Raw genomic sequence first — 72,089 nt, forward strand, 5'->3', positions numbered from 1 at the left:
GCTTCAGTTTTGTGCATCGAAGGCTCAAGGCTCGAAACATCGGTAACAGTATTTTTTTTGTTTGGACTCAATTGAATTTTTCAACGTTTTCTTTCAAAAACAAATATACTCGAAAGATGGACAATGTTGCTGCATACATTTAGGGGCAAAAATTATAAACATTTCTCAATATTGTTTGGCTTCAAAAACAAATACAATTTTACTTTCATGCAATTCCCAAAGTCCTCGTACTGTTTCCATGTTCTTTTTTCTTCAAACTTAACCATTTTATAGGGTTTTAATCATTTTTTCTTTACGGGCTTTTTCATGGAAAATGACCGTTTTTTTAATATCCAAAAATTTTCATCAAATGACCATAAAAATAACACTTAAACTTAACCTAAATCAAGAAAAAGATAAACTTTCTAATTTAACAACCCATTTGCTCCTAAATTCTTGAATTTGATCAGGAGATATGTTTGTTGGTGAGCCTTCAAAAAACAGATATTTTAAGATTTTAAAATTATATTTTAAGTAATATAAAAAATCTGCTAATGAAAACCAAATTAAGCTTATTTGTAACTCAATTTACAGGCTTTCAAACTTAGTAATCAGTTAACAGATATTTTAACTTTAAACTTAGTTAATGATGATTATTTGCAAAAAAATCATGTCGATCAAAGTTACCCCGCTGATCAAAGTTCCCCCAGTTTACGGTACTTTATTCGGCGTACTTGTTAATTAATTGTCTAATACATTTATTCTTATCGATTCATAAAAAAGTTTATTCACAGTGTGCTTTTATTCAAACCCAAAGATTTGAGCGAATAACGATTTGAGGTTGTTTTGAAATTTGAATGCGGATACAACAAAGTTGTTTGTAATTTTCAGATGAATTTAGCTGTGTTAATTCATATCATTTTGATAGCACGTTGTTCTCAATTTTGAGTGATAATCCTTTCAAAACAGGTTATGCTATATCAAAAAGAGGTAAACGAGTTTAAGCATGTATATGTTCTTCTCCATTGTCAAATCAGCTGTCACTTAGTTTTATCATGCCCATATCCAATGTTCCAATAAAACAGTTTTTCAACTTGACTTGAACGCTAGTTTTAAAAGCGCATTGAGCGCATTATTAAAACTGGTACCAAAGCTCTATTAAAAACAGGAAAGTATGTGTTTTATTGAATCTTAAGCAATACATTTGCAACTTTTTTACAACACTCTTAAGATAGTGTTTTATTCAAGTTTTAGCAAAACTTTCAGGGCTCTTTTAACACATACGATAAATGAAGCATTTATTATGTTGCAATAAAACCATTTTAATAGTTCAATGCCATCGAAAAGTCTTCATAAAACAATATTAAAACTCAAAAAAGCCAATTGTCTTGATCTGTGTTACTTGGGATTGTTAAATCAATGTATAATTCTATGAACTGGGGCTTGGGATATAGCTCAGTTGGCAAGTCTGTTGGTTACTGAGCCGATGTCCGCGAGTTCGAGCCCAAGCGTAAACATCGAACACAGTTGTACCGGATAAGTTTTTCAATATTTGTCCGCAACTGGAAAGTTGATAAAGTCGCGAATGCCACAAAGATGGTAAAACGACTATAATTGAAAAAAAAAATTCTATTAAGCCAACTGGCTTCAGTTTTAAGTTCTATAGTATTGGTTGAATTTATTATAACTTTTTTCGAAAATTTTCGCATCAATCACGGAAAACACAATTCTATTAAGAAAGTGTATGTATAAGTCGCTTAGAAGTTATATGAATGAGCTGAAACTTTGCCAGTATAGTATTATCATTAATTGGATGAAGATTTAGAATTGGTTCCAAGAAAATTGGCAAATAAAAGCCACCCTAATCAACAGCCTTCGGAAGATCGGGAAGCGAGCCATCAGGATTTGGCTGCTACCTAGCTACTTCTTCATTTTCCTTTTCTATACCTTCCGGAGAAAAAGCATACACTCGGATTACATATTTATGCTCTATGGGCGTCTTTCAGCGAACACGACGACAAAAGCCATTCCTCATTCGGGATTCGGGAAAGCGTAACGTTATGCTGTCGATTTGGCCGGGAGCTGGAAGAAGGGGAAAAAAGGGAAGGAGGTCGGTTTTGGTATGCAAAAAAGCATGATTTGCCATTCGAATTACCAACTAGGTACCTGGACCAACAACCGGGGGGAAATTCGGCACAAGAAGCGATCACATTGCGAGAAATGTCAGGTGAATGACACAGAATGTCGGGTATTGGTGGAAATGTGGCGAAAGGCCCACGTTCAGTGGGAAAATTTGTTCCAAGCACCGCGCCACGTTGGTCTTGTAAAAGCCAGCTATCGGATTCATGTGAATTTTCGATATCATAAAACACGAACGAACGTGGGTACAGCACATTATGGAGGATTTTTGGTAACTTCATATGGTGAATCAATATCAGCCAGCCGAACGCATGTGAACATGTGCGTTGAAATCGATTTGAAGGGGATAAAATTTATTACTCATACCCGGTAAGTGGTAGATCAAAAAAAGCTTTTTACGGGTGAGTCAAACAAAAAAAAGAACGAGGGTAAAGAACAAGCTTGTATGCGACAAGTGATGCGTTTAGCCTTTCATGATGGGTCTCTGAATAAAGAGATGAAAAATTCTTTTTTTTTTCCTTCAAAAGCAAACATCACCAAATCGATTCCGAAGATAAACGATATGGCTGTGGTTTAAATCAGAGTATATATGAAATATCAACCTTTAAAGTTTGTTTTCGAAGGGTTAAAGTAACATTTGGGTTTGTTTTTTTTCTTTAATTCAGTCAAGTTATTCAAATCTGTGAGAACTCATTCGCCAACGTAATACTCGGAAGGAACTACTTGGAAGGATCTGTAAAAAGAATGCTCGGTTAAATCGGAGTTGTCAATTGTTTATAGTTTTAGGGCTGAAAACAGACGCCGAAATTTTTTATAGCCCTGCCTAAATCGAATCTGATACTTAATTTATTTGAATATTTAAAAGCATTAATTGTATACCAACGACACTAAAAGTGATCGTCCTTTCAAAGTTGAACTTCGTAGTCTCATCGGCGATCAGACACCGGATGGGATCACAACCAAGTTAAATTCTTTGTTAGATTTTCTCCGATTCAAGTAATTCAAATGAGGAAAAAACAAACATGAGTAAAACCAGCAGTGTTGGTTTTGCTCCTGAGCTTTATTTGATCTATTTTAAAAAGGATCAGGCTAATAATTTGCATATTCTTGGAAAGGCTCGTCTTATGTTTTATTATCGAGTCAAATTTGAACCTTTTAGAAAACCTTCTACCAATTTTCATCAAAATATCAAGCTTTCTCCTATTGGCGCACTAATGCCTGTCTATCCACCTCTCTTTCAAATTCTATAAAATAAATTCTCTCTAGTTTTCATTCCGCCACACATGCCATTAAAATTATAATCATCAAAATATTACACAATGTCGTCGTTGTTTAGGCTTTTTGTCACGGCACTAAAAATTGTAGAATGAATGCCAGATGCATGTTGCGGCTCATTTGATCTTGAAAAATCGAAATGCCATTTTGGCGATGATAAACCACAGTCTGAATTCTTTAAGTGCGTGAATTGCGCAGGTAATCATTCCTCCCCAGCAAACATTAAATCGTATTAAAAATGATACCATGAAGTCATTAAAAACGTTACTGCAAATCGTTATTCCGACTAACGCAAGAAAAAGATCTTAAAAATCGTTACTCGAAGTCGGATTAAATTATTTCAAACGTAAATGATAAAAAGTCCGCCATGTTTGCAAATTTTGAAGACGATTTCGTTCCCTTTTTTCTCCCGCGGGGGTCAAGTGAGAGAACAGTTTTGTTGTTCTCTCTGCGACCAGCAGTGCAACCAAATTGATAAAAATCAGATGGTTTTTTTTTCAAAAATTGACCAATGACAGAGGCAGCAAATATTGTCGCTGGCAACAGTTTGCATGCGTTGAGAGAAAAAAACTTGTGCTCTCTTGGATTTTTTCAGTATGTATGAATATGGTGTCGAATATCGTCCAAATCGTATACTCTTATCGTATTAGCCAGGAGTTGAAAATATGTATGTATATTGCCTCCACTTTGGTAGGTAAATGCTATTTTATCGTGTTTCATACGATCATTCTATAATGTATATGAAACGTATAACAAAGTGTTTGCGAAATATACCTACAAAAATGTTTGCTGGGTCCATTTCCATCGACTGTCCCGTTACAGCAAAAAAATATTGCTTCAAGGGAAATGCTTCAAGGGAAAAAAGTTGATAAAAAAAATTCATCTCTTCCTTCCTCTTTCTCGCTGACAAACAATCTGCCTGTTCTTGATCAGCCTCGGTCTACTTTGGAATCACGTCTTGGTAATGTTTGAAGTGATTCGAATGTTGCCTGGGCTGATTCCGCGTCACAGACTCGTTGTTTGACGTTCTTCGGGGTGGTTGAAAATGGGTTGCCTACTTCGAGTATAACTAATGGGAAAAAAACCAAGTCTCAACGCACATGCGAAGGCTTGGGAAAGTCGCAGAAACTCAAACAACATTTCTTCTTCATATTCTGACCCTAACAATTTTGTTGGTTAGGGTGAAACTACTAAGGAAAAATTTAATTTCTTTCATCTAAATTTAAGGAAAATGATGCTACTTCTGTTGAAAGCTAATTCTATGGTTTAAGCTTTCCAAACTTTTTTTCATTATGCTAACAAAATAATAATGACTTTGCGATTCCCTCTTGGATCCAAATAGATTTTTAAATATTATGAATTGGAACGGTAGATCTTCGCTGGCTAACCAAGATGAATTCTTTTTATTTTTGGAAAATCAAAACATACATATTGCTGCCATGAAACTTTTTTAAAGCCAGAGAATAACTTGAAAAGCAATACTTTCTTTAAAATTTTACAAAATGATCGACTTGATCGACAAGGTCATTGCGCCCCCGCTCGTCTTGTTCCTACCGGATTCGTAGCGAACACCTGTTTTGCAGGACAGTCGTCCGGCATACTCGCAACATGTCCCACCCAGAGTATCCGGCCAGCCTTATCCACCTTCTGGATACTGGGTTCGCCGTAGAGTCGCGCGAGCTCGTGGTTCATCCTTCGCCTCCACACTCCGTTCTCCTGTTCGCCGCCAAAGATGGTTCTTAACACTCGTCGCTCGAATACTCCGAGTGTACGCAGGTCCTCCTCGAGCAATATCCATGTCTCGTGCCCGTAGAGAATAACCGGTCTAATGAGCGTCATATACAGGTTACACTTCGTGCGAGGGCTAAGTCTTCTCGACCGCAGTTGCTTGTGGAGTTCATAGTAAGCACGACTTCCGCTGATAATTCGCCTCCGGATCTCACCTCGCCTCGGTTATTACTGGACAAGCGGGTTCGGTCGGTTTCGGATCCGCAGGCCAGCATGTACTTCGTCTGGGACGTATTAATCATCAACCCAATCCTTCCTGCGTCGCGTTTCAATTTGCGGTAGATCTCCTCCACCGCCGCAGTTGATCTGCCGACTATATCAATGTCATCGGCAAAGCAGATAAGGTGACTGGATCTGTTGAAAATCGTGCCCCGCATTTCGCCCATCGCTCGTCGAATAACACCTTCTAGCGCCACGTTGAACATCATGCAGGATAGACCATCACCTTGTCGAAGCCCCCTGCGCGATTCGAATGAACTTGACAATTCACCCAAAATCCGCACACAGCACTGCGTTTCATCCATCGTCGCCTTGATCAGTCTGATCAGCTTCCCGGAAAAGCCGTTCTCGTCCATGATTTTCCATAGCTCGTTACGGTCGATCGTGTCGTATGTGGCTTTGAAGTCGATCAATAGATGGTGCGTAGGGACCTGGTGTTCACGGCATTTTTGGAGGATTTGCCGAAATGTGAATATCTGGTCCATCGATGACCGTACCTCCATGAAGCCGGCCTGATGACTTCCCACGAATCTGTTTGCTTGTGGCGTTAGGCGGCGGAGTAGGATTCGGGACAACACTTTGTAGGCGGCATTGAGCACAGTGATCGCTCGGTAGTTCTCACAGTCCAATTTGTCGCCCTTCTTGTAGATGGGGCATATTACCCCCTCCTTCCACTCCTCCGGTAGCTGTACTATGTCCCAGATCCGGATTATCAACCGGTGTAGGCAATCGGCCATCCTGTCCGGGCCCATTTTGATAAGTTCAGCTGCAATGCCATCCTTCCAAGCCGACTTGTTTCTATTCAGCTGGCGAATGGCTTCCTTAACTTCTCTCATCGTTGGGTGTGGCTCCTCTTCGTCGTTGGCTACGCCGGCGATGTACCTTCCCCCACCGTCTTGATCTCCTGCATGTGCGCCGTTCAGGTGTTCATCGAAGTGCTGCTTCCACCTTTTGATCACCTCACGATTGTCCGTCAGGATACCCCCGTCCTTATCCCGGCACATTTCGGCTTGCGGCACGAAGCCTTTGCGGGATGCGTTGAGTTTCTGATAGAACTTTCGTGTTTCTTGGGAACGATGCAGCTGCTCCAGCTCCTCGAGCTCCTCCTCCTCCAGGCGGCGCTTTTTCTCCTGGAAAAGTCGGACTCGCTGCCTCTTCCGCTGTCGGTGATATTCCACATTTCGACAGGTGCTTTTTTGCACTACTGCCGCCCGCGTGGCATTCTCTTCGTCCATCACCCTCCTACACTCCTCGTCGAACCAGTCGTTCCGTCGAGATCGCTCCACATAACCAATGACGTTCTCCGCAGCACTGTTGATGGCTGTTTTGATGGTATCCCAACAGTCCTCGAGAGGGGTTTCGTCAAGCTGCCGGCAGCGCTGCTTCAACCGATTGCGCGTTCGTACCGTGGAGCCCTTCCAGCATACCTCCTGCAGCGCTACGATGTCGAATTTGCGGCTCTTCAATTCATTGGAGAGCACGTGGGTACTGCCCACAAAATTTAGAGATCGGCAGTTCCATGTTCTAAGTTTCCAATCGCTAGTCCCTTTTCGTCGCGTGGGTCATTGCCGATTTCCATCCGAAATTTGTTGTTCGTTGTTCGTTGCTTATGTTTTTTGTAGTCACAGGCTCGCAAGGCCCGCAGCTAACCCCACTATCTCGCAGGTGGACCGTCGTGATGTTGCTGTTTTGGGTCCCGAACACCACCAGGACGTTGTTGCACTCCGCACGCCGCCCCTGACATGGAGAACAGACGCGCCCCCTGACAGGAGTAGCTATTGTCATCAATAGTCGTCTCAAATTTAGACTTCTTCCTTCTTTCAATACAAAAGTCTTAGAAACAATTGGAATTGAATTAGAAACTTCTATGGGGAAAATTATTATTGTTGCCGCATATTTGCCTTTTCAATGTAGCGGTGAACAGAAAAGATTTTTGAAGGGAGATTTACAAAAACTCACCAGCAATAAATCTAAATTTTTTATTATTGGTGACTTTAATGCAAAACACCGATCTTGGGATAGTATTTCATCAAATTCTAATGGGAATATTTTCTTTAATGACTGCTCTGCAGGTTATTATAATGTTGAGTATCAAAATGGGCATACTTGTTCCATTTCAATAAAAAAAATCCCTAGGCAATTGATTTGGTTCGAACCTGTTAAGGCGAGCATTGTAGTTATTTAGTTAGTCATGCAGACTTCAATAGTAAACGATGAAGCCGCTTCTATATCCAAAGTTAAAGATAAATTTAATCAACCTTTGATCGATGATGATCTTAAGTTTTTGAGACGGAAAATCATTCGTCGACACCAATATGAACAGATTAGACATCCTTATTTGAAATTTATTTATTGCGATCTCCAAAAAGAGATCAAACGTCGTTTAAATTTTATTCGTAATGAAAATTTTGCAAAAACAGTAGAGGACATAAAACCCTCCTCAAAGCCATTTTGGAAATTAACTAATATTCTGAAAAAGCCCCAGAAGCCAATTCCTACTTTGAAAGATGAAGATGAACTTCTTTTAACTAACGCAGAAAAAGTTCAAAAATTAGCCAAACAGTTTGAGTCTGCTCATGATTTGAATTTAAACGTTGTAAATCCAATTGATTTTCTTTCTTAACAAATTGAATTTGAAAGTTCTTGTGAGACAAATATTAATCAACTTAAATTGATTTTCAAAAAAATTAAAAATATGAAAGCTCCAGGGGAAGATAGGAATTTCTATATTCTTATTAAAAAGTTGCCTGAAAGCACTTTAAATTTTTTGTTAAAATCTTCAATAAATGTTTTCACTTGGCTTATTTTCCAAATAAATGGAAAAATGCCAAAGTAACTCCAATTTTGAAACCTGGAAAAAGTGCTTCAGAGCCTTCAAGTAATCGACCAATTAGTTTGCTCCCTTCATTAAGTAAACTATTTGAGAAAGTTATTTTGAATAAAGTGATGTTTAAAATTAATCAGAATTCTATTTTCCCTGATGAACAATTTGGTTTTCGTCATGGACATTCTACCACTCATCAACTTTTGAATGTAACTAATATGCTAGCAAATCTGAAGGTTATTCAACTGGTGTTGCTCTTCTTGATATTGAAAGAGCTTTTGACAGTGTTTGGCACAAAGGTTTAGTAACTAAATTAGCTCGATTTGATTTTCCTGTATATCTTACCAAAATTATTCAAAATTATTTGACTAGCCGAACCTTACAAGTAAGCTTTCAAAATTCATGCTCTGAAAGGACACCCACTAGAGCTGGGGTCCCTCAGGGCAGTATACTTGGGCCAATCTTATACAATATTTTTACTTCTGATCTTCCTGATGTACCAGAAGGAAAAGGTAGAAGATTATTTGCTGATGATACTTTGCTTTCAGCCAAAGGTCGAAATTTACGGGTGGTACGCAGTAGATTGCAACAAAATTTAAATTCCTTTTTGAATTACTTGAAAATGTGGAAAATTTCTCCTAACGCTTCCAAAACTCAACTTACGTTATTTCCCCATAAGCCAAGAGCTCAATTTTTAAAACCTTATGAAAATCATTCCATAACTTTTAATGGGGTTTCATTAGAATGGTCTGATCATGTGAAGTACTTGCGACTTACACTTGATCGGAATCTTACTTTTAAAAACACATTGAAGATATTCAATCTAAATGTAATAAATACTCTAAATCTCTTTATTCTCTCATCAACAGGAAATCCCGACTCTGCCTGAGAAATAAGGGTGATACGGTCAAAATTTGGTCAAGGGAAAACGCGTGTAAATCGGCGAAATCGTTTATTTAAAAAATTAAGTTTAATTTCTTTTTCAAGTTTAATTAGTATAAAATTCAGGAAAAATATTCAGTTAGGCTTCCGCTTTTCCAAATCCGAATTGCCGGGACTAACGCTTAACCCCTGCCATCAGATTTTGTACAGCCACCTTGTTCACCTTCTTCGCCGCAGAAAGCCAGTTTGCCTTGAATGATTTGGGTTTTTTTTGGGTTCCGCTTGACAATAGCCCAGTATTTCTCAATTGGGCGGAGCTCTGGCGTATTGAGAGGGTTCTTGTCCTTGGGACAAGACCTGCACGTTGTTGACGGCGTACAACTCCGTGGCCTTTTTACCGTAATGTTTAAGATGCCAAATCCGGCCAAAACAGTACGGAACAACCGTGTTTCTTCAGGAAAGGCAGCAGACGTTTATTCAAACACTCTTTCCCGTAAATTTCTTAGTTGACAGTCCCGGAAGCTATGAAAATGCTGCTTTTCAAGCTAAGGTACAGATGGCTTGCCAAACCAGATATTTCTTCGCGAACTTTGACAGTTGCATGTGCTTGAAAATATCTGCTACCTTTCCCTTTCCTTTTGCCGTATAAAACTCCTGTCCCGGAAGCTGCTTGTAGTCGGCTTTGACGTAGGTTTCGTCGTCCTTTACCACGCAGTCAAACTTCGTCAGCACCGTCGTGTACAGCCTCCGGGAACACGTTTTGGCCGTCGTATTTTATTTATCATCGCGATTTGGAGTCACTACCTTCTTGTGAGTCGATAGTCCGGCTCGTTTTTTTAGCTCGATGCACGGTTGTAGACGATACAGCCAGCTTATTTGCGGCATCTCGGAGAGAGAGGTTAAGGTTTCGCTTGAAAGTACTGGCAACTCTCTCTGTGGTCTCAGCAGCTTCCGGTTTTTGATTTCCCCCCTATCCAGACTTCCTGGCTGCCGACAAACGTTCCTCAAACACTTTAATTACATTTGTAACGGTTGATTTGGCAACTTTTAGCGATTTTGCCAGCTTAGCGTGCGAGTAGCTCGGATTTTCGCGATGCGCGAGCAAAATTTTGATACGCTACTCTTCTTCCTTGGACGGCATTTTGACAACAAGAGAGTGAATTCCAAAATCAAAATAGGAGCAACATTCTACACACACACACTTTCAAAATTAGGGGTGATCAGGTTTTTAAATGCAAAATTGAAGGAAATACGTCAAGTTGATATTGACCAAATTTTGACCGAATCACCCTTTAAGGTGCTGATCTACAAACAGGTGTTCCGACCAGCGATAATGTTTGCAGTTCCGATTTGGTCTAACTGCTGCGCGACGAGGAATAAAGCCATCCAAAGGATTCAGAACAAGGTTCTGAAAATGATTTTGCGGCTTCCACCTTGGCACAGCACCGAAGATCTTCATCGGATTGCGGGTATTGGCCAACAATATCATCTCCAACTTCAGAGGCAAATCGATGCAGTCTTCCATCGCAGAGATTCGTTCTCTCTATGATTAGTTTAGTTTTAGGATAGTTTTAGTTATGAGTTGTAAGTTTAAAATATTTTTTTGACATTACAGGATGTTCTCCTACATAAAAATACTTGATTGCGCTCAGCAAATTTAAGTCGAATAAATAAATTTTAGTGATTAGTTAACTATAGGGCTCTGGACAGTTCATTATTGAACTGAACACCTAATTTAATGTAATAAGGTAATATAAATGAAATGATGAACTGGTTCGAATAAAGACGTATTAAATTGGACTAAATGGTTGTATCAAAACCAACTAAACTCAATATGCAACAGATTCACAGATTTTTGCTTAGATATGGATTTATTAAACTTAGCTAACATTGTACAAAAAAACTTTTCTTTAATTCGTAAACTTTCGAGGAGTTCGTTTCAAATTACAGTGAATAGCGGCATCGACCACGCTCGTCCCTTGAAGAAAATCCACGGCAACAATGTTGGCCGTTGAACAAAATTCGCCAAAGTATCTGTCATGCAATCGAGGATTAACCTGGTCCGCCGTGGTTCGAAGATCCAGATCCGTTCCAGTGATGATTCCCACTATTGTTGGCGTAAGCTCTGCCATGTCCGCTACCGGTTGAAATGAAGTTTTATTTTCTGCCAGTTGTCGGTGGACTTCCGTTAGGTAGCTGAGTAACAAATTCACATCTCTTACATTCGCCCATTTTTGTTCTATGGGCGGCCACAGTAGCTTTGGATATTTGTTAACCACTTCGATGTTATTGTAGCTTAGAATTACATTTCTTCCGGAGGACCAGATATCCTGCAGCGTTCCGTTCCATCCAATCGAGGGGCTAACCAGAACGTCACTCAGAGTGTTGTAGAATATTTCTACCAACTGATCATGGATAGAACTGTTGTTCAATCCATATTCGAACTGATGCATATCTAAGATGATGATTTCCTGAGTTTCCTTTGCGAAGTTTCTTACTTGTTCCAGATCGTTGATCAGTGGACGCCATCTTACTACTCCATGTGCGGTCCAGAACTGTGGATTCAACAACTTTTCATAACCAATTCTAAGATCCAGATAGCGAACGCCTCTCAAAAGCTGTTGACGAATCGTGTCGTCTTGGGCCAGGGCATAGCGATTTAGGAAAACGTTTGGATTTATAGACCCATCATTATAGGCAGCGGAATCATGGGATCCCGGAATAAAAAGTTCCCGAATTCGAAATCTGCCCAAATGAAACCTAAGATCGTACATCCAGCTGGGATACAATTTGGTGCAGAAGCTAGATAGAACCTGGCCAGTTTGATCAACCTTGTAGGCATAGTATCCGTAACAACCAGTCGTTACGTTAGCGCTGTTCATGGTATTTGGATCGTAAGAAACTGAAAAATAAAAACGACTAAAATTTGAGTCACTAATTAATCAAAAATAATTACATACCAGTTCGAGTAGTTCCGGAAGAATTCATCGGTTTAATTACAAACAAAGCTTGTTGATCGCCATTTCCTACATCGTAGATCCATCGGGTTCCGAAAATCCAGGAATCTGTTTTCCTGAATGTTCGTACTAAGGGATCGTTTGCCAAAATAATGTGGACAGCAGGGCTCCGGAAGTTAATCCAATTAATCGTCAACCATTTCGGATCGTTGGCAGGTACCGTGAATTGAATATCGGATCGTGAGGTCTCATATACATCTCCTGGTCAAGGATTTGAATAACATTGCTTTAATATGCTCGTTTTGAAGAAAATTATGCTCACCATATATTTGTGCATCTATAGTAGTTATAAAAATGATCAAACTGAAAAGTTTTATCGGAACATTCTTATTGAAAAACATTCCTGGCCCTACTTTACACTCTATAGTTTTTCTACTGAAATACAATTTCAAAAATTTCACAAGCATTGTTCCATTTCATCTCATGGTTTGCCAATAAAAAGTCACCTGAAGCAACAAGGTTATGATCACATGAGCAAACAAGCGTGTTCAAATCTTGCAATAGAAATTTTCAAAATGCCATTCCAATATTTTAACACCTTTCGGTTCAGAAGAGATTGGTTTACTGAATAAATACAAACCTAGCTGTGCGGCGGAACTGTTTTTTTTTATTGATGTGTGCAATGCGTTGGCCCAGATTGTCTCGTTTTGAGCACGTTCATTTGTGATTCACAACTGAGTGTTGAGGCAATTGAGATTTGATTAACTGCATGAAGAAAACAAGACTTGGAATTAAACATGAGATAAACTAAGGTTGCCATAATTGTCTCAGCACAATTCCAGGACGGACTAATCCAGGCTATTTTATCTAAAAACCTGGTTAAGTCCAGGCACTTGATTTCAAAAATGTCGAACAAAGATCCGGACAAATTTGGTCAAAACTAAAAAATTAATCAACAAAAATAAAAAATAAACTTGAAAATTATGTTTTTCCATCAAAATGTATCAGCGAATTTTAAATCGTGTTTTAGACTTCCACAAATCCTAGAAAAAAAAACAAACAAAACCTTTATGAATATTTTTTCAAAACTTGTTAAAAAAATTTAGTTTTTTTTGTTCGATTTAGCAAAAAAGGTGAATAAATCCAGGGAAAACTCGGGCATTTTTATTGAAATCTGGGAAACCGGACCAGACCGGACTTTTCCCAAATCTTGTGTTGAATATCTGGGCAAACCCGAATTGAACAAGGCAATCTAGCAAGCTGAAAATAAACACAACTCTCTTAAACTTGAATGAACAGATTTGAAGAACAATAATAACACAAGGGAACAACATTTTTGGAGCCTTTGTTTTGATTGCAGATTTTGGAGATCTGAATTTAAATCATTCTTAAGATTTTGTCTATCACCTCTTGTTTTGGTGATATGCCGTGACTTGTGAAATTTTAAGAAATGATCAGTTTTGAGATAGAATTTTGATCTATGATTTCTGTGGGATTGTTTGTTTTTTTTTTGTCCTCTATAGACTCAGCCGTCTTAAGACATAGTGAACGGAAATATGACATACATACATATACTCATTAAGACCAGGAATAATGAAAAATGTTTTCAGATTGTCGGGAAATCCTTTTGAAGGGGAAGGTCCATACAAGCAGAGTTGCCTACATTTTTTTTCTTAAACTCAAGGAGCTAGAAATTAAAAATCAGGAGAAAACAGGCAAACATGAAATGATCAAGCTGAGTGCCTTTTTTGGTCACCGTTGTAAAATGTTTTGGAACTGACATGCAAGCTAGCTAGCTGCTCATTGACACTTCAACTTTCAACGCGTTATTTTTTGTTTTCATGCCTTTTATTCATATTTCATATCACATATTCAACAGCTTTCACACGTTTAACTGACGAAATAAAGCGTTTTTTTTTCAAATATGTGATTCAGCAGTTGTTTTGAAATTTACCTTTTTAGACTTGTTTTATTCAAACTTTAATATTTGAGATACTAACCAAAGCCTTTTGTAAAAAGTCTTCATAGTAGTTCTCGCGAAATTTAGGATAAATGTGGCAAATTTCAAAAGTTTCTGTAGCTAAACAGTTCTATAAATTCCTACAAAAATTCCGATATTTTTGTTTGCATACGACTTTCACATTTTTCCATAATTTTCTAGTCATATAATTTTACTAAAAAGTACATTTCTCTAAGTTGCTGACTTTGAAACACAAATCAATCATTCATTTCGTTTCTATACTTATTATTTTAAACATTGGGTAACCAAGGCCGTGCGAACGGGGGGGGTTTTAGGGTTTAACCCCCCCCCCATGAAGATTTTTTCCAAGCCAAATTTTCACCGTAGTAACGGAAAATTACTTGATCTTAAAGGATTTGAAAATAAGTGTTAACAAGCCTGTCAGGAATTTTTCTCGCCTCCGGCGGAATTTAGTTTTAAATCACCCTTGGCTTGAGACATTTCGATCTACGACACTGTTCGACGTTTACGAATTGAAACTAACTTTGATTATGAATTGCAATTCAATTGATCTTTTGTGCAGGAACTCAAAACTGGACATACAAAAACCCTACCTCTTCAGAATGGGTTTTTACGAGGAATTTTTACTAAATAAGAACAGAATTTGAGAAAAACCCTTTTTTGTAATTAAAAAAATCGTTTTTTTTCATTACAAATGCTATGCTGATATGTAATATTCTTCAAAAAACCAATTTCAGACTAAATTTTATTTCGAGTTTTTTGTTTCTCTAAATGCTCAACACAACACATATTTCTATCAGCTTTTGTTATTGGAATAACTTTTTAAAATAAGTAAAAAGTATTTGAGATATTTCTGCACTTTACTTTACAAAAACTTAAATCAAAAGCAAATCATTTAAAAATAAAAGTTTAAACTGTATTATCAACTTTACTCAGGAAGTTTTATGTTTTCGTTACTTCTTCTCATTTATCAAATTTTTAAGAAGTTTTGAACCAAACTTAATTTTGTATATTTTTAAAGCATTCATGAAATCTTTTTACAGGTTTGAACAAATATGATAAATTAAATCAAGTTTTTTTTTCACTTTCTGCAGTAATGTCAAAAATAGTTCCATTTTTTCAAATTGTTGAATTTTTCTATTTTAGATCATACATCATTTTCATCATTATATTATTCCTTAGTTTAATGAATTATACACAGATTCAGAATCAAATTTTTCATATACGTAGATTTTATATCAATGTTTGATTTTACTTAAACTGATACATTTTAAAACTCTTTATCATCAAAACAAAAAGTGTTTGATCAAATTTACCAAAAGATTCGAGTTCAAAACGCTAAACTATACCAAATCAATCATAAAAAAAGCACCAAAATGCTGCTTGAGTCCATCAAATTATGTAAAAGCTTATGAAAGATGTTTGTTAAAGAAAAACCTTTTGAAATGTTTTAATACACTTATATTTTTCATTTTGTGTACTTGACACATAAGCCCTTAAATCTAAATTTTTAATAAGAAAAACATAGTTTCAACCTGCTGTTCTTTCCAGGACCCGATATTTCAATCAAAAGTGACAAAATAATTTTAGCTTGCCATTTTAAACTTTTAAACCTGCAATTGAAAATTTAAAAACTTTTCATACATTTTTTATATAACATTGAATCGATCATGATTTTCAAATTTATCTTAAAAAGTTTAAAAAGATTCGAAGTAGCAATTTTAAACTTAATTTTAATGCGAAATGTTAACTGACTTTGTATTTGCTTTGTTCTTTCAATATTTACAACAAAACTTGGAACTCCTTATTATTCATTTTTTATCAGTTGAACATGAAGTCATTATTTTGAACTTCAAAAATGAACTTTATAAGCCGTTTATTTTGACAACTGGAAATTTTTTTTATAAAAAGTTTTTTCTCTGACTTCTATCACTGGCACTTTTCAAATAATAATAAATATATTCTTCTTTTTATCAAATTAAATTAAAACATCAACCATTGAATACTTTCTCTAAAGTTAAAAATTCATTTTTTTCAGTTATCTAAAATTCACATTTTCAATCGCGATTAAATAATTTTTTTTTTTTAATTCAAAGTACTACAGCGGAGTTGTTCAATCAACCCTTCAGTTGAAAATGAAGAAAACAAATTTAAATTAATGATTAAACATCAACAATTACTATCATTTTTCTATTTCGATTATTTTAAATTAGCTTAGAAATTCTTTTGAAACCAATTTCTAGATCAGAATAAAGAACAAAATTTAAAAATAAATTATCAATGACTTACCGAAAGTTTTTAACTCCCATTGTGATATGATTTGAAAATGTTGTTTTTTTATCAGTCCAGTTTGTGTGGAAATCATGAGTGAGACACGGTGTAAGAAATTCCTTTCCTTTCTATTATTAATTTGAATATCGAAAACCCCCCCCATGGACGGGCCCTTCGCACGGGCCTGGGTAACAGGCTAATTGTTGTCTGAAATCATGATATGATTTTCTGTAAAACTTCCAGCTTTTAATAAGGAGTTTCGCAATATCCAAGATAAATATTGTAATTCAAATTAATTTTAATTTTCTTACTAGCACTGTTACATAAAAAGTCACACATACTTTAGAAATGTCAAATTGACTCAGATAAAGATGCGATAATAAAAGGCAACAAAATTCATATTTTCGCAAGGTGAAAAAAATTTAAAAATAGGTTTTGACTGATTGGGAGCGCAATAATAAATATGTAATTATGTAGTTTTTTAAATTGGATTCCAAAAATTTAAATTTTATACGCTATGATAAACTTTCTCGAAAACCGCAAGTTATTTTGAGTTTGAAGTAATGAAAATTTTATTTTATTTTTTATTTTTCCCGCTCCGTAAAAATGGAACTCCAGAGAAATTTCAAACCAAAATGAATTATAGATATTTTTCAAAATATAAATCAAAACGCTTTGCAGTCTTCAACAAAGAAGTAAAAAATAATAAAAAGATATCAATGATTCTTTCATCATTTAACTATTTTGCTTTAAACGCCATACCAGTAAAACTGGATGCGATAGACAAAATTTGACAAAATCTTCGAGTTCAGGGCGCCAAAATCTTTTCAAACAAGCTATAAAACATTGATAGAAGATTTGAATCCAATAGAGTGTAAAGTTATTGATTTCAAGGTTGGATTGACGACGAGCAATCACTAAATTTGTGTTGAATTTTGAACGGATCGGTACGAATTTTCTGAAGAAACTTAAAAATCCGCCAAAATCAGGTTTATTTCCAAAAATCAGGTAAAAAACGTGGCTTTTCTAGTTATCAGGCAAGAACTTCAAAAATCAGGCAAATCCTGAAAAATTCGGCACATCTCTGCATACAATACAAATAATGTTTTAGCGATATTGGCATTATTATACATCAAAAATTTGCATTTCAGTATTTTGAGGGACGAGCAATTGATTCCAGGTATCAAATTCGAGGGTAGGCCATAGGGGTCGTCCAATTTATCACTGCTTTTGCGATATTATCGTTAAAATAAATTGGATTGAGATGGAAACTTATACCTGGGAGTTTTACAGTATAGATAATTGATTTCAGGTTTCAAATTTTGACAAGGGAAAGGCAAAAGGAGTCGTTCATAGAGATTTTCCTATGTTTTTGCAATGTTACTGTTATTTTAACTGTTAAATGTTTTTGAAATAATTGCTTTATTATGCATGGGATCTGGTCGACAATACATTCAAGTGTTTTATACAAAACCAAAAAAAATTCCTGGATTCAAATTTTGAATTGACCGACTGAAAAAAGGGGTCGTTCATGTTAATTTTTTAATGTTTTTGAAATAATCATGTTACTTTGGATAGGAACGAGACGACAATCCATACACGGGAGTTTTGCAGGACGAAGGATCCATTCTTGTTTTAAAATTTTGTATCAGATGACATAAACTTATTTTGAATTTTATTTTGATAGACAAACAAATAGGTTGCTTATAAATACTGTTCTATATTTTGAGCAACTTTGTCGTAATTCATCCCAATTACCATTCAAGTACATTTTTCTCAACTTTAAAGCTAAATGCAAAACGAAGTTCGTACGGGATCAGCTAGGAACTGATAAGGCAATAAATTTACATGAAAACTTAGAAAGAATATTTTGAATCTTTCAACTGCTTTCAACTTTCTCAAGTCTAAAAATCAACGGATCTTGCTTAGATATTTCAATTTCATAAAATCGGCCCATGAAAAAAACTCAATTATTTAAATTTTAGAAATTTTGGTAGATAATATCGCAAATATTTCTTACATAATTGAGTGTTTAAAGGGGGGGGGGAGGGGGTAGGGTCTAACGGGTAAAAAAACACCATTTTCACGATTTTTTTCTAGAGCTATCGTTCAAACAAATGTATTCAAAATTTTTGCATTATACAAAGAATTGTTAAAAGAACATTTAGTAATTTTTTCGTAGAAAAATATTGAAAAAATGAGCCGGTGACGGAGCACTTTCGAGGATGCCTTTTAGAAAACAGAATTTGCGGTGGACACTTTATCTAAGCACAGAATCATCTGTCAAAAAGTCAAAAAATCAGAGCAAAATATTTTTAATAGATTTTTTTCTGGACCCCAACGTTTTTATTTAACTTAAACAAAATTTTATGAAATTTTTGTGGCTGTTTGAAGTAAAAACTACGATTTTTCACGAAAAAATCCGCCTTTTTTATCTGTAAAATCTCCCCAAAGTAAAAAAAAAACAACAAAAGAAAAACGTTGGGGTCTGATATTTTATATGTAGAGAATATGTTCCAAATTTGAAAAGAATCGAATAAGTAGTTTTCAAATGACGGTGTCCACGGACTTTAAAAATGTGTTTTCGAGAAAAACGCGTTTGAAGTTTCTGCTCTTGCTTTCTTGCAGTATTAGATAGGAGGAGATAAAGGCCTATAATTTCTACAGTTTTGCTTCAATTGACTTGAAAATTTGACACAACATTCTTGAAATGTTTTACAATAAGAGCATAAAAAAAATAAAAAAATCGATTTTTTTAAAGTGTTAGACCCTACCCCCCCCCCCTTAACAGTGAAGATTTAACTCATTGATCAATTTTTTGAAGACTGCAAAAAATTGGATTTATGCTATAAGACATATAAAAATTACTTTCTTTAATATTTCGTAAAACATCCTGTATTTTGTACAATTGAGAAAAAATTACGGAAAAAAAATTCTTTAGCTTTTTTCCTCAGAGTTCAAAATGACGCGTGGTCCTAACTATCCTTTAAATTTTGAAAACCTTTTGAATATTCCATAGTTTTGCCTAAAAAAAGTACAAGTTTATTCGATAAGTGTTTATACACAGACATAGGCTGGACCTTGCTACCGATGGGGGAACCATACATACAAGTTTATTCGATAAGTGTTTATCCTTTTTTCAAAATAAATCCGAAGAATGATAGCGGGCACAAAAAAACTTTTAAGTTTTTTTTGAATCACCCCCAAATTATTTAAATTTAGCTCTGAAATACTTTGTACCTCGGAAAAATGTGAAAAATGTTTTCTTGTGTAATCAGAACACTTGTTAATATTAATGAAAACAAATATTTATAGGTTTTATTTGTTTCATTATGTTAAGTTAAACTTCTGTTCATAAATTGAAATTAAAAGTCAATTTGATTTAAGTATTTTCATATAGTCGATATAAAAATTCTAAAATTTACAAAATTTCAACATTTTTAGCTGGATAACAAAATGTAGAGGAAATTGATTTTGAAAGAGTATCTAGATTTTTTTCCCTTAAGAACTGAATTTTTAAGTCCTGAATTTGAAAATTTGTTCTGTTTCATTGGGTTTGAAAAATTTAAAAATATCAGTTTTGAATAAATTACATGATTGAGAACTGTGAACATACTGCAATTTTGTCAAAATTCGCATAGTTTGTAGAACGTGTTAAAAAAATAAAAACAAAAGGGAATTTTCTGTTGTTTCTCTCCCATAAATGCAGAATATACACGGTCTTGGAAGAAATCAATCATTGATTTGTTTGAGCTTTATATGTAACGCGTTGACATAACTGTATCGCCATAACAAACTTTAGGAGGAGACGTTTTGATGAAAAAAAAATCCGAATTGCACTTGAAACTCACCAGAAAATATTAGTACCGTAAAACGGGGAAACTTTGATCACCGGGGTAAATTTGACCAACAATAAACTTTTCCACATTATCATCAATAAATTAGTCTATAGTTTGAATTTTTGAAAACTGTTTTCTACGTTTGAAAGCCTCTAAATTGAGAATCAAATAAACAAAATTTATATTTTAGATATTTTATGCATGTTTTAGGATATGTTGCCCAAAATCTAATAATAAGATGTTTGTATGTAAATCTAAGAACAATCGAGAGGTCTAACAACTGCTAAAAGAATCCAATCATACAAAATTATGAGATAATTTTCTTCACATATTAAACATTATTTTGTATTTATCAACAAAGTCACGCTTAGAATGTTTTGAATTGCCATGTACTTATTGACCATGGATTCTTGATTCTTATAAAGAAAAGTATAATAACATTGATAAATTCAATTTTTTAATCCTAAAACAAATATCTTAATTTTATTGTTTGTTTTTCTTTGACATTAAGTTTAAGGAAATTGGAGTAATTAATAAAATAACAGAATAATAGTTTTTTTAAAGTCCAAAGCACATTTTTAATTCGAACAAGAAGAACAAGAGATTTATAGAAATTGCAGTAATAAAACTTATATTGGAAGCTTTACCAAACACAAGCATTTTAGTTTGAAGTTCAAATCAACCCTCATGGAAAATTCTCAATACTCCTTACACTAAATTAAGTCAAGAAACAATAGCCGTTTTAAATGAAACTCTGATCATTTTATGTCTCAAGGTTAAGCTCGAATTTTATTTGTGAATATTTTTTAATATACAGGGTGGAAAAATTGATACATTTGATTTATTGTGTAAAACTCAAACAATTTGTTATTTCTCTTCGTAATCGATTTCAATACAACCTATAAATAGCAAAATTACAAACACAGTTCTAGTCTGGCATTCCGTCTCAAATCTTCATCAAACGATTAAGATGTATCCAACCTCGAATGCTTAACGTCGTCCAACTTCCCTAGCATGTAGATGGTTCATGACAAATTAAAAAAAACCGACCAAATGCGTTTGAAGATTGAGACATAAAGCTGACCTGTGCAAAATTACTGCTCAATCGAACTTGATATTGGGGTGCTTCAAAGCGCTCAAGGCTTGCCTCGTAAAATCACCTAGGATAGAACCAAAGGAAAAAGAAAAATAAAAATTTCAGTTTTGATTTTTTGGTGTTTTCTCTGACATTTTTAATCTCAAAAATTGACTTAAAATTTTCTAAAATCACCAAAAAGCGGGAACAAAGAAAATTCGAAAAATTGAAAGTTAAGTTTTGAAGCCAAATGTCATAGAAATCATGAAACGTCGAGATCTTGTAAAATCCGAAAAAAAATGTTTGACCAACAATCGACTTTCTGGAACTGGGACTGCAACCTTTTTACGGAAAATCCTAGAAAGTCGATTTCAGGTCAAAAACTCAAATACAAAGTCTTATGCGCTGGTGCTGAGTTCTGTTGAAAGAAAAAAAAAACATTTGACAAGAAGCATTATGGCGCAAGGTTGCAAATGGGCTTTGAAAATATTTTAAAATAAGTTTTCCTCATTTATTTTTATGCCCCGATCCATGAATAACCATAGTCATTTCCCTTTCGTCGATATTTTAAAACTCCCAGATCTGAGTTCGTAGCCCAAATCATGAATTGGAATCTTAAATCCTAAATCTATTGTCTGGTTATCTAAATTTTTATTTAAAATTTTGAACCCAAATAATAAATCAACATTCGGAATCTGAATTGTGAGACTGGTTTATAGTTTATAAATTGTTATTATCAATGTTGATTTTCAGATTCAGTTTGTTATTTAGATTCATGAATTTGATTTTTATTCCCTGATTTTGTCATTTTTTTGTTCAATTTTGATTCCTGAATTCTTAATTAATGTGAATTTTGATACTGGTTTCTGATTGTGAAATTATTTCAAGAATACTAAATGATCTATCCTCGACTATATTTTTTCGACATTTTATTCTAGAACTGATTCTTTATTTGAAATAATTCAAAAAGTTTTTTTTATATTTTTTATTTCATTTGCATTCATTTGCATTATTTTAATTTGAATGATCTTTCAATTTTATAAGCAGGAAAAAAATTGAAATAGTTTAAGTTTTTTATTCTTTTCGATTCATTTTTTGATTTTTATAATTTTGTTTCATTGATACTTTTTACCCTTCTTTTCAAAATGAGATTTAACATTTATTTTCGAATCGAATAAGAATTAACCTTAAATAAGAAACAAGAGTTTGCCAAGTATAAATTTATTTTTTAAATACGGTTGTAGAAGATAACTATTCAGACTCAACAGGTGAAGAATAGAAGTTATAACCTGAAAGTGCATTGTCTTATCGAAGTTTTAATAATTGTAAAAAACTTATATGGAATTGAATTTGTTGTATACTTTCGCAACAAGAATTTTATTTATAGTGTTTTTTATTTAATGTCTGAATGCGAAGCTGATTCCAGTTAGATATTTTACAAAAAAGGAACTTAAAATGGGCCTTGAACCTGTTTAAGCTCTAAATACCTGTTTAAGACTTTAATCAGATAAGTCAAATAAGTGGGCAGTGCAATTTGTTTCCTGAATGATAATGTCAAATGAAAAAAATATTGATAAACGTGGTGTTTTAGTTACTTCATGGGGGAAAGGCTAAACTTCTCGAGCAATTCTGCGAATTTCATTGGTGCAGCAATTTTAAGACCAGTTCATTTTAAAAATATTGTCAATATTTGAAATGAACAACTCGAATAAATGATAAAACTCTCATATGAGATTTAAATCACAAACTTGTTTCAAGTAATATAATACGGTACTTCAATTCAATTTCAGCACATCACTTCTTCGTCAGAATGTTAAATCAATTAGCTGCCTCGAAATCTCGAGAATGCATTACAGACGATTATCGATGGGTTTTGGCTAATTACGAGGGTGTCATTAGCAGACACCTGAAGAGCTTTTTGTACCGTTAAAGTTCCATTCGAAGCAACGGGAGCCCCAAAAAAAAAGAGTGATCCAAATTAAACTTTTCCATCACCAGATTTGGTAGCAAAAACTTTTCCTCTGCACAACATTAGAAGGGAAGCTAGAAAAAAGCACCCGAGTTAGCACATTTCGCCTCGTTCCAAGATATTTGCTGAACCATCATCGTAATTTTTTATCGTCGTCGATATTTTATTTTTTTCGATGTGCGGGGTTTTGGTTTGAGCAACTGCACTTTAACTGTGAGGTCTAACTTTTGCTCCGTTCACGATCATTTGGTGTGGTTTTGCCAACAATCGAATTGTGCTGCTCCGGGGGGCCAAATAGAAATAGAAGCGGGAAAAAACTTTTGAGGACTACTTATACTCGTAGTCGTCTCCCAATTCTGCCAATGAAGCCGTGTTCAATCGAAAAAACACCCCGCAAACTTCCTCAGCTGAACATCGGGAAGGTCGCTGTCTTTTTTTGTCTCCCCCTACTAGCCCAAGAAACTCCACTTGCGGTTGCATCTTTGCCGAATCCCGAATGGTTGGTTCAGGGAATGTAGAACACGGCATCAGAGCACCCGCAACGAACCATTCTCAAACCCCAACGACTAGAAGAGAGAAGGAAAAAAGTAAATAGTTCACACCATGGACCAATGATAGTTATAAAAAGTTCAGTTCGGAAATGGAAAGGGATCGTCAATAGAAAACTGAATAATTAAACGGAAACAATAAATCATTCTTTTGTACCGAAAAAAAATTGCTTGATGCATTTCTATATTCGTAATTGAGAGCAATCACCTAAGTGATGTATGAATTATTGGAGCAAAGTTCACTTGAAATGTTACTCTCTGGAGCCACGACAATCGAAAAAAAATAAATTTAAGAGATTTCTGGTCTACAACGTAAATTTTTCTTAAAAAAATGCTACCAGCAACCTTTTAGTAACGTTTAAGAATCAACCAGGAAAACTCTTATGCGATTTTTTCATGGTATAGTAAACTGGGGGAACTTTGATCAACATGAAATTTTACGATTAGAAGCCTATAAATTGAGTTACAAATAAGCTAAATTTGTTTTTTGTAACGTTTACATGAGTCAATTTGAACATTTAGGTTCGTATGGGAAAATTGAATATTTTGTACTGAAAAATCAACATCATTTTTGTTTCTTCTGTGGAACTGAGCTCGCTAATGGTTTTTGTGCCAATTTATAAATTTCTTACAGGAAATTTTCCACTGAACAACTTTGTCGAATATCATAACTTCGTATCTTTTTAGACATAAAATTTATTAGCTCTTTAACAGGCGTATGTCTTTCGGCACTGATAAACAAGAAATTCAATTGACACCACTGCTGGGTGCCTAGAGAAGTGTTGCAAGACCACTTTTCATGCCATACTTCGTGGGACACAAGCAGTGGTGTCAATTGAATTCATGGTTTATCAATCCAAAAAGACATACACCTGTTGAACAGCTAATAACTTTTTTGTCTAAAAAGATACGAAGTTATGATATTCGACAAAGTTGTTCAGCGGAAAATTTCCTGTAAGAAATTCATAAATTGGCACAAAAACCATTAGCGAGCTCAGTTCCACAGAAGAAACAAAAATTATGTTGATTTTTCGGTACAAAATATTCAATTTTCCCATACAAACTTAAAAGTTCAAATTTACTTATGTAAACGTTTCTTAAAAATTATGCAAAAAATCATGTATGAGTTTTGGATCAAAACGAAGCTTTTAAGACCCCAGGGTTTGAGAAATTCAAAAATGACCCCAAATCGACTCAGTCTAATGTTTTACGTGAAAGTTCAACTTTTTCCTTTGTTTAGGATGAGTTTAAGTGTTATCCAAATCCAAAAAAATTTAAAATTTGAAGAAAAAAAGAACATGGGAACAGTGCGAGGACCTAGGAAATTGCTTGAAGGCAAAATTTAATTTATTTTTAAGGCTTAAAAACATTGAGAAACGTTTTTAATTTTTGCCCCTAGATGTATGCAGCAACATTGCCCATGTTTTGATCATAAATGTTTTGATAATAAACCCTTAAAAAAATCAGTTTAGTCCTAACCAAAACTACTGTTATTATTGTCTATGCTTTAATGCTAAATAGCACCCTAACAATAATTTTGAAGATGTTGAGGTAGGGGAGAGGAAGGCTATATGCGCATATTAAGGAAAGCACTCATTTTCTCCTATACTCCAAAAGATAGGAGTCTGAAAACTATATGCACATGAGCGGACATCTGTTTTATGTACGTTAGAGAAATTTTTCTGTTAAAATCTCTTACAGTTTTTGTGAAAATAATTTTATAATAAAAGAAGTCAAAATAGCCGATTTCCGAAACTGGCGGGCTAAATGCGCATATTTATGTTTTTAGCTATATTTCATTACCACTTGCAATATTTTGATATTATTTAATTGAAAATGGAAGAAACGGATGTTAAGCATACGTCAAGGCCGAAATTTTGGTGAAATTTTTTACATCACTAGTTCTTTTGCATGAAACATAGTTAAGTATGCCATATGGCCATATTTCAGGGTAATATTTTGTTCATACTGTATTTTTATCGGATCAGTAGGAAGTTCTTCTTTTTTCGTTGTAAGATCGTGATTTGAGCTTAGATTTCATGTTTAAATGATAGAAAGTAAAAAATTTATAAGACTAATCTATTTTTCTTGATATAGGCATTTAACCTGCCTTGATATGGGCATTCAGAACCTGTCTCTTATTCCAATATCTTATCATTTACAACTTTGCAAAAAGCTTCGATTTGTTGAATTTCCGATTTCCAGATGAATAAGAAAGAAAAACCACTAAAATTTTTTTTCACAGAATCTGTATGCACAATAATTAAAGTTCAATATATTATATCAAAACTGACAAAAATCTTGTTTGAATTTTTAAATTTTTTCGACTTTATATAATAATTTAATTTTTTTATGCCATGTCTTAAAAGCGTATTACCCTCAACCTGCACTAGTTAGATATGATGAATCTCCAGCCATATCGTCAATCGGCTGTATGCGCATATTACCCAATATGCGCATATAGGGACACTTCCCCCTACGTAAAAATAAAAGTGATCAAAGTTACCCCGAAACTCGAAATCTGGTTTTGTAACAAACATTTAATTATAACCACCAATGTCGTTTGAATTTACTGCAATCAATAATCATGTTTTAAACTCCTCATTTCACTTTTAGTTATTACGAAAAAGCAACCCCTGCCAAAATATTGAAAAATGAATGAAAAAAGTAATCAAAGTTCCCCAGTTTACGGTACTTACGGTACATACGTAAACTTGTAATAACCTAGTGTTTTGAATTAAGATATTTTTAAATTGAAGGGATTTTTGTTCCACACTTATTTGAAGAATATCAAGCACTTGTAGCTTATTTCAAGGAGTATTTCAAATGTTGGAAATCAAATTTGTGATAAGAGGAAACTTTTTAATGGCTTGCAAACAAGCCAAGGTCGTAGCCAATGAACACGCAACAAAACAACAATTATTTTTCAATTTTATCAATGTTAATGTTCGATAACACTAAAGAGTGGACTGTAAACACTCAATAAAAACTTTTAAAAACAACACTTCGAGCGATTAATCAACGCTCCACTGCACTATCACCCCTTTCCGACGATGGGGGAGCAGTTTTGTTTCACTCCAGTACTGGGTTTTCGGATCGAGTTAGAAAACGTACGCGCTCGTTGGTGGTTGCAATCAAACTTAACTTCTTTATTGCCGTTTGTTTACTTATCCAGTTTCGGCTCTCTGGATATCGCTCTAATTGCTCTGACGGTGTAGCAGTGAGACGTGAGAATTCGAGAGACTTGCGACCGTTAGCACGTATCACTGCGGGGCATCCACAACATACGGAATGACTTGTTCATTATCGAACATTCCGGCCCCCTTGAAACCACCGGATTTCAAAACTTATTTCAAAATTCAATTCAATTTACAATTTGATATTTCTTACGTGCTAACTTTAAAAATATACAATATTGTTTGCGACATATTTCGCCAAAAAACTCAACATCTTTTAAGGGTGATGAACCCATTTCTATTATTTTATACACAACTTTTCAATTCAATTACTAATTTTACTATATACAAAACAAATCTTCAAGATTTTTTAACTTAAGTTCGACATCATGTAAGGGTGATGAGCCCCTTTTTTTCGCCCATCCCCCTACGCCCATGGAGAACCTTTTCTCTCTCACTATCATTTTCGGGTTTGTTTTGGTCTGCAATTCCGTACCATTTATGCATAGTTTCGCTGCTGGTTGAAAAAACTGAAGCACATTCCGAACTTTGCCTTCAATTTCGGAATTGTCCCAGTAACCCGGTTCCAGATTCCCCTAAATTATCTTCATTCGGTAGGCTGCCACCCATAGAAGCCGGGGTGGTTGAAGGATTCTTCAGATTAGCTGCGATAATCACAAGGTAAGTTGATTTCATTCATAACCTGCCGTTAACCATGATGTTAACGTTTCGCACTTCCAGCTGTTGGTGTCATGTCGATTTTTTCGATGTGTTTCAATGCGATGTGGCCCAACGAAGGCTGGAAAAAGTCTGCCAGAAGACGTTCGATGTGTGAACGTATCACATTGGGGTCAGCTTCCGGTACTACGGCCGAGACGGTGCAATGCATGCAACCGGGGAAAATTTCGTTGACACGATGCAATAAATCAATCCAACCTAGTCGTCATGGTCCAAGCGAAAAATGCATTTCAAGCACAAGTGGATCGGCTGAGGTGTTTTGCAGGTAAGTTGTTTTCTTTGCTTGTTAAAGGGATCGGTTTTGATTTCTTTCATCCATTCCAGATGTCCTAGCTAGCAACATCGAGTACCGTCGCATGGTGCTACGTTGGCCCTTTTGAACTTGGATGATCAGGCCAAGTTGATTGTTCTGCCAAGGCCCTTCGGATTGTAGCTGTCGATGCATGGTACTCACGATGAAAGAAAATAAAAATAAAGGTAAGAAACGTTAGCGTGTTTTTACATTATTTTTAAACATATCACATCCACGATTGGGTTCTCCCATCGATTTTTATTCAAGCAAAGGCTAACCCTTTCAAGTTAGGTGTTGATGAATCCATATACATATCTGACAAAGACAACCAGACGCAATCAATCATTTCAATGAAGAATTTCAATCAAAATGTAGTTAATTTTTCTGACTCATAATATCTGACACAAAACCCATTAAGGCCCTCATTGGCCTTTTCCAAATAATTTCCAACTCTTATTCAGAAATCTCAACAATTTCATCTGACCCTTCTGCCTCATTCTCACGAATAGGCAACAAACAAACCTTTGAAATGCCACGATTGAACATTCCATCTTTCGTGCGGACATTGACTACTCGCACATTTCCATCTCTACCAAAGAACACTTCATCGATTCTCCCCAAAGGCCATTTCAACGGAGGAATGTTGTCCTCTTTCAGAAGCACCATCATTCCTGGAGCAACATTTTTTCGTTTGACTATCCAACGAGTTCGGTTCTGGAGGTTCGAAAGGTACTGGTTCCTCCAAGTATTCCAAAACTGCTGAGACACTTGCTGTGCTTTCTGCCACATGGTGAGCCTGCCTATGGGGATTGTACTGACGTCACGTTCGGGTAATGCTGTAAGCGGGCGTTGCACCAAGAAATGCCCTGGGGTTAGAACTTCGAAATCATTCGGATCGCTACTTTGGGGGGTAAGTGGCCTTGAGTTTAAAACTGCTTCGATTTGTACTAGTGCGGTAACCATTTCATCGACACTTAGAGTACGCAAACCAATCGTTTTTCGGAAGTGAGCCTTGAAGGATTTCACCTGGGCTTCCCACAAACCTCCGAAATTAGGTGATCTGGGTGGAATGAAGCGGAATTCGACACCCTCATCTGCTGCTGCTTTAGTTACTGTATTCTGAAAGTCTTTCGAACTCATCAATCGGCCAATCTCTTTTAATGAGTTGTTCGCCCCAACAAACGTCGTCGCATTGTCGCACATAATTAATTCTGGTTTCGAGCGGCGCCCGACAAACCTGCGAAATGCAGAGATGAAAGCTTCAGTCGTTAGATCCATAACGAGCTCCAAATGAACCGCTTTCACTGCCAAGCAAACGAAGATAGCGACATAGCACTTCACAGGTGATGCTCGACGATTAGGGTAGCTGACGTTAAATGGGCCACAGTAATCAACTCCCACTTTAGAAAATGCTGACGATGGCGTAACTCTAACTGACGGCAAATCTGACATTATCTGTTCTGAAATCTTAGGTCTGCTTCTAAAACACGGAACACACTCGTGAATCACTTTTCTCGCTAAGGAATTAATGTTTGTCGGCCAAAAACTTCGTCTTACGGAGGCGATGAGCAACTGCTGCCCAGCGTGAAATTGACGCAAGTGGTAATCACGCACAATAAGTAAAGCCAATGGATGACGATGGTCGAGAACCCACGGATGTTTTCGAGAATCCGGTAGTGGAGCATTCGACAACCGGCCCCCAACGCGGATTGTACCATCTTCGACAAATGGGTTCAGTTTAGCAATTTTCGACCTTTTTTCTACTTGACCATTCTTTTCCAAGTCTTTAAACTCTGACTCAAACGACTCATTCTGTGAAAGGCGAACCAAAACTACGATAGCAGACTCCATTTCTTGGGGTGTCAACGGACCAACTCGTCGACACAAACGATTGACCTTTTGAGCATTGTATCTGAAGCGGAGCATAACTGCGACAATACGGATCAAACTCGTAAACGACGACTTCAGACCAAAAATTTCGTGACAGGGTTCGCATTTTGACATCAGTGTTGTAGTAGTTGGACGTTCTTCGATAATGGATGGGTCAAATTCTTCTTGACCTTCAGCAGTTTGACGAGGCCAATATTGCTGAGCCTGGGATAGCCACTGAGGTCCCTCAAACCATAACCTTTCGTAGCAAAGTCGAGCAGGAGAAACTCCTCGTGAAATCAAGTCTGCCGGGTTAACTATTCCAGCCACATGATTCCAGAAACCATTCCTTGTAATGTGCTGGATCTCGGACACTCTATTCGCTACAAACATTTGCCAGCGAGATGGATGCGAAGCTAACCAATGCTTCACGATCATTGAGTCCGTCCAGAAATACGCTTCTGTCACTTCTGGGAAAACTCTGGCAAATTTCTCGTACAGGTGTGAGAGTTGGAGAGCTGACGACAATTCTAAACGTGGAATTGAGGTTTTCCTCTTCGATCTTTTCAAATTCTCCAAAGGTGCTACTCTTGACTTGGCTGTTACTAATCTGACCGATATCTGACCATCTACAGTTACGCAGCGCAGGTACAAACAAGCTCCATAAGCTACCTCTGACGCATCGCAAAATCCATGTAACTGTACTGACACACAATCTTTACTGAAACCAAGCCAACGTGGAACTGATAATGATTCTAAAGGCATCAAACTCTGTTTGTACTCCTTCCATCGATTTTGATACTGCTCATCCAATGGGTCATCCCAACCAACTTTGAGACGCCACAGTTGCTGGATTATCATTTTCGCTTGCACGACAACTGGACCCACGAGCCCAAGAGGATCAAACAAACAGGCTGCATCAGAATGCACGCTTCTTTTCGTGATTTGCGAACTTGATGACCTCCAATGGGGAATACTGAAACAAAAATTATCTGACTCTGTGTCCCACTTCAAACCAAGGGTTTTCACAGTTGAATCTGACGAATCGAACTCTAAAACTGACTTTTTCTCTTTCAAATCTTCAGGAATGCTTGCCAATATCTCCGGTGAGTTTGAGTTGAACTTCCGCAAATTGAACCCAGCTGAATTGGTGAGATCGGTAGTTTCTTCAACTAAATGCTTGCCTTCTTCGACACTGTCCGCTCCAACTAGACAATCGTCGACGTAGAAACTGTCTCTGACTACTCTCGAACCAATCGGATGACTTGCTGATCCATCTTCAGCAAGCTGTTTCAAGCACCTTGTCGCCAAATACGGAGCACTAGCAGTTCCGTATGTAACGGTCGTTAACTCAAACGTCTTCACGGGTTCATCAGGTGTATCTCGCCACAAAATTCGCTGAAGGTGTTGATCCGGTTGCTGAACTTGTACCATCCTGTACATCTTCTCGATGTCTGCACTGATGGCGTATCGGTGCAAACGGAAGCGCAAGATGATCGACAACAAATCGTTCTGCACAGTAGGCCCCACCATCAACGCGTCGTTCAACGAAACGCCCGTTGAGGTGCGACACGAAGCATCAAACACTACGCGTAGCTTTGTAGTTGTACTCTCCGGCTTCAATACTTCATGGTGTGGGAGATAATACACAGGATCTAATTCTGACACATTCTGAACGTTTTTCTGACGCATTCTGACTATATTCGGACTCATTCCGACTGCATTCTGACACATATCAACTGACACATCATCTGAAACTTCTTTCATATGTCCCATAGACACAAACTCATGGATAAAATCCGCATACAAAGCCTTCAATTCTGCCTTTGCAGATAGCCTTCTTTCCAAACTGAGGAACCGACTCATCGCTCTTCCTCTAGACTCACCCAAGTTACTCAAAACACCACGTTTTTTCGGCAAGGTGACGACAAATTTACCTTCCGAATTCCTAATTGTGGTTTCTTTGAACATCTGTTCACAAGCTGACTCTTCAACTGACAAAATACTGTTACTATTACATGATTCTAACTTCCAAAACTTAGCAATCATGTCTTCCAAACTCGCTGTAGAACTGACAAAACAATCTGAATTCACTGGAGATTCCAATGTTGCGACGGAACTATCAGAAACTCTGCCGGAGACAACCCAACCAAATTCGGTTTCTTGCAGAGTTGGACCATTGTCCGAAACTTTCAATTTCCCAGATCGCAATAAATCGCAAAAGTATTCTGCCCCGATAATCATGTCTATCGGACCTGGACTCCAAAATTCTGGATCAGCTAAGACCAAATTCTGAGGAATTTCGCACCGATTGAGCGAAACTTTTCTAATGGGCAGATTACTTGTTATTTTGGGCAAAACATGGAATCTCATATCTTCCGAAAATGAAGATATTTCTGACAAACGAGGCCGAACTCTCGCCTCAACTGACTCACTCGATTCAACTGACTCATTTCCAATACCTTGGATTCTCATAACGTTGTGACTTCTCCGAAGATTCAACCTTCTTGCAAAACTTTTAGTCACATAACAAAACTCAGAACACGAATCCAACAATGTTCTCGCAAATGTATGATTACCGAAACGATCTTCAACCCGCACTACAGCGGTTGACATTAAAACTTGTAGCGAACGAAACTTAGCGCATTCTGGCATTGGTGCCGCATTAAAGGTAAAGGAATTGTCTGTGGTGTGTTGTGGTTGAGTGTGGCGAATGTGTGTTTGTATTATGGGGTAGGAATTAGAGGAACTCTGTTGTGCTTGAGGACTTTGTTGATTCTGTCTAATCGAACTTTGTTCACGACCTTGTCCAGAAGGTCCAGGGCGATTACCGTTCCGAAACGATTGACTGTTGACTGTCGACTGGTTTTGTGAAACGGAGCTCTGACTCGAAAAACTGTTATGCAACATCGGATGGTGCTTTCTGTTGCACTCACGACATGGTCCTCTGCTACAACGATCGATAAAATGACCATAACCCAAACAATTGATGCAAAGCCGCTTCATTTTCACTACTCTGAAGCGCTGAGGCACTGACATCACTCTGAATTTGCTGCACGCAGATGCTGAATGGTATGATTTACCGCAGAATACACAATTGCTCTGAAATCTCGACGTGGTGTGTACTGTTGTACGATGGCGACGACTCTCGATGTCTTCGTTTCTGTTCGGCGTAATCGATTGCAGAACCAACGCTTGATCTCTCAGGAAGTCCATTACTTTCTGGTATGTCGGCACGTCCTTGGAATTGTGATGACTCTCCCACTGACGGAGTGTGACCGAATCCAAACGAGTGCACACCATGTATGCCAGAACTGTCGACCATTTTTCTGTGTCCTCGCCAATTTTGCCCAACATCTGAATATTCCGGTCGAAATCACTGACCAGGTGATTCAAAGCTTCGCCGCTTTCCTTTTTCAGAGGTTCGATTCCAAAAAGCGCGTCCAAATACGCTTTCACGATCAACTTTTTGTTCTCGTACCTCTTCTCCAACATATCGCAGGCTATCTGGTAGTTGTCAGCAGACAATTCGATCGAGCTGATCTCCTGAAGTGCTTCACCACTTATTGCTGACCGGAGATAAGTGAATTTGTCGATATCTGAGAGCTGTTCGTTTTTGTGAATCAAGCTGTCGAACATATCCCGAAACGGAATCCAGTCCCGGAGTTTTCCGTTGAAAACTGGTAGCTTGATATCCGGCAGCTTAACGCGCGACATTGTTTCAGCTTTCTCTCCAGATCCAGACGCACTAAAGGACTCCATTTTCTTCGGACGCAATGCGAGAAGCGATGCCTTCACGATGCAATACTGCTCTTCGACTTCCAGCGTTTCCTCGTCAAATTTGGTTTCACGCTCAGCAGCCTGTCTCTGCAGTCTCCGCTTCTTCGCAGCCTCCGACTCCTTGGCATCTTCTTCAGCTCCTTCACTATCAGCTGCATCCAAAAGCACTTCCATTTTTTGCCTCACCAGATAGTATTTTTTAATAGCAGACTCAAGCAAACTCAATCTAACATCGATCTGACTCTCGTGCAGCTCAGGCTTAAAATCACGAACGAAATTAGACACTCCCTTAATGGAGGTCCTCAACTGACGCTCTTGCTTCTTGAGAATATTGTATTCTTCCATTTTTCAAGCAAATTTACACTTTCACTAATGAAAAAGTACGTAAATTCACAGAGCGCGATTCGTCTGTGAAATAACTCACTCAAGCTGTACCACAATGTATCAATTCTGACCAAAACTAACGGTTATATGATTCACTAGAATCCAAACACAATCTTCTGATCGAATTCAGAATACCGATACTGACTCAAATCGCTCAACGTTTCACAAAAACCCAACCTTGACAGGGATTCGCGACTTGACAGCCAAAGTGGAATCAACAACTTTAAGTCCAAAATTGAAACCTCAAGGAAATGCACAGAATAAAGATTATATCAACTACCCAAAATACTGGTAAAATTTCAACTTTATTGAAAGGCCACAAAATCTCAAAAAATCCAATAAACCACACACAAACACCACAGACATGCGCTACTTATCCTTATTATTCGAATATGTTTGCGAAAACCGTCCAAAACTTTTCAAAAATCCGAGCAAAAGTCCTCCGAAAATCGCCAACTTTTCTTGGGCACCACTGGATTCCACCTTGCTAGGTCCAATCACTAGCGGCTTGATGACGCTTGCCAGAATCCGCGATGGCGATCTTCCAAAGAATAGCGCTTTGTTCCTCCTGTGCGCGTTCAAAATGTCGCCAACCAATTACAATTGGTGCGATCACAGCTACACAAAATGTCCGATGTACAAATCACCACTGGACTGTCCAAAATTTCAATTTCACACTAGCCTATCTGGCTCGAATGGACCAAAAATGTTCGATAACACTAAAGAGTGGACTGTAAACACTCAATAAAAACTTTTAAAAACAACACTTCGAGCGATTAATCAACGCTCCACTGCACTATCACCCCTTTCCGACGATGGGGGAGCAGTTTTGTTTCACTCCAGTACTGGGTTTTCGGATCGAGTTAGAAAACGTACGCGCTCGTTGGTGGTTGCAATCAAACTTAACTTCTTTATTGCCGTTTGTTTACTTATCCAGTTTCGGCTCTCTGGATATCGCTCTAATTGCTCTGACGGTGTAGCAGTGAGACGTGAGAATTCGAGAGACTTGCGACCGTTAGCACGTATCACTGCGGGGCATCCACAACATACGGAATGACTTGTTCATTATCGAACAGTTAAATTTTTTTACTAGACTGAGTTCTTAGTGAAGTATTACATGACTACTTTTCATACAATTCTTCGCAAGGCACCAGCAGTGAAGTCAATTGAATTTATTTTTTTTTTCAATACCTTAAGACATACCCTTATTAAACAACTAATAAATTTTTTGCCTAATCAAATACGAAGTTACGGTCTTCGACAAAATTGTTTTTTTTTTTCAATACAAAATATTCAATTTTCCCACACAAACCTAAAAGTTCAAATTTACGCATGTAAACACTACTTGATAACTCTCGAAAAAATCATGTATGAGTTTTGAACCAGAACGAAGCTTTTCAGACCCTAGGGATTGGTAAATTCAAAAATAACCCCAAATCGACTCAGTTTATTTTTTACATCTTTCCAAATCCACCCTCATCTTTAACACGGTTGTTGTAACGATTTTATAACGCTTTTTTTTTAAATAAATGTTAGAAATCATTCTTTTTCCATTATCATTCTGCCAAAATCATCGAAAAACAAAGAAAAAATTGTTCTTACATAATATGTTTAAAAAATTATGAGCGCTGATGTGGTCTAGCAGAAAGGCTGGTTTGAGTCTGGTTACTATAGCGTATTGGGTTCAATTCCCGGTATCGGCAAGAAAACTTTTGGGTTCGAACTCCATAAGTTTCTGACAGGTATAATTTGTATCATTGTATAAATAACTATATGTAATAAATATTTTAAAGGGAATGCATCTTCGGTGATCCTGAAGAGACTATTTTTGTGGTAGAAAATTCGACTGGAAATGGACTGGAAATAAACACTACTTTAGTCCCTGAAGAAGATCCAATAAGGATCGAAATGTTGAAAACGTAAATCAATACGTCGTTTTAGCTAAAAACAAGACTGCAAGCCGAAAACAACTCACCGAAAAAAAAAATTGCAAGCTGAGTAGATTGTCAACCATTGTAGGTTTCTGAAGGTTGAAGAGGGATACAGCTATTTTAGTAAAGTAGGGAAAATTTATATAGCCTCACAAAAAATTTGTTATTTGTAACTTTTTACAAATTTTACGATTTAATCTTCAAATTTAGTGAGATTACTTTAAACAGAGCATTCAAGTATCTGGCCAAGTTTTATCAAAATCGATTTACTCGTTCAAAATTTGGTGTGTTTTGATTATGAGGATAGTTTTGGGGTAACAGGCGATTTCAACGAAGACGTCACGAAAGATCCAGTATTGAGTCGTTGGAAGCATTGGTCTTCATAACCACCATTTGCTTAAGGAGAGGCTGCAGAATATTTGTACAGCAATACAATATCTTCTATATATATAAAAATGAATGTTTGTCTGTCTGTCTGTTCCCTATAGACTCGGAAACTACTGAACCGATCATTGTCAAAATTGGCATCTGAGGGTTTTTGAGGCCGGGGATGGTTTCTGTAATAGTCAAAACTCCATCCGACTTAAGGGAGGGAGGGCATCCATACAAAATTTGTAGTTTTTCGAAACAAATTAAAGTCATGACATCCATTTCTCGAGATTTTTTCTTCCTTGGGGCGGTTTGTTTTTCGTCTCCATGGTCGAGGCGTCGCGAGCCAACGTCGGAAAAGGATGGTAACCATTGCATAGCATACTGATCAGTGGGAATATTTTGGCGCGTATTTTTCAACCAAGAATATTTTCAATGCAAAGGGTGGCGATATGAAGCCTTGCTGTGATTTTTTTTTCTTCTTGATTCCTAGCTCATTTGTACAGCACATGGTTATGAATGACGCCTAGATGAGACCCAGATTTACATTTTGCCGATCGAATAAAACATATACATTTTTTTTTGCCAAAATCTTAAATTGAAAAGTCATGGCATCCATTTTTAGAGATGTTAGATGTTAGGTAGCTCCAACCTGTATAAATTTCTATAAAGGTGGCGCAGATCCTACGTCACTACTGACCATGTTTAAATATCCTAGGCAACAGCCAGTTGGCGTCTTGTTGTGAAAATTTCGACTGGTCAAAATGCTACGTACCTACAGATTTTTAATTCGACGGGAATTCACAGGTGCACGCTTCGCTAGATTTAATTGAGAGAAAAAGTGCAGGCAAATTTGAGGCTGTTAATTTCGACTGGAAACCAGATTTACGGGTACGGTACTGAGAACTCTGTACCTAATCCCAGTTGATCAAGATACTTCCTGCTTTTGTACTCAGCGTTCCGTGTTTTTTTTTTAACTCTGAGTTATTTTTTTTACGGCAAGACTGCTCATGTCGATATGTTTCGGTCAAACGGACAGGTAATAGGTAGGAACTTCCCTAGTTTTCCATATTTATCGTATTCAAAATTAAAATTTGTATTATTTTTTGTAGTTTTATTCCATTCACTGTGCCGGAAGAATTACCTAACCAATTAGGTCCCCGTGGATCTACGATAGATGACTAGTCCTGACCCGGTCCTGACAAGCTCAGAAGAATCGAATTTCCAAAAGGTATGGACACTGCTCCAGCTCTAGATGTTCTTGATAGTCGTGGAAAACGGATTTCCTGTTTGTCGAGATGAAAGATTCACTACGAACCGAAGCCAAGATCCCGTGGTGAGTTCAGCCACGATGGAACTAATCTGTGTTTTATTTTTCGAAATTTGAAGGAATTGTATATTTTGAATTACATATAAAAATTAAAAAAAAGTCAACCGTTGTTTGATCTCATTTCAAATGATTACTGCAGAAATCGTTAATTTTATAATCAATAAAACTAGATATCTACAGTAAATGTTTCATTCGTGAAAGATCTGGAAATATTTTTTTATCATTAAGAACAACCATTGTGCGCAGTTTACTGATAGTGATACCAAAAATTACTCAAGTAAATAAACAGTTTAAATAAAGGGATTTATTGATTCTTAAAACGAAATTCCATTTGTGGAACTTAAACAGAGCAGCTACTTTTAATCTAGGATTTCTAGGATTATGAAAATTCCCTAAAATTTCTTTTTCGCGTACCGAAAATATAAGCTTTGTTTCCAGTTGATTTTACTTATAAAATTCAGGATTTTGTTTACAGCATCGAACAAATTCTAAAGTGTATTTGTCTCGCGTTTTTTCACTCCTGGTGGGCTCACTCAATCCAGTACGGTCAATATGTTTTCTGTTTATCAGAATTTGGGGATCGGAACCGTTGAAAAAAATTTATTCCGAGGCACAAAGCTCACCAGCTTGAGCTGATCCACATTTTTAACTTTGCCAGATTTTTAAATTCGCCAGATTTGAGGTAAGCTGAAAATTTTATCAGCACCAAAAAATCTTAAAAAACGAAGAACTTTATCCATTCAGATATCTGTAAACTAGCAACATCAACGTCGACTTTTTTCGATGACAACTCCGTCCAATTAATTGAAATTAGAGTTTTTCTAATGCTTGATCCTAGCCATCTGCTCCGCCAATTGGTGCGCTAGCAGGCTTGAGATCCTTGTCATCTGAATGATACTCATCTTCGTGATCTACAGAACTATCGTGATTGCTTCATGCTACTTTTTGACGTCGACTTGGCTCACGGGGATCGATACCATTCGTCGTAATTTCCGTCGGAATCTTTTCGTTTTTCCTAGGCTGTGATGTCTCGATCGGCGCAGATAAATTCAGCCAGTAGAGATGAAGTACCCACTCTAAGGATCACGACAAAAAAAAACATAATAATAAATGAAAGTATTTCGAATTTGTACCTTGATGAAGAAGAAAGATGTTGATTGAATTCTTCATCCCAAACAACATTTCCCAGCCGATCATGCTCATCGAAATTGTCAAACTGGAAACCTGCCAAATTGAACTCTTTGTCTCCATCGTTATTGCTTCGATAACCAACTGGCGGCCTAGGTTTTGATAACAAAAAACATGATTTTTATTTTTACCGATGCTAATTATTCGCAAACTTAGAGTTTGGATGTCGATATTGGAAGCGCAGTTAAAAGCTTCAATAAGACCCACCTGTTGTGAGACTTTCCAGAAAACAAGTGAAGCAGATTTCACGAATTCGGCCTATCTTTTGTACAACGCAGCTTTGCCGCGGGCCACATCGTATTGCTGAGAGTTCCGATGGCTTGAGACACATCTGGTAGGAACGGTTTTCAGGAATTCCATCCCAGTTCCCTGCTCGTCAAGGGCTCCAAAGCTGTTTTAAAAACAAAAATATACAAGGGATGAGAAAAGAAAATTTTAAGGATGAATCCTCGAAGAAGATGAAAATCTCTTATGAAATAACGCCAAAAAACGAAAAGAAATTGAGATGAACACTGAATACTTACAGAATACTGCGTTTCTGATTTGTCGAATGTTTGTTTTCTTACCACCAGCAGCCGACTTCGTCGTTTGCTTGAGTCAGTAGTGACGTCACCCATTGACATGGTTACGAAAAAAAAACTTTACCACTACGTTTGCATAGCCCCTCTCTCACCACCTCTCTATGTACCTCATTGAGGTAGCTCAGCTCTTAGAAGCCGTCAGACGTTCGATTATCAAGCAAGTCCGATTACAAATATCTTATTAACGAGCGAGTACTGTATTTGCTCATGACGATAGGTTAAGAATCAACAAATTTATGATAAATCATTGATCCAATAAAAAATATTAAGTATAACTTATATAAAGTATAACATTCGTCTAATAGTGATATATTCACTACTCAATTTAAAAGTACCTAACGTTTTAAATAATAAATGATACAGATTACTTACGGTTTCCTTTAGCTGTTTCGGACCCATTTCCGTTCAATAGATTCGGTGTTGAAATTGTAAGAACCTTATTAGATCCATCATGACCTGGAATTGGATACTCAATTTTTGTTGATGAACGGTGCCGCTGCCCACTACTGCCAGTGTGCTGCTGCTGGTTCCACTTATCTAGCAGCCGGGTTTGGGAGGGGATCTTCAAAAGCAAGTTCAATTGAAATACCTTACATTAAAACCAAATAACATTTCTTTGGAAAACAAAAGTTTACTCACACTTCATTTTCGGACGGCCACAGCAAAATAGAAATTATAAATTCCGCTAGATTTTCCAAAACAAGCGACGGCTTGATCATTCTTTCGGTAGACGGTAAACATTCGACATTTTCAGGCAGCTTTGTTGACGGTATTCAATATTTTTGTTGACCCTTATTTTTGTTATGTCCCTTAATTCCAACTTGAATGTCACAGGGGTAGTCAATGACTGGTTGATTTCATTCAACTAATGTTTTACATTTATGGTATCGCTTTTGCATTTAATGACATAATAATACATCAGTTAAGTAATAAATTTAGATCTTTTCAAACTTAACGTTTGTTCAAAAGTGTAAATTTAAGTAGTGTTTGTTGTTTAGATAAAAAATGATGTAAAATTAGATCTGATCAGAATTAGATCAAGGAAATTATTAGGTGTTGAAGCGTTTCTGGCTCGTTTAATTTTAGAAAATTTTTGGTGTGTAGCTAGAAAAATTTAACAATTAGGCACCTGTTTCTCAACGAAGTATCTATGTTTCTTATGCACGTAGGGGCGATATGCAACCTAGATGCGTTTTTTCTTGCTTAATTGCACGTGGTAATAAAAGACGCCTAGATGTGACACGGATTGGTATTTTATCAATCGAATCAAAACCAATTGAAAGATTTGCAAAAATACTTCCCTATTTAGTTCGTGTTAATGTAGGTAGCATTCGACTTTCCATTCTAGGAACATTAGAACATGTTCAAACGTTCAACTTTTTCTGTTAAAAAAAATTAAAAATTACGTTTTCTTCTAGAAATTGTCACTTCGGCCCAAATACACAACAGAAACGAATTAAGAAATGAAAATGGGAGGTTTTTATTTTAAATAATTCTGAAAAAAAACATCGCATTTTTGCTTACATACCAATTAAAGTACGTACTTAACATGAAAAGTGTTTTTGTGTTACATGGCTGCATAAAAGAGACTTTTGATCCGCTTCGTTTTTGAAAAGCGAGACTTCAGAACTGATATTCAGCTGGACGCAAAATTTTTATGAGAAATTTTTAGTATACCCTTAAAGTGTTGAAAACAATATTTCCTCCTGTCAACTTACACGGTGGGGCAAAGGCAAAAACGTCGAACTTTTAAGAAATTTATCTTCAAAATGATTCAATATGTTGGAAAGACCAGAAGGGGTATTCCGAATTTTACTGACCTGAAGCGGATATTGAAAATTCTTAAATGTCTTTGTAAATGAAGGTCATTCCCTTTGAACAGCATTCGTTAAAAGTGGAGTAAAAAACTTAAATTTATACTGCAGGAATACTGCAGATATATCAGTGAAACTTGATAGAACAAAAAATAGGAATACGTATTAAATCCATTTTAAAGCCATTGCTCTGACGCATCTGTAAATAAGCTTTGCATTGACACTTGCCCCAATATACGGGACAAATGTAAACTTAGAAATTCGTTTTTGCCAACATTTTTGAGTATTTGACTTTCAAAGAGAATATAAAAAAAAACGCTGAGAACATATTTGGTGATGCAACTGACATTTTTTTAAAATATTTATATTTTTTGCCGTAGTAAATTTATAAAAAAAAAAGAAATTAGCACTGTATTTAATACATAACTAATTTAATATATTTTTCATTATCATGATAAGTGCTGTTTGGGAAAACTTCAAGCTATAATGTCTCATGTCCACGAGTTTGGAATATGGCGAAACATTTTTTTAACATAATTTTGGCGCAAAAAGGACAGATAGTCAAACTGCTTCGTAGGCGAGGATGGTGAAAAAAGCTGTTTGAAAATGGTTATTAAAAATCCTTTTCATCGTTTTTTTTTCAATTTCTATAGCGTATTTGTTTATCTCCAAAAAATACCCCATCTAAAGCTTATCAGGAGCTGGAAGTGCTCATAATACAGAATAGTAGGAATATACTCAAAAACCTGTCTCGATTCACGGTTCATTCATCGGTTTTAAAAATTCTATCTCGATAAAGTACAATTTGCAATAAATTCCAATATGCGAATCTTTTTCTTTCAATTAGTAATTTATGTAAACTCGAGCCACGAGAGGGGAGGGACCATATTTAAAAAGGTTTTTTTTTCGGGTACAGAGTACAATTTTCTGATCTTGAAAAACGAGTTTATAGATCAAGTTTCAGTAAATAATATATACCATTTTTGAATTGCAATTAAGAACTGCAGCTGCAGCTCTCATTTCAAAGTTGTTGGTTCTGAAGTATGATGAGATTTGATTTAAAAAAATGTTCTCTTAAATCTAAATTTGAATAAATTTTTACAAACTACATTTATTTTCCGAAGGTGTAGCAAAGCACAACGGGTCAGCTAGTTTCTCAATAAAAAATTTGAATGTTTTCCATGGAAAATAGTGTAATATCAACTATTTCCCATGGAAAAAATATATTGCTGCAAATTTTCTGCAGCATCTTTTTAAGCAATTAGTGGTAATAAAGTGGTTTGGTTGTCAACATTTAGGCATCGGTGAAAAAAACCCTGTCATTTTTTTTGTCGCGAGCATCGTCGAATAAATGTTCCACTTTTTGAAAAAATGTATGGAGGTCTGAGAAGGGCATTTTGAGCAATTATTGTATTTTTTTTCGATTCAACTTGGTAGCCAAGATTCCAAAGAGAGTTTTAGTTGTTTGGTTGATTAGATTTGATACTATATGAGAAAATTGTAAGTATTCTCAAAAAAAACAGGAACTTTATTGTCACCATGAAAAGTGCTAATCCTTTTTTTATATATTCTTAAGAAAAAAAAGTCACTATCGCTAATTTAAGTTAAAGCATGCCAAACTCCATCCATTGCATTAAAAAATTATTCGTTTAGATAACACCAGATAACACCTTTTAAGAGTTCTTACTTTAACCTGAATATTTATATGATTTGCAAAAAAAAACCTACCAAAAGACAAAGCACAAATTACTAAGGGTACCAACTCATCACGTAGTGTGACGTTGTAATTATTATTTGTATAAATCCAATTGTTTTCAAAATCCGAATGCTGATTTGAGTCACCAAAAAGATCTTTTAAGCAAAAATATAAACTAATCGGCGAAATTTTTGCATTCAAAAATAAACAAACCATCAAACACAGTGAAAATGCATTTTAAGATATTTGAAACGATTTCTGAATAATTAGTGTGATAAAATTGAAATATCAATTGTGAAAAAATCGAGCGAAATTTAGCGAGGAGCAAAAAAAAAACCGAATAGTGATGAAATCGAAAAACTACATACTGTATTCTTCATATTTCAAATACATTTGGATATTTTACCAAAGACTTCAAAGCGTGTGTTTCGATATGCAAAGAATAAAAAATCAAGTTAAAATTTATTTTCATAATGCCTACTTTGACACAATTGGCATAACGAAGCATTATCATCACAGCATGGCCTGTGCTGAACTAAAGTTTGATATGTGATGATAATGCTTCTAAATAAATTTTACCCACTCATTTTCACCATCTTTAATTTCTTCTTACTTTCTATCCATTTTTAAAATTTCACAATCTTAAGGTGTCCCTACAAAAGGGACATCACTTTTCACCGATAAAGCCGATAAATCAGGTAATCTGTATGAACAACCTAAATTTTTTTTATCTTCCCTTGATAAACGTTTCTTTTTAAATGATTTTCAACTTCAGTCTCAAATGTATTCATTTTATCAAAAGATTTTGCCGCTTTTGGAATTTCTGAAGAGACACTATGATGACACTAAAGCTTAGTTCTTTTAGAAATGGGACAGTTACGAATGCGTGTATCTCAAAAACCATTCGTTCGATCGAAATACTTCATATGAAGAAAATGAAGGTAATGTTATGATATTTCATGAAAAAAATTAAAAAAAAAATTTATCGTTTTTTGTAAGAGAAATTTCTGATTTTTGCTTGGTATCTCCCTTTTGCCGGCGCACACTTTTTTCAGTCATGATATTGATCCGTTTTTAAAACTTATACTTCGTCAAATCTATATTTTAGGTGGCTTCATCCTCCTCCTTCAATTTCTGATACTTTTCAGTCCAATACTTCTCTTTTGAAAGAAACTGAAAGCAATTTAGTGGATACAGTTGTTTCGTAATGAACAAATTTGATCATTTTTGACCACATTTTATAGCGTTTTTAATGGAATTTCTGCTGGTAAAATCTGACAATAACGAAGTAAAACCATCATGAGGTTGAATTTGAAGTATAATCGGTTAGTATAAATCGTAGTATTTAAAAATTAAAAATCATCTGTCCCATAGCCTCGGTACCGGCTTTACAACTTACGAGCTCTCGAACTAGCATAAAATTGTTGTTAGAGGTTAGATTTGAATGACTCATCACTAGGCAACACTTTGAGTTTATCGGAGAAAATTGTTTAGGATATTTCAGCGATCTACCCTAAGTTTTTCTCTTATTGAAAATTAAAAATGCTGGTATGAGACTTGACTTCCCTGATGACCCTTAACCGTAGTAACCGATCATGTGCTTCACTCCAATGCTTGATTGAAACTTTGTAGACATTATTGACAGTGTTTGCATACTTATCTACCACACTAACTCAGTAATTCTTTGAATAATCAACGGTTTTGTCAGCTATCAATTTGATAATGAGGGATTTTGAAGGAAACTGTGCAAAATTATTTTTTTCTTTTTCTCTTGCATCGTACATATCTCTACAACGCGTAAATTTTAAATTTTGAAAAAAATAGGTCGAATAGTACTTTTCACAGGCAGCAAAATGCTGTAAAAATTTTGAATATCCGATTACTAGTAAACGAGCTATTAGCAGATGAAAGTGTCCCATTTCTAAAAGAACTAAGCTTTAGGATTTAAACCAAACATTTTCAACTAATTGCGAAACAATATGAGATTATAATCAATTTTATTTCCTAAAGCGTGTCATGCAAAAAAACGAAAGCTCAAAGCGAAACTAGTTCAAAGGACTTTTTGTATAGGCTAGATAATTCAAACTTTGCTTCAGTTATTTCGTCAGCAAGCTCAGATAGAGTAGGCTGCGAGTGTGAACGGCGGGTATGATTTTGTTTTCGCTACCAATTTGAACTCCTGGAATAATTCTTCAATTTTACTTATAAATTATTATTTGTATTGAAAAATTGTTCACAAGTTAGATATTTTGTTTGTGATGTTGGTTTGAGAAAAATAAAAGAAGAAAAAGGTATTCTTTCAGCAAGCTCAGAAAAGCCTCAATTTTTTTGAAAAAAAAAAAAACTTTGTGTTTTCTAGTTGTAACCTGGAAGAACACCGCATCGGGATTTCCTTTTAAACATCAAATAATTAACTTACATACCTTTAGACCATGGGTGGCCAACACTTTCAACAGGTGGGCCAAATTTCAAAAATGATATTGGTTGACGGGCCAAAAAAAAAATTGTTCTGGAGTATTCAAAGAAAACAAATAATAACAGATTTTTGATAACGCTATAAAAACATTTGCCGTCACATCGTGTAGAGATTCATCATTATAAGTCATTTTTATACGTTGCATATTTTAACAAATTTCGCTCCATTTGAAAAATAGTAGAAATATTACGCAATACGAAATGAACTATTCAAAGCAACTTATGTATGCACGTCAATCTCTTCAAGGGATATAAAACTTCCTCGGTTTATTCATCCCAGAAATGTCAAGTCTCCCGAATATAATGTTCATTAGGTCAATTAAAAGGTTTCCAAATATTAAAAATGACCGCCCTTTTTCCAAAGTTTTCTAGTTCGCCTTTCTCCTCAGAAAAATATGTTTAGACAAATAAAAAAAAAATCTGCGGTTAATGGAATCTTATATATAAAAATGAAGGCGTTTTTTTGTAACACCATCACGTATGAATGGTCGGTCGGAATTAAGTGAAATTTGGTGTCCGAGGGTTTCTCGGGTCAGAGATGGTTTGTATAATAGTTTGAAGAATCTCACTTTTTTTGGATGTTACATATGAATATTCTATGTTTATTTGATACGATACGAGCGCATTCGCAAACATTATTTTCATTAACCCATTCCCTCATGAAAGATTACTGAGCGTGCATACACGAAATAAGTACAAAAATAAAAGTTGCCATCAACAAACCGAAAAACACGGAAACAAAACACGGTGCAAAAATTCGCACCGCAGGAAGAATGTTTAGCCAGAAATCTGGCAGGCATAGAACAGACTCGGATTTGACAGGCGTCAAACCTAAACCTCAAAGGTTGGCAGCATTCAACTGTCATTGCGCTTCCGGAAAACTGCACAGAAAGTGCAAGGAAAAAAAGAAAAAGTGCGCCATTGGTGTGACGAACGCCGCTCCCCGGAGAAGCAACGATTTGCGGACAAATTTGAAGGTAAGCGGCATTCACAACCTCGGATTCGAAATTGAACCCACAGCTAACAAAAAAAAAATGGTTCTTTTAGCTACGCTCCGCGGAAAGAGCCAGGAACACCGCTCGATCCCAGAATCGGGAGGAGACGAGAACGGCACGCTAAACGAGGAGTCGGTAGGTTATTCAAATAAACTCTAACCAAACCGATCCCTTACGAAAGTTCATTCTAGTCGTGAATCCACCAATTGGTCGCCACAAAATCCGCCAATCGATTCCGTGCACGTCGGGCGAAGAGTGGCTAGTTCCGAGCCACAGCAAAGACAGACAGGAAGAGAGCAAGATAAAAAAAAAAGGGGTCAGACATGTGCTGTAAGTACCCAACAATACAGAAAAAGAGTTCATGCCTGACCAAGATATTTTTGTTCCGACAGGACCCCTTTTGGCTATTTCCTTTTGGCTTTTGGCCCATTTATCCGTTTGGCATTCTGGCCTTTTTGCTTTTGGCGTTTGCCTTGCTTAGCACCGCATCAAGGCGCAGCAGCTGGCAGGTGATCCAAAAACGGTTCTCCGGAATCACTGCCGATTCGAAAAAAAAAACCCGAGGTGCAAGGTTGGCCTTGGCAGAAGGCACCGATCGTCCGTTCATCACCACATCAGTTGCGGCAACCCTTGGCATCGCGCTTTTCATCGCCTGTGGAGTGTTTGTTTTGGCGAGCTTCGAATCGTTCCCTATTTTTTCTGCGGAATTCGCAGTTTTTTTTTCCGGTTTCCCTGGTGCGAAAGTCGGTCAGTGGTCTTGTAAAAGTCCCACGAAAACCACTTCGACCTTGTGAACCAGTGCGTAACTCACTATTGTGGGCATAATTCGCACCAAAATTTTGCACGAGCCACGAGGAAAGGGAAAAATAGATCCGGTAGCCACATAGAATTCCCACCGCGCAGCAGTATTTCAGCGGATCCATCGTTACAGCAGTGTGCCCCATCACATCTACCACAAGCAGGAGGAAAGTTCGAGTCCACACGCCCACCGGAATTTGGTCAGCGGATGACAGGGCAAGGAAGCAAGACGGGACGAACATGTGCCATAGTGGAAATCTTCGCAGCTCAAGGAAACCCAACCCCGGGCCCAATAAAAAGGAGCAACAAACCAGAACTAGCAACGTAAGTCGCCTTTAAGTTCTTTCTTTCCATGGGGAGGTAAACATAAATGGGTAACTACTAGGAAATTTCGCAATCATCAAATTAAGATTGCACTGAAATTGTTTGCGAGCTTTAATATTTTTTCATTGGTGGCAGCAGACCACATGAAAGCCCATAACAAAATGGCGCCCAACTAAAATCGAACCGTTGCACTTTAGTTCGATCATTTGAGATATCATTATATTGTTTATGGTATCTTTATCGTTATGTTTTTGAGTACGTTAAATGGAACATATATAAAGTTGTTTCTTTCGTTATTATTGATTAATTTTCGCTCTTTTGAATTATCGTATCAAGTTTTGTTAATCTATAAGTCCACTTATTGAGAAATCTGGTTTTTTATGATCCGAATAAAAATGTATGATCAAATAGATTTGATTCACCTCCTCGATGAGGAGTTAGCATATGAATTGGCCTTGCGCCATGTTACTAATCTGGCACCCAGCACAAGACGGGCCAAAATTACTAAATTAAAAGCATTATTACAAGAAGACATCTTGAGAGACACGATTTACGTCAATTCGGAACACGCAATAGCGCCCGAAACAAACATTAACAATTGCCAAATAGCTATTAGAGAACTTAAAAATGGGGTTTATGAAGCTTTACGAAAGCGTGATATCGATCAATTAAATAGTTTCCGATCAAGATTACTGCACTACAAGCAGCGTTTAGCTTTGATTCCGCCGGTCGCGAGTTGTGAGGAAGCGCGAAACGTTTTAGGCGATACAGTCGAAGCGTTGTTGAGCGACATCAACGATTCAGTCAACAATGTCAACACGGTTCAGAGTGATTCGGGAAACATTACTGGTGAAATTAGCGGGGTAGGTAGTGTGTTAGGAACCATCAGAAAGACAACAGGTGGTTCTCAACGCAGCCATTCCGGAGGGCAGCTATTAGCAGTCGAGGACCAAAATAGCAGACGTAGTATCACAAGATCGGAAGAAGCAAGAGTACAAGTTCAGCACCAGGGCGATGATAGCCGGAGAAATCCAGATGACTTCGTCGAGCCAAACGATGACCTTCAGCAACCAAACAGCTTGACAACTCGAGGTTCAGTCAACATTATTGATGAACTTCGAGGGGATTTACAAGATCGTCGAAGAAGGCAGCAGAACTTTGGAGGCATTTCTCCTCGTTCCAATAGAAGCTACGGATACCAGGATCAACGAACTCTCAAGGCAATTCATAACTGGCCATTCAAATTTCGCGGCGAAAAGGACACGACATCCCTGAACATCTTCCTCGATAGGGTGGAAACCTTTGCCAAATCAGAAGGTCTCAGCGATCAGACACTGTTAGCATCGGTGAAGCATTTACTTCAAGAGGACGCGCTCGATTGGTATGCCAGAGCAATGGCTCAACGACGTCTCTATTCATGGGAAGCATTCAAGCAGGAGATAAGGCGGGAGTTTCTTCCAACGGGGTATGCGCAGATCCTACGACAAGAAGCAAGTTTCCGTTTCCAGGGTCCAAACGAATCATTCGACAAATTCTTCAGGGACATCTCCACCTTATTTCGTTTCATTGAGCCTCCACTGACGGAAGAGGAAAAGATGTTCATCGTAATAAAAAACATGAACATGGAATATGCATCGATAGTAACAGCCCGTCAGCCACAGACACTTGCAGACTTATTGTTCGTTTGTAGCAATTATGATGAAACTAGACTACTGCTAAGCAGACAACGCAGAATACCGGTTCCACACAACGTTTTACTAGAGCCAAATTTTGCCACACCAGCAGCATCCGGTCGTCCCCAGCACTTGCAACAACAGCAACGTTTCGGTCGAGTTCAGGTGGTAGAAACCGACGATCCATTGAGGGCAGCGACATCGCACGCAGCACCAACGTATCTACACACCGAAGAAACAGAACAGCAGCCTGAAGAAGAAAACTGGCAAATAAAGATTAATCAGTTGCTCGAACAGGTAAATGCAATAAAATTGCAAATGGAACGCAATACGACTCGATACAATCCAGTACAACAGAACCAGATAGCAAGGCGAGAACAACCACTCCTGCCATCAACTCAGCCGATCAGGCAGAATGTGCAAGATGTTCGACGTGACGGAGCAGCAGCTGTTCAGAGGCAAGTTCTTCCAGCAATTAGACAGGCCAACGGACAAAATCAACAGCGGTCACCACAATGGGCAACACAGCAACAGCCACCGTGGCAACTGCAACAGCAAAATCAACAGCAGTTACCACAAAGGACAGCGCAGCAACAGCCATCATGGCAATCGCAATTACAACCACAACCACTTTCATACAACCAACAGCATCAACAAATGGGCAACGTTTACGAATCGTCGCATCCAGAACCACACACAGTGTATCGTCCTCCGCTTTGCTATAACTGTGACGAAGAGGGACATAGATTTCAGGATTGTCCTAAGGCACAGGCGATTCTATTCTGCTACAGATGTGGGTGCAAAGGATATACCTTACGCAGCTGTCTCGTTTGCAACAAGGAAGCGGAAAACGCAGCTGCGAGGAAATGGTAGATGAAGGGCCAGATTCTTCGCAAGACATCAACAAACCTTCAATACCACCCGACTTACATGACATCAACTCGATAATTATTAATCTCGGAAATGACAATCGTCCACATGCTGTTCTTGACATTCTTGGACAGAAAATCACAGCGTTGTTAGATAGCGGCGCAAATTGCTCCTTGTTAGGAGGAGGCACAGTCAAGATAGTTGAAGATCTTGGACTAAGAAAAGAAGCAATAAGCGGTGGAATCAAGACAGCAGATGGAACACCACACAAAATTGAGCACTTTACACGTCTACCAATATCCTACAACAACCGAAGCGAGATTCTACCGGTTCTTCTGGTACCCAGCCTACCAGACTGCGCCATCATGGGCATGAACTTTTGGCAAACCTTTGGTGTCAAAGCAGTGTGCTTTTCACTGATGAGCAACGAGTCAGAAGAAGAATCGGAACCGATGAAAGAGCTTTCGCCTCAGCAACGACAGTTACTTCTACAGATCGTGAACACATTTCCGAAAGCAGAAGATGGAAAATTAGGTAGGACGCAGATTTACGAACACCGAATCGATGTTGGAAACGCTCCTCCAAGAAAACAACGATATTATCCGATGTCACAGTACGTTCTAGCGGAAGTTAATAAAGAGGTTGATCGGATGCTATCCTTGGACGTTGTTGAAGAAGCTTCGTTTTCACCGTGGAACAACCCACTGGTAGCGGTGAAAAAGAAAAACGGTAGCCACCGGGTATGCCTAGATGCACGACACCTGAATTCAATCATGGTTAATGAGGGCTATCCAATACCGCAGATCGCTGCAATAATCAACAATCTCGGGGGTTGTTCATACATTTCATCAATCGACTTGAAAGATGCCTTTTGGCAAATGCCGCTACACATAGACTCAAGACCGTTGACAGCATTTACCGTACCATCCCGTGGTCACTACCAATTTAAAGTCGTTCCCTTCGGGATTTGCACTGCCAGTCAAGGACTTGCAAGACTGATGACGCATCTGTTTGCGGACATGGAGCCGTTTGTTTTCCACTATTTAGACGACATTATTATCTGTTCAAAAACATTTGACGAACATTTAGCCGTTCTTCAAGAAGTCGCAACTAGACTCCGTCGGGCTAACCTCACTATCTCCTCTGAAAAATCTAAGTTCTGTCGCCAACGTATAAAGTATTTGGGCTACGTTCTTAGCGAAGGTGGATGGAAAGTCGATGAAGAAAAGGTGGATAGCATCGTCAAGTTTCCAGTCCCAAACACCCGAAAAGAAGTTCAAAGGTTCCTTGGTTTATGCGGATGGTACCGACGCTTCATTCCTGGGTTTTCTCGAATCGCAGCACCTATCACGGAGTTAACAAAAGCTAAGATCAAGTTTCGATGGACAACAGCAGCAGAAGAAGCTTTTCTAAAACTAAAGTCAGCACTGGTTACCGCCCCGGTACTCGCGATGCCGGACTACACGAAGCCGTTCTCCATCTCATGCGACGCAAGCGATCTCGCGATTGGCGCCGTGTTAACGCAGGAGATCGACGGGGCAGAACACCCGATTTGTTATTTTTCGCAGAAATTGTCGTCATCCGAACGAAAATATACAGTGACAGAAAAGGAATGCCTGGCCGTAATACGAGCAATAGAAAAGTTTAGAGGCTATGTGGAGGGAGTACATTTCGTAGTACATTGCGACCATTCCGCCCTTAGCTATCTAAAAACCATGAAAAATCCAACAGCCTTGATGAGCAGATGGTTGCTTAGACTCAACGCATTTGACTTTGAGATAAAATATCGAAAAGGAAGCTGTAACACCGTGCCAGATGCGTTATCCAGGGTAGCATGTACTCTAGTATTTTCGATTACCGATGAGGAAGATCCGTGGTACAACAACATCGTCGAACAGGTAAAGAAACGAGGCGACAAATATCCTGACTTTCGGATCGCAAACGACGAGCTCTACAAGAATTGTCACTGCAAGGACGAGACAGGATTGACAACTCACCGATGGAAGAAGGTTGTTCCAGTTTGTCACAGGCCAGAACTTATTCGTCGATATCATGATTCGCCGTCAGCTGCGCACCTAGGGTTCCAGAAAACATGGCAGAAACTACAACAACACTACTACTGGCCAAAGATGCAAGAGGCCGTCGCTCGATACATCAAAGCTTGCGCAATCTGCAAAGCCAGCAAATCACCAAATACGAAGATGATGCCTCCAATGGGGAAGCTCAAGCCAGCCAAGGTTCCTTGGGAACTTGTATCCATAGATTTCGTCGGACCGTTAACCAGATCTAAGAAAGGAAATACAGTTCTTTTAGTCATCGTAGACTGGATTACGAAGTACGTCATCGCTCACCCGATGCGATCAGCAGATTCCAACAAAATGGTCGAGTTTCTCGAAGAAAAGGTGTTTCTCAAATTTTCCAGGCCGAGAATCATCTTGTCAGATAACGGCAAGCAGTTCGAGTCACAGGTTTTTCGAGCTTTACTCAGCCGCCACAACATCATTCATATGAAAACAGCTTTTTACGCACCGCAGGTCAACAACGCCGAGCGAGTTAATAGAGTGCTCATCACATGCATCCGCTCTCTGCTAGAGGAAGACCATCGAGAATGGGATAAGAACCTTGCCGCAATCGTCGCTGCAATAAACGGGGCAAAGCATGAATCAACCGGAGTCAGTCCTCACTTTGCCAACTTCGGCAGGGAATTGCTGTTGCATACCGACCTCTACACCCAGCAAGATCTCAATATTCCAGACGATCCGAAGATAGCGCAAGAGATGCGTTTGTCAACGATTAATAGAATTCATCAATTCATCAAGCAACGAATAAAGAGCAACTATGAAAAGACAAAGGAACGCTACGATTTACGAAAGCGCGTCGTATCTTTTCAACCGGGCGAACTAGCATGGCGTCGTTCGTTTGTTCTTTCTTCGAAGGCGAACAACATAAACAGGAAGTTGGATCCCAAATTCATCCCAACCATCGTCAAAGAGAAACTAGGAGCGAACCTTTACATTTTAGAGGATGTCGTCACAGGAAAGCGTGGTCGATACCATGTGAAAGACATCAAACCTGACTAACCTTCCAGCTATGTCCGCAGGCAAAGCCTGCCAACCAAGCGTAATAACGCAGGAAATACCGTTAGGCCGATCGGGAGAAATCGTGCACCTGGAAAACGCAGCGAGCAAAAACTTCATCTACCTCCTCGTGAGTACAGTTTTAACACAGCTATGTCACCTACCAAAGGTAGCCAACAAGATCCATATCGATATCAAAACACGCCAGTCGTTACCATCACAACCCCACCATCCCGATTAAGACTTTCCGATCAAGACGAATTCCCCGATTACGACCGCAGGGGCGAAACGTCACCTGCGACGCAACTGCGTAGGCGCGCACTGCGTGCGTGGACCAGCAGGCACCTGGAACCCGACAATGTTATCAGTAATTGCAACCATAACCGCAGGGGTGAAACGTCACCTGCGACGTAGCTGTGTGGAAGCACGCAAAGCGTGTGAGACTGCAGGCACCTGTATGAGCCAACATGATCAAAGCAAACGCCGACCACCGAAACATCATCGAATCAGGAATCCGAGGCACCGGAACCCAATAACGGCCACCGGACACCCGATCTCATCAGCTATGTACACAGGTAAGGCCTGTCAACGAAGTGCAACGTCGCGCGAAACACCGTTAGCCGATCAAGAGAAATCGAACCTTTGGAAAGCGTAGTGAGCAAAAAAAAAAAAAAAAATTCTTATATACCTCCTCGTAAGTACAACAAAATGTCCAGCTATGTCCGCCACTAATGGTAGTCAACAAAGTCGTCATCGATATCAAAACACGCCAACCGTTATCACAACGAGCATCTGCCAAGCTTAACGACTCTCCACAAAGTTAAAGCCGGAGTAAACCGTTGACAAAAGCAGCATACATCCCGATCCAGACACTTGACTCTGCTTCACAGAAGTTACAGAAACAATCAGGACAACACACAGCGTAGCTGGAACGAGGTTGCGAGATTCACTCTGACCTTCTCCATGTCGGGAGAAATCAATCTTGACCAAGCTTCCCAAAAAAGAGAGCCTAATAGTGGCATCTACAACAAACCCTAAGGAGACCGCAGGAGCGAAACGTCACCTGCGACGCAATTATTCAGAACCTGTAAGACAACACGTATTACACACATGACACGCGATAACCGATCTCGACAACTACCCGATCTCGAGAACTACCCGATCTTGACGATTATCCCGATTTTGTCAAGGTTACTTATCTGAACCACTCCTCGACCAGGGCGCAGAGGCAAAACGTCACCTAAGACGCAGCTGTTCAGTAAGCACGCCAAGCATGCGAACCGTAACACCAAAGGCCAACTGCAAAATACCCAATCACCTTTGGCTATGCACACAGGCAAGGCCTGGCAACGAAGCGCAACGTCGCGCGAAACACCGTAAGCCGATTGAAAAATCGCGTATCTGGAAAACGTAATGAGCAAAAACTCTTCATCTACCTCCTCGCAAGTACAGCTTGATGTACAGCTAAGTCCGCTATCCAACGTAGCCAACAAGATCATCTTCGATGTCAAAAACACGCTAAGCGGTAATTCTACCATCTCTGCCAACTACGACATTTTTTCACCAACCATGACAACAAATGTTAAAGCTTAGAGATCAACCTCTACCAAACCACATAATACGCTAAGCACGCTAAGAAATACGCTATGGTGCTAAGCACCATACCATCACAACAGATGATGACGATGCAATTGTACATCAAGAATTGACGCACTAACCACAAAAAATAATATGCCACGGATCAAGCACAGTAGCAAAGGGGGTCACCAAGAAAAAGATCTAAAGGAACGCGATCTGAGGGCGCGGTTTAACCCTCATTCTGGGCTCTTGGTGATTTAGAAGACTAAATCCTTCTTCGCCCTGAACTTCTGTTGCTATTTCGAAACCAAACCAGCACAAAAACCTAGTATTAATGTTGTATTAGTTCTACTTTGTAAGATCTTTCTCATTAGTTTATAACATGATATTTGATCTTGATATTTGTGAGCTGCTTCAGTAGAACCGTCTAGAAAATTCAGGCTTCGAAGGAGTATTTTGCCAGACGAGCTGGCGTAGATCGACACCATCTGCCAAAACTCGTTGGCTTAGAGTTTGTTATTAGTTTTGCCTAATACTATTGGCGTTATGTTCTTCAGTTTTTCTGCCATGAATCGATGGCGTTGAGATTATGATTATTATGGTTAAGATGAGATTATGATTAGCTTTGCATATATTCAGTTATGTAGTTTATCACCAGTGCACGGTGAATTGTGATCGAGCTTCGCTCGATAGTTAGTCGATCAACACTCCTTATTCGAATGCCTAGTGGCGTGATTAAGAATTTTTCATGAATCGCTGTCACGATTCATGAAAAATTCTACCAAAGTAGCAATGTTATGTTACATATGAATATTCTATGTTTATTTGATACGATACGAGCGCATTCGCAAACATTATTTTCATTAACCCATTCCCTCATGAAAGATTACTGAGCGTGCATACACGAAATAAGTACAAAAATAAAAGTTGCCATCAACAAACCGAAAAACACGGAAACAAAACACGGTGCAAAAATTCGCACCGCAGGAAGAATGTTTAGCCAGAAATCTGGCAGGCATAGAACAGACTCGGATTTGACAGGCGTCAAACCTAAACCTCAAAGGTTGGCAGCATTCAACTGTCATTGCGCTTCCGGAAAACTGCACAGAAAGTGCAAGGAAAAAAAGAAAAAGTGCGCCATTGGTGTGACGAACGCCGCTCCCCGGAGAAGCAACGATTTGCGGACAAATTTGAAGGTAAGCGGCATTCACAACCTCGGATTCGAAATTGAACCCACAGCTAACAAAAAAAAAATGGTTCTTTTAGCTACGCTCCGCGGAAAGAGCCAGGAACACCGCTCGATCCCAGAATCGGGAGGAGACGAGAACGGCACGCTAAACGAGGAGTCGGTAGGTTATTCAAATAAACTCTAACCAAACCGATCCCTTACGAAAGTTCATTCTAGTCGTGAATCCACCAATTGGTCGCCACAAAATCCGCCAATCGATTCCGTGCACGTCGGGCGAAGAGTGGCTAGTTCCGAGCCACAGCAAAGACAGACAGGAAGAGAGCAAGATAAAAAAAAAAGGGGTCAGACATGTGCTGTAAGTACCCAACAATACAGAAAAAGAGTTCATGCCTGACCAAGATATTTTTGTTCCGACAGGACCCCTTTTGGCTATTTCCTTTTGGCTTTTGGCCCATTTATCCGTTTGGCATTCTGGCCTTTTTGCTTTTGGCGTTTGCCTTGCTTAGCACCGCATCAAGGCGCAGCAGCTGGCAGGTGATCCAAAAACGGTTCTCCGGAATCACTGCCGATTCGGAAAAAAAAACCCGAGGTTCAAGGTTGGCCTTGGCAGAAGGCACCGATCGTCCGTTCATCACCACATCAGTTGCGGCAACCCTTGGCATCGCGCTTTTCATCGCCTGTGGAGTGTTTGTTTTGGCGAGCTTCGAATCGTTCCCTATTTTTTCTGCGGAATTCGCAGTTTTTTTTTCCGGTTTCCCTGGTGCGAAAGTCGGTCAGTGGTCTTGTAAAAGTCCCACGAAAACCACTTCGACCTTGTGAACCAGTGCGTAACTCACTATTGTGGGCATAATTCGCACCAAAATTTTGCACGAGCCACGAGGAAAGGGAAAAATAGATCCGGTAGCCACATAGAATTCCCACCGCGCAGCAGTATTTCAGCGGATCCATCGTTACAGCAGTGTGCCCCATCACATCTACCACAAGCAGGAGGAAAGTTCGAGTCCACACGCCCACCGGAATTTGGTCAGCGGATGACAGGGCAAGGAAGCAAGACGGGACGAACATGTGCCATAGTGGAAATCTTCGCAGCTCAAGGAAACCCAACCCCGGGCCCAATAAAAAGGAGCAACAAACCAGAACTAGCAACGTAAGTCGCCTTTAAGTTCTTTCTTTCCATGGGGAGGTAAACATAAATGGGTAACTACTAGGAAATTTCGCAATCATCAAATTAAGATTGCACTGAAATTGTTTGCGAGCTTTAATATTTTTTCATTGGTGGCAGCAGACCACATGAAAGCCCATAACATGGAAGGGGAACTCCTAAACAAAATCAACTAGAAACGGGACAAAACTCGAACAACTTGAAGACGATTTTCATGAAAACTGATTCACGAGCACGTTAAAGAACTGTTAACATTTTCTAACGATTTATCAGCTAGTTGTTGAAAAAAAATAACGCGCACAAGCTTTTGACATTGAAAAGAAAATTTTTTTCAACGAAATCAAGCTACTTCATAAATAATATTGATTTTTCAAAGCACTGACCTCAACTTCAACTCAATCCAACTTTTTTCATTTTTTCCTATATCTTGACATACACTGCCGGCCAAAAGTTAGGGATGACCCCCTCAATAACATGAAAATTTTGATCGGCCATATCTCAGCCATTTTATTACATATTGTAATTCTTTTGATCTCATTCAAGGGATCGTGTGTAAAATCACCTTTGTTTTTGACATAATGTTAGTAGTGAGTCTATATCGCTTAAATTTAGCTTAAAGTTGGGACATTTTTCAAAAACTGAATTTAAAATTCAAGCCCGATCATCTCAGGGTGGATTCGGCCAAATTTCAAAATTCAAGTTTCATTAGAATCCTTTTTTCATACTTTTTAAAATACATCTGTTTAATTTTGTGCGAAAAATTTGTACTTAAAATATATAAAATAGCTACTTTAATTATCGTCCAAAAGTTTGGGATCACTCCGCAGTATGGTGTAACAGCCAACAGTTTGGGATCAGACTGCTAAAACATGCGTTTTTATTTCACGCGTGTCTCTGTTATCAAACAACGTAGGTATTATTTATCTGGTAAGCTGATTTGGAAGCTAGTGAGTTGAACTAGCTTAATGAAAATTTAGTTAAAATATTTTTGAAGATTAACTTTTTTAGAACTTCAGCTAAAGTTTTAAAATTGTCTGATGATTTTCACCAACAAGTCCGACCGTTAAAAAAATATGCAAATTTGTTTTTACCATAACTTAGTTGTCTTACAAGTTATTGCAGATCGGGTTGGCTAATTTGAAAGTTATGGTTAAAAAGTCGTTTTTCTGAGAGATTTGTCAGTAATAAACCGGTTCTAGTTGAATTCTACTACCCAACTGTAGATTTTTTTTCTAGTTTTTCATGGTTGACATACATAAATACTGAAATCGTTTCCAATTAAAAATATTTGGATTTGGTTGAATTTTCACAAATATACACTTTTCTATGAAAGCTTAGCAAAAAATTACAAATTGGAAAAATTGACAGAGAAAACTTCCGATATTTTACATAATTTGCAAAAGTTTTTCAAAATTTGGATGGATGAACGAAATTGTTGAAATAGAATTCAAGTTACGAATGGTTGATGTTGTTGTTTAAGTATAGATATATTCAAGTATAGTTATGTGATAGTGATATGATTGGATAATTTTTTCTATCGATTTTTAAACGATTTTGATACGATCTCACTATCTTTCTGAGGCTTTCCAAACTCTTCAATATCAAAACTAGAGCCCGCTTGAATGCCCTTCATACCAATCATATGTAGTCACTGTAGGGATGAGAATAAGAATATACAGAAAATAAATCAAATTTAATTAGGAATAAAATAAAATAATAGTTGTATTCGGCAACACTGTAGATGAATAAAATAAAATAAATTTCTATGAGAACATTTGCTTTTTTGGCAGCACTTGACAAACAAACAAAACAAAGTCAGTCATTGATCTATTCTTGCGGGCGACAGACGTGTTTAAGTGAATCTCTGAATTGAGATTCGTAAAATCACGACAATGGCGTGGTTGGTAGAATAAGCACAAAGAGCGCAGATATTTAAGGCTGCTGCTGCTGACTGTTTTGATTTGGCCTTCCGGTGGAAATAAGACGGAATTGCCCCTGAAAAGCGCAGATATTTAAGGCTGCTGCTGCTGATTGTTTTGGCTTGGCCTTCCGGTGGAAATACGACGGAATTGCCCCTGAAAAGCGCAGATATTTAAGGCTGCTGCTGCTAATTGTTTTGATTTGGCCTTCCGGTGGAAATAAGACGGAATTGCCCCTGAAAAGCGCAGAAATTTAAGGCTGCTGCTGCTGATTGTTTTGGCTTGGCCTTCCGGTGGAAATAAGACGGAATTGCCCCTGAAAAGCGCAGATATTCAAGGCTGCTGCTGCTAATTGTTTTGATTTGGCCTTCCGGTAGAAATAAGACGGAATTGCCCCTGAAAAGCGCAGATATTTAAGGCTGCTGCTGCTGATTGTTTTGATTTGGCCTTGCGGTGGAAATAAGACGGAATTGCCCCTGAAAAGCGCAGATATTTAAGGCTGCTGCTGCTGATTGTTTCGGCTTGGCCTTCCGGTGGAAATAAGACGGAATTGCCCCTGAAAAGCGCAGATATTTAAGGCTGCTGCTGCTGATTGTTTTGGCTTGGCCTTGCGGTGGAAATAAGACGGAATTGCCCCTGAAAAGCGCAGATATTTAAGGCTGCTGCTGCTAATTGTTTTGATTTGGCCTTGCGGTGGAAATAAGACGGAATTGCCCCTGAAAAGCGCAGATATTTAAGGCTGCTGCTAATTGTTTTGATTTGGCCTTCCGGTGGAAATAAGACGGAATTGCCCCTGAAAAGCGCAGATATTTAAGGCTGCTGCTGCTGATTGTTTTGGCTTGGCCTTCCGGTGGAAATAAGATGGAATTGCCCCTGAAAAGCGCAGATATTTAAGGCTGCTGCTGCTAATTGTTTTGATTTGACCTTCCGGTAGAAATAAGACGGAATTGCCCCTGAAAAGCGCAGATATTTAAGGCTGCTGCTGCTGATTGTTTTGATTTGGCCTTCCGGTGGAAATAAGACGGAATTGTCCCTGAAAAGCGCAGATATTTAAGATTGCTGCTGCTGATTGTTTTGATTTGGCCTTCCGGTGGAAATAAGACGGAATTGCCCCTGAAAAGCGCAAATATTTAAGGCTGCTGCTGCTGATTGTTTTGGCTTGGCCTTCCGGTAGAAATAAGACGGAATTGCCCCTGAAAAGCGCAGATATTTAAGGCTGCTGCCGCTGATTGTTTTGGCTTGGCCTTCCGGTGGAAATAAGACGGAATTGCCCCTGAAAAGCGCAGATATTTAAGGCTGCTGCTGCTGATTGATTTGATTTGGCCTTCCGGTGGAAATAAGACGGAATTGTCCCTGAAAAGCGCAGATATTTAAGGCTGCTGCTGCTGATTGTTTTGGCTTGGCCTTCCGGTGGAAATAAGACGGAATTGCCCCTGAAAAGCGCAGATATTTAAGGCTGCTGCCGCTGATTGTTTTGGCTTGGCCTTCCGGTGGAAATAAGACGGAATTGCCCCTGAAAAGCGCAGATATTTAAGGCTGCTGCTGCTGATTGATTTGATTTGGCCTTCCGGTGGAAATAAGACGGAATTGTCCCTGAAAAGCGCAGATATTTAAGGCTGCTGCTGCTGATTGTTTTGATTTGGCCTTCCGGTGGAAATAAGACGGAATTGCCCCTGAAAAGCGCAGATATTTAAGGCTGCTGCTGCTGATTGTTTTGGCTTGGCCTTCCGGTGGAAATAAGACGGAATTGCCCCTGAAAAGCGCAGATATTTAAGGCTGCTGCTGCTGATTGTTTTGGCTTGGCCTTCCGGTAGAAATAAGACGGAATTGCCCCTGAAAAGCGCAGATATTTAAGGCTGCTGCTGCTGATTGTTTTGATTTGGCCTTCCGGTGGAAATAAGACGGAATTGCCCCTGAAAAGCGCAGATATTTAAGGCTGCTGCCGCTGATTGTTTTGGCTTGGCCTTCCGGTGGAAATAAGACGGAATTGCCCCTGAAAAGCGCAGATATTTAAGGCTGCTGCTGCTGATTGATTTGATTTGGCCTTCCGGTGGAAATAAGACGGAATTGCCCCTGAAAAGCGCAGATATTTAAGGCTGCTGCTGCTGATTGTTTTGATTTGGCCTTCCGGTGGAAATAAGACGGAATTGTCCCTGAAAAGCGCAGATATTTTAGGCTGCTGCTGCTGATTGTTTTGGCTTGGCCTTGCGGTGGAAATAAGACGGAATTGTCCCTGAAAAGCGCAGATATTTAAGGCTGCTGCTGCTGATTGTTTTGATTTGGCCTTCCGGTGGAAATAAGACGGAATTGCCCCTGAAAAGCGCAGATATTTTAGGCTGCTGCTGCTGATTGTTTTGGCTTGGCCTTCCGGTAGAAATAAGTCGGAATTGCCCCTGAAAAGCGCAGATATTTAAGGCTGCTGCTGCTGATTGTTTTGGCTTGGCCTTCCGGTGGAAATAAGACGGAATTGCCCCTGAAAAGCGCAGATATTTAAGGCTGCTGCCGCTGATTGTTTTGGCTTGGCCTTCCGGTGGAAATAAGACGGAATTGCCCCTGAAAAGCGCAGATATTTAAGGCTGCTGCTGCTGATTGATTTGATTTGGCCTTCCGGTGGAAATAAGACGGAATTGTCCCTGAAAAGCGCAGATATTTAAGGCTGCTGCTGCTGATTGTTTTGATTTGGCCTTCCGGTGGAAATAAGACGGAATTGCCCCTGAAAAGCGCAGATATTTAAGGCTGCTGCTGCTGATTGTTTTGGCTTGGCCTTCCGGTAGAAATAAGACGGAATTGCCCCTGAAAAGCGCAGATATTTAAGGCTGCTGCTGCTGATTGTTTTGGCTTGGCCTTCCGGTGGAAATAAGACGGAATTGCCCCTGAAAAGCGCAGATATTTAAGGCTGCTGCCGCTGATTGTTTTGGCTTGGCCTTCCGGTGGAAATAAGACGGAATTGCCCCTGAAAAGCGCAGATATTTAAGGCTGCTGCTGCTGATTGATTTGATTTGGCCTTCCGGTGGAAATAAGACGGAATTGTCCCTGAAAAGCGCAGATATTTAAGGCTGCTGCTGCTGATTGTTTTGATTTGGCCTTCCGGTGGAAATAAGACGGAATTGCCCCTGAAAAGCGCAGATATTTAAGGCTGCTGCTGCTGATTGTTTTGGCTTGGCCTTCCGGTAGAAATAAGACGGAATTGCCCCTGAAAAGCGCAGATATTTAAGGCTGCTGCTGCTGATTGTTTTGGCTTGGCCTTCCGGTGGAAATAAGACGGAATTGCCCCTGAAAAGCGCAGATATTTAAGGCTGCTGCCGCTGATTGTTTTGGCTTGGCCTTCCGGTGGAAATAAGACGGAATTGCCCCTGAAAAGCGCAGATATTTAAGGCTGCTGCTGCTGATTGATTTGATTTGGCCTTCCGGTGGAAATAAGACGGAATTGTCCCTGAAAAGCGCAGATATTTAAGGCTGCTGCTGCTGATTGTTTTGATTTGGCCTTCCGGTGGAAATAAGACGGAATTGCCCCTGAAAAGCGCAGATATTTAAGGCTGCTGCTGCTGATTTTTTTGGCTTGGCCTTCCGGTAGAAATAAGACGGAATTGCCCCTGAAAAGCGCAGATATTTAAGGCTGCTGCTGCTGATTGTTTTGATTTGGCCTTCCGGTGGAAATAAGACGGAATTGCCCCTGAAAAGCGCAGATATTTTAGGCTGCTGCTGCTGATTGTTTTGGCTTGGCCTTCCGGTAGAAATAAGACGGAATTGCCCCTGAAAAGCGCAGATATTTAAGGCTGCTGCTGCTGATTGTTTTGATTTGGCCTTCCGGTGAAAATAAGACGGAATTGCCCCTGAAAAGCGCAGATATTTTAGGCTGCTGCTGCTGATTGTTTTGGCTTGGCCTTCCGGTAGAAATAAGACGGAATTGCCCCTGAAAAGCGCAGATATTTAAGGCTGCTGCTGCTGATTGTTTTGGCTTGGCCTTCCGGTGGAAATAAGACGGAATTGCCCCTGAAAAGCGCAGATATTTAAGGCTGCTGCTGCTGATTGTTTTGGCTTGGCCTTCCGGTGGAAATAAGACGGAATTGCCCCTGAAAAGCGCAGATATTTAAGGCTGCTGCTGCTGATTGTTTTGGCTTGGCCTTCCGGTAGAAATAAGACGGAATTGCCCCTGAAAAGCGCAGATATTTAAGGCTGCTGCTGCTGATTGTTTTGGCTTGGCCTTCCGGTGGAAATAAGACGGAATTGCCCCTGAAAAGCGCAGATATTTAAGGCTGCTGCTGCTGATTGTTTTGATTTGGCCTTCCGGTGGAAATAAGACGGAATTGCCCCTGAAAAGCGCAGATATTTAAGGCTGCTGCTGCTGATTGTTTTGGCTTGGCCTTCCGGTGGAAATAAGACGGAATTGCCCCTGAAAAGCGCAGATATTTAAGGCTGCTGCTGCTGATTGTTTTGATTTGGCCTTCCGGTGGAAATAAGACGGAATTGCCCCTGAAAAGCGCAGATATTTAAGGCTGCTGCTGCTGATTGTTTTGGCTTGGCCTTCCGGTGGAAATAAGACGGAATTGCCCCTGAAAAGCGCAGATATTTAAGGCTGCTGCTGCTAATTGTTTTGATTTGACCTTCCGGTAGAAATAAGACGGAATTGCCCCTGAAAAGCGCAGATATTTAAGGCTGCTGCTGCTGATTGTTTTGGCTTGGCCTTCCGGTGGAAATAAGACGGAATTGCCCCTGAAAAGCGCAGATATTTAAGGCTGCTGCCGCTGATTGTTTTGGCTTGGCCTTCCGGTGGAAATAAGACGGAATTGCCCCTGAAAAGCGCAGATATTTTAGGCTGCTGCTGCTGATTGTTTTGGCTTGGCCTCCCGGTGGAAATAAGACGGAATTGCCCCTGAAAAGCGCAGATATTTAAGGCTGCTGCTGCTGATTGTTTTGGCTTGGCCTTCCGGTGGAAATAAGACGGAATTGCCCCTGAAAAGCGCAGATATTTTAGGCTGCTGCTGCTGATTGTTTTGGCTTGGCCTCCCGGTGGAAATAAGACGGAATTGCCCCTGAAAAGCGCAGATATTTAAGGCTGCTGCTGCTGATTGTTTTGATTTGGCCTTCCGGTGGAAATAAGACGGAATTGCCCCTGAAAAGCGCAGATATTTTAGGCTGCTGCTGCTGATTGTTTTGGCTTGGCCTTCCGGTAGAAATAAGACGGAATTGCCCCTGAAAAGCGCAGATATTTAAGGCTGCTGCTGCTGATTGTTTTGGCTTGGCCTTCCGGTGGAAATAAGACGGAATTGCCCCTGAAAAGCGCAGATATTTAAGGCTGCTGCTGCTGATTGTTTTGGCTTGGCCTTCCGGTGGAAATAAGACGGAATTGCCCCTGAAAAGCGCAGATATTTAAGGCTGCTGCTGCTGATTGTTTTGGCTTGGCCTTCCGGTAGAAATAAGACGGAATTGCCCCTGAAAAGCGCAGATATTTAAGGCTGCTGCTGCTGATTGTTTTGGCTTGGCCTTCCGGTGGAAATAAGACGGAATTGCCCCTGAAAAGCGCAGATATTTAAGGCTGCTGCTGCTGATTGTGTTGGCTTAGCCTTCCGGTAGAAATAAGACGGAATTGCCCCTGAAAAGCGCAGATATTTAAGGCTGCTGCTGCTGATTGTTTTGGCTTGGCCTTCCGGTGGAAATAAGACGGAATTGCCCCTGAAAAGCGCAGATATTGAAGGCTGCTGCCGCTGATTGTTTTGGCTTGGCCTTCCGGTGGAAATAAGACGGAATTGCCCCTGAAAAGCGCAGATATTTAAGGCTGCTGCTGCTGATTGTTTTGGCTTGGCCTTCCGGTGGAAATAAGACGGAATTGCCCCTGAAAAGCGCAGATATTTAAGGCTGCTGCTGCTGATTGTTTTGATTTGGCCTTCCGGTGGAAATAAGACGGAATTGCCCCTGAAAAGCGCAGATATTTAAGGCTGCTGCTGCTGATTGTTTTGGCTTGGCCTTCCGGTGGAAATAAGACGGAATTGCCCCTGAAAAGCGCAGATATTTAAGGCTGCTGCTGCTAATTGTTTTGATTTGACCTTCCGGTAGAAATAAGACGGAATTGCCCCTGAAAAGCGCAGATATTTAAGGCTGCTGCTGCTGATTGTTTTGATTTGGCCTTCCGGTGGAAATAAGACGGAATTGCCCCTGAAAAGCGCAGATATTTAAGGCTGCTGCCGCTGATGGTTTTGGCTTGGCCTTCCGGTGGAAATAAGACGGAATTGCCCCTGAAAAGCGCAGATATTTAAGGCTGCTGCTGCTGATTGATTTGATTTGGCCTTCCGGTGGAAATAAGACGGAATTGTCCCTGAAAAGCGCAGATATTTAAGGCTGCTGCTGCTGATTGTTTTGATTTGGCCTTCCGGTGGAAATAAGACGGAATTGCCCCTGAAAAGCGCAGATATTTAAGGCTGCTGCTGCTGATTGTTTTGGCTTGGCCTTCCGGTGGAAATAAGACGGAATTGCCCCTGAAAAGCGCAGATATTTAAGGCTGCTGCTGCTGATTGTTTTGGCTTGGCCTTCCGGTAGAAATAAGACGGAATTGCCCCTGAAAAGCGCAGATATTTAAGGCTGCTGCTGCTGATTGTTTTGGCTTGGCCTTCCGGTGGAAATAAGACGGAATTGCCCCTGAAAAGCGCAGATATTTAAGGCTGATGCCGCTGATTGTTTCGGCTTGGCCTTCCGGTGGAAATAAGACGGAATTGCCCCTGAAAAGCGCAGATATTTAAGGCTGCTGCTGCTGATTGATTTGATTTGGCCTTCCGGTGGAAATAAGACGGAATTGTCCCTGAAAAGCGCAGATATTTAAGGCTGCTGCTGCTGATTGTTTTGATTTGGCCTTCCGGTGGAAATAAGACGGAATTGCCCCTGAAAAGCGCAGATATTTAAGGCTGTTGCTGCTGATTTTTTTGGCTTGGCCTTCCGGTAGAAATAAGACGGAATTGCCCCTGAAAAGCGCAGATATTTTAGGCTGCTGCTGCTGATTGTTTTGATTTGGCCTTCCGGTGGAAATAAGACGGAATTGCCCCTGAAAAGCGCAGATATTTTAGGCTGCTGCTGCTGATTGTTTTGGCTTGGCCTTCCGGTGGAAATAAGACGGAATTGCCCCTGAAAAGCGCAGATATTTAAGGCTGCTGCTGCTGATTGTTTTGATTTGGCCTTCCGGTGGAAATAAGACGGAATTGCCCCTGAAAAGCGCAGATATTTAAGGCTGCTGCTGCTGATTGTGTTGGCTTGGCCTTCCGGTAGAAATAAGACGGAATTGCCCCTGAAAAGCGCAGATATTTAAGGCTGCTGCCGCTGATTGTTTTGGCTTGGCCTTCCGGTGGAAATAAGACGGAATTGCCCCTGAAAAGCGCAGATATTTAAGGCTGCTGCTGCTGATTGATTTGATTTGGCCTTCCGGTGGAAATAAGACGGAATTGTCCCTGAAAAGCGCAGATATTTAAGGCTGCTGCTGCTGATTGTTTTGGCTTGGCCTTCCGGTGGAAATAAGACGGAATTGCCCCTGAAAAGCGCAGATATTTAAGGCTGCTGCTGCTGATTGTTTTGGCTTGGCCTTCCGGTGGAAATAAGACGGAATTGCCCCTGAAAAGCGCAGATATTTAAGGCTGCTGCTGCTGATTGTTTTGATTTGGCCTTCCGGTGGAAATAAGACGGAATTGCCCCTGAAAAGCGCAGATATTTAAGGCTGCTGCTGCTGATTGTTTTGGCTTGGCCTTCCGGTAGAAATAAGACGGAATTGCCCCTGAAAAGCGCAGATATTTAAGGCTGCTGCTGCTGATTGTTTTGATTTGGCCTTCCGGTGGAAATAAGACGGAATTGCCCCTGAAAAGCGCAGATATTTAAGGCTGCTGCTGCTGATTGTTTTGGCTTGGCCTTCCGGTAGAAATAAGACGGAATTGTCCCTGAAAAGCGCAGATATTTAAGGCTGCTGCCGCTGATTGTTTTGGCTTGGCCTTCCGGTGGAAATAAGACGGAATTGCCGTTAGAAGCACAGATATTTAAGGCTGCTGCTGCTGATTGTTTTGATTTGGCCTGCCGGTGGAAATAAGACGTAATTACCGTTAGAAGCACAGATATTTAAGGCTACTGATGCGGATTGTTTTGACTTGGCCTTCCGGTGGAAATAAGACGGAATTGCCGTTGAAAGCGCAGATATTTAAGGCTGCTGCTGCTGATTGTTTGTTTTGAATAAGCCTTCTGGTTGGGCAGGCTGTTTCTTAGAATACTTTCGAATTATTCCGGCTCTTGTAAACAGAGACAGAGTAACAAGGAAAGCACAGTTTGAGAAAGCTGTTGCTAAGAATGTTTTTTTTGCGGATTGTTCCGGCTCTGGTAAATAAAAGCAGAGCGACAGAGAATGCACAAATTGGGAAGGCTTTTGTGAAGAATATTTTCGGATGAAATGAAGAATATGCAAAAAAAAAAGAGTTGAGAAGCTTTTGCAGAGAATGGAATGAAGAATTGAGATGAGGGATATTTGGGATATAAAATTTTGTATTTTAAAAAAACAAAAGTCGGTAAATTAAAGATTCTATTGAGAATAGAGTTGAGAAGGAATGTAGAAATGTCATGAAGGATAAGCAGAAATTAAATAAAATTTGTAGGATGGAGAATAAAGATGTGGAATATGAAATAAAAATTGAGGATATTTGGTAAATTAAATTTTGCACTAAAGAAAAAAAAACAAATGTTGATGCGTGAAAAGTTTTAATTAAGAATAGAGGTGAGAAGGAATGTAGGGATGAGATGAAGAATATACAGAAAATAAATCAAATTTAATTAGGAATAAAATAAAATAATAGTTGTATTCGGCAACACTGTAGATGAATAAAATAAAATAAATTTCTATGAGAACATTTGCTTTTTTGGCAGCACTTGACAAACAAACAAAACAAAGTCAGTCATTGATCTATTCTTGCGGGCGACAGACGTGTTTAAGTGAATCTCTGAATTGAGATTCGTAAAATCACGACAGTCACCAAAACCCAATCGGAAAACATTGAAAAATGTTTGATAGAATTTACAGATTTTGTGTCGAGTAGCATATAATGTTAATAATTTAAAAATTGTAAATAAAACTGTTTTTTTTCATACAATGATGGTAACCTTTTTTGTCAAATAATGAGGCCCTCAGAGCCAAAGGTTTATAATTGTATATATATATATATATATAAATTTATATATAAATTTTTTAAATTATATTCGCATACTTTTACGTTCGAAAAACAATTTCAGATGATCGAAAAATGGCCTAACACAACAATTTACAAGCTTTTTTTCTCGAAATTAGTTTCCAAACACTTTTACCCCTTTGGCTTATATCAATTTAAAGAGATATTCATAACATTATTGTTTTGAAATAAGTTGATATATTTATCCAAATGATATATGACGACCAAGAAAGACGTTCAATTCTTAGAACATAGTTTTTTTTTACCAAAAAGAGCTTCGCGGACCACAAAAAGCTGGTCCACATGTGGCCCGCGGGCCATGGTTTGGCCACCCATGCTTTAGACCCTTTACTATTAAGATTTTAAAAAACGATTGCGTTGCTGTAAGATTTTCAGGTATAATCTTACTGAAGATTCGAACAGTAGAAATTTTCCAACACATCCTACCAATGACTACACACCACAGCTGGTTAATATCCGACCTGAGCTGCATATTTGTATTAGATTTCCGTCAGTCAGACAGTTACGTCATGAACGAACGGACTTCGTCAATAAGTAAAACACGCTAACTGCATACCGGATGGTTCCTTGCATTGAATGGTGGTTGGTTGGGGGAAATACTTCCGATCGTAACCCCACATACCTACTTTCACTTGGCCTGTGTTATGCCACTGACAACAATGCAATGCACAATCGAGAAGGAGGAATATCCCACAAGACAGCTGCTGCTCCACATAGCGCAAGCAAACCATCTGACTCGCTGCTCCCTTCTGAATGAACGAACATACTCAAACTCACTCGTTCAGCCACCCATTCACCCCCATTCGATGCAATAGTTTATCCATCTTTCTTAGGTTTATTACTGCAAGGAAAGTCTCTTTCATCCCCCCTTTCCGAATCCCCCTTCAAGCAATCGATCCCATTTAAGAGCGCACTTCGATATAGAGTCAGTCGTAGACGTTGCGAAGTTGCCGCTGCTGCTGCTGTTGTCGGTTGAATCGTTGAAATGCATCCGTCTTTTTCATCAATGGTGGCCCACATGGAGACCGACTTCGATGCACAACATTAGGAGTAATGCTGGAAGTGTGGGGCGGTAAGTTGGTTCTAGTTTTGCCTCGAGTTGAGGGTGGGCTTTAGATTTAGTCGTGAATCGCAGCCATTCTTCTGCAACAATAGGTAAATAAAAGTTTAGTTTCAATGGAAGAAAAACGAGTGCTACGGCGAAGGATGAAGCACAGAGAACAGAGAAAGAGAAAAGGCGCACAATAAAAATGCTAGCAATAGAATCGAATATGGGATGTACCTATGGATGAATTCCGTTCGAACTCGGTTAGAGGTGGGTGAGACCCTCTCAGAACTGCTCAGAAAGTCTGCAAGTATTTAATGTTATAGGTAGATGAATAAAAAATCAGAGAAAACGATGGATTTTTTAAAAATGAACTTAATAAAAAAAACTTTGAAACTTTTCACTTTTTTTCAATTCACCATTCACAAGTTTTTTCAGAATTGACTGATTTTTTTCAGAAAAAGAAGTAAAAAAGAATTGACCTCACTTTTTACTAAAGTCAGCCTATATGGTTCTTATTGAATACAAAAATTCGCTTAGAGAATAATCAGCGTTTTATGTGTTCATAGTAAGATGTCCGAAAATTACACTTTTCAGTGATATTCTCGCGATTCTACTCCCAAATGTAGTCTAAAGATGTAAAATACAAATTTTCATGATGCAGAGATTCAAAACATGTTTTTGGAGGTTGTATTAGATCGATTTTTTAAAAATGTTCAAAAACTATGACTTGACATGATTTGACATGACTTGACATGACTTGACATGACTTGACATGACTTGACATGACTTGACATGACTTGACATGACTTGACATGACTTGACATGACTTGACATGACTTGACATGACTTGACATGACTTGACATGACTTGACATGACTTGACATGACTTGACATGACTTGACATGACTTGACATGACTTGACATGACTTGACATGACTTGACATGACTTGACATGACTTGACATGACTTGACATGACTTGACATGACTTGACATGACTTGACATGACTTGACATGACTTGACATGACTTGACATGACTTGACATGACTTGACATGACTTGACATGACTTGACATGACTTGACATGACTTGACATGACTTGACATGACTTGACATGACTTGACATGACTTGACATGACTTGACATGACTTGACATGACTTGACATGACTTGACATGACTTGACATGACTTGACATGACTTGACATGACTTGACATGACTTGACATGACTTGACATGACTTGACATGACTTGACATGACTTGACATGACTTGACATGACTTGACATGACTTGACATGACTTGACATGACTTGACATGACTTGACATGACTTGACATGACTTGACATGACTTGACATGACTTGACATGACTTGACATGACTTGACATGACTTGACATGACTTGACATGACTTGACATGACTTGACATGACTTGACATGACTTGACATGACTTGACATGACTTGACATGACTTGACATGACTTGACATGACTTGACATGACTTGACATGACTTGACATGACTTGACATGACTTGACATGACTTGACATGACTTGACATGACTTGACATGACTTGACATGACTTGACATGACTTGACATGACTTGACATGACTTGACATGACTTGACATGACTTGACATGACTTGACATGACTTGACATGACATGATAACATTTTTTCATGACATGTTTACATGTTGACATGTCAACTTGACATGACATGTTAACATTTTGACATGACATTAACGAACATGACATAACATGAAATGTCATGTTGATACTACATGACATGATATGACATGTTGACATGGCATGTCGAACAACAGCTAGAGTTTTTGAATTTTTCTTCAAAGAAAGGTTACTAATGTGGACTTATTGAAAGCTTTCAAGTTGATATATTTTACTATGAAATATTATGAAAAGTTACTTGATTATGCAAAAACTCCATACTCACAAAGTTTTACAAATTTCTGAGACGGTGCTGTCAACCCCTTAATTTTTTTTTTTGCGAATCCTTTCTATAGCGATGTTCCACTACATGTGATGGGGTGGGTGTCTGTGAATGATAGCAACAAACGGGTTTCTAGCTCTAGCATTGAAAACATGCGAAGGCTCCAGAAAATGGGTAACGACGGCGATACTCCTAAGCAAAATGCCACCGCTCACTGGCTGAATTCTTTCCTCTTCCCCCCAGAAGGAACAGAAGGAACTGTGGATAAGGTTTTGTTCGTGTGGTCTTTTATTATCGGGAATCGTTTTTCATTCAGCGATGCTTTTGTCAAGTTCTAAGTATTTTCTTTACTTTTTCCCCGAGCCCGAGAGTTTACCTATGGGATGTTTGTTGCTGCAGCTGTTTGTGTGGGAAACTACTTCTAGGTCAATTCCATTATATTGGGAATCTTCTGAGAATGTATACCTGCATTTTCAAAGTTTCACTATAATGTAGTTGAACAACAAATGAATTAGAAAACGATGAGCGGAATAGCTAGTGAGGGAATATTAGTGGTTATAAACTACTGCCAGGAAATAAGCAGAAATTGAGTCACGACATTGAATAATGCTTTTAACGAACTCGCACTCTCAAACAACCTGGATAAGAAAGCAAAAATGAATTAATCGAAATATGTAAACCTTCTTATTTTAACTAAATTTAAGTTTTCACAGAGCAGAGTCACATTCAAGCGACATATTGACGAGCAGGTTTTTCAGGTTTTTTTCTGTCACTGCTGGATAAAACGAAAAAGATATCTTCTATCTGTGAAGTCAATATGCCATCGAAACATAATATAAGAAATTCTATTCATCGAAAAAAAATAACAAGCATTTGAATACTTGGGAGCTATGTTCCTCTAAAATAGTTTTTGAGCACATTGAACCTCTGATTCTAAAGGT

At 38.7% G+C, this 72,089-nt stretch overlaps 4 protein-coding genes and 3 long non-coding RNA genes across 7 annotated transcripts; 3 read left to right on the top strand and 4 right to left on the bottom strand.

Moving 5' to 3' along the window:
* Nucleotides 1-11,016: 11,016 nt before the first annotated feature.
* Nucleotides 11,017-12,478, bottom strand: LOC129742232 (PI-PLC X domain-containing protein 2-like). The gene is made up of 3 exons (XM_055734104.1): nt 12,386-12,478; nt 12,067-12,324; nt 11,017-12,008 (listed from the first exon to the last, which is right to left on the bottom strand). Exons 1-3 carry the CDS (start codon nt 12,462-12,464, stop codon nt 11,017-11,019), a joined length of 1,329 nt encoding a protein of 442 aa, XP_055590079.1. The 5' UTR covers nt 12,465-12,478.
* Nucleotides 12,479-27,406: 14,928 nt separating this feature from the next.
* On the top strand, nt 27,407-28,150 carry LOC129750153 (uncharacterized). Its single transcript, XR_008738311.1, has 3 exons — nt 27,407-27,603; nt 27,664-27,925; nt 27,985-28,150. It is a non-coding gene; the product is annotated as an uncharacterized LOC129750153 (long non-coding RNA).
* Nucleotides 28,151-28,405: 255 nt separating this feature from the next.
* Nucleotides 28,406-31,687, bottom strand: LOC129742233 (uncharacterized). The gene has a single exon (XM_055734105.1). The coding sequence runs from the start codon at nt 31,685-31,687 to the stop codon at nt 28,406-28,408; it is 3,282 nt and encodes a 1,093-aa protein (XP_055590080.1).
* Nucleotides 31,688-32,547: 860 nt separating this feature from the next.
* Nucleotides 32,548-33,946, bottom strand: LOC129742234 (uncharacterized). The gene is made up of 2 exons (XM_055734107.1): nt 32,905-33,946; nt 32,548-32,771 (listed from the first exon to the last, which is right to left on the bottom strand). Exons 1-2 carry the CDS (start codon nt 33,944-33,946, stop codon nt 32,548-32,550), a joined length of 1,266 nt encoding a protein of 421 aa, XP_055590082.1.
* A 3,951-nt stretch (nt 33,947-37,897) lies between these two features.
* LOC129749325 (uncharacterized) lies at nt 37,898-39,248 on the bottom strand. Its single transcript, XM_055744265.1, has 3 exons — nt 39,011-39,248; nt 38,749-38,895; nt 37,898-38,691 (listed from the first exon to the last, which is right to left on the bottom strand). Exons 1-3 carry the CDS (start codon nt 39,132-39,134, stop codon nt 38,549-38,551), a joined length of 414 nt encoding a protein of 137 aa, XP_055600240.1. The 5' UTR covers nt 39,135-39,248; the 3' UTR covers nt 37,898-38,548.
* Nucleotides 39,249-46,267: 7,019 nt separating this feature from the next.
* Nucleotides 46,268-46,663, top strand: LOC129744440 (uncharacterized). Its single transcript, XR_008736912.1, has 3 exons — nt 46,268-46,346; nt 46,417-46,499; nt 46,556-46,663. It is a non-coding gene; the product is annotated as an uncharacterized LOC129744440 (long non-coding RNA).
* Nucleotides 46,664-55,801: 9,138 nt separating this feature from the next.
* On the top strand, nt 55,802-56,197 carry LOC129744432 (uncharacterized). The gene is made up of 3 exons (XR_008736910.1): nt 55,802-55,880; nt 55,951-56,033; nt 56,090-56,197. It is a non-coding gene; the product is annotated as an uncharacterized LOC129744432 (long non-coding RNA).
* Nucleotides 56,198-72,089: the final 15,892 nt, after the last annotated feature.

This window comes from Uranotaenia lowii, chromosome 2 (assembly GCF_029784155.1).
Source record: "Uranotaenia lowii strain MFRU-FL chromosome 2, ASM2978415v1, whole genome shotgun sequence".
Taxonomy (NCBI): Eukaryota; Metazoa; Arthropoda; class Insecta; order Diptera; family Culicidae; genus Uranotaenia; species Uranotaenia lowii.

Excerpts from the sequence above, each read along its gene's own strand:
- LOC129742232 (XM_055734104.1), bottom strand. The coding sequence starts at position 12,464 with ATGTTTTTCAATAAGAATGTTCCGATAAAACTTTTCAGTTTGATCATT. Across the intron at positions 12,325-12,385 it reads TATAGATGCACAAATATATG|GAGATGTATATGAGACCTCA; the intron begins GTGAGCATAATT and ends ATCCTTGACCAG. Across the intron at positions 12,009-12,066 it reads TTCCGGAACTACTCGAACTG|TTTCTTACGATCCAAATACC; the intron begins GTATGTAATTAT and ends TTTATTTTTCAG.
- LOC129749325 (XM_055744265.1), bottom strand. The coding sequence starts at position 39,134 with ATGTGTCTCAAGCCATCGGAACTCTCAGCAATACGATGTGGCCCGCGG. Across the intron at positions 38,896-39,010 it reads TCTGGAAAGTCTCACAACAG|GCCGCCAGTTGGTTATCGAA; the intron begins GTGGGTCTTATT and ends ATCAAAACCTAG. Across the intron at positions 38,692-38,748 it reads CATCTTTCTTCTTCATCAAG|AGTGGGTACTTCATCTCTAC; the intron begins GTACAAATTCGA and ends CGTGATCCTTAG.
- LOC129742234 (XM_055734107.1), bottom strand. The coding sequence starts at position 33,946 with ATGGAAGAATACAATATTCTCAAGAAGCAAGAGCGTCAGTTGAGGACC. Across the intron at positions 32,772-32,904 it reads GAGCAATTGTGTATTCTGCG|CAGAGGACCATGTCGTGAGT; the intron begins GTAAATCATACC and ends CGATCGTTGTAG.
- LOC129742233 (XM_055734105.1), bottom strand. The coding sequence starts at position 31,687 with ATGAGTCGGTTCCTCAGTTTGGAAAGAAGGCTATCTGCAAAGGCAGAA.